The sequence below is a fragment of the Carassius auratus genome, chromosome 36 (assembly GCF_003368295.1).
Source record: "Carassius auratus strain Wakin chromosome 36, ASM336829v1, whole genome shotgun sequence".
NCBI classification, from domain to species: domain Eukaryota; kingdom Metazoa; phylum Chordata; class Actinopteri; order Cypriniformes; family Cyprinidae; genus Carassius; species Carassius auratus.
In genome coordinates, this window is record NC_039278.1 from 399,268 (window position 1) to 456,012 (window position 56,745).

The 56,745-nt window shown below is 38.4% G+C and overlaps 1 protein-coding gene and 2 long non-coding RNA genes across 4 annotated transcripts; all 3 read left to right on the plus strand.

Moving 5' to 3' along the window:
• The first annotated feature begins 281 nt into the window (after positions 1 to 281).
• LOC113054904 (plasticin-like) lies at positions 282 to 12,550 on the plus strand. Its single transcript, XM_026220686.1, has 9 exons — positions 282 to 962; positions 4,718 to 4,778; positions 5,073 to 5,168; positions 8,971 to 9,138; positions 9,233 to 9,358; positions 9,593 to 9,813; positions 9,906 to 9,955; positions 11,869 to 11,942; positions 12,143 to 12,550. The coding sequence occupies exons 1-9, from the start codon at positions 469 to 471 to the stop codon at positions 12,221 to 12,223; spliced, it is 1,371 nt and encodes a 456-aa protein (XP_026076471.1). The 5' UTR covers positions 282 to 468; the 3' UTR covers positions 12,224 to 12,550.
• A 9,871-nt stretch (positions 12,551 to 22,421) lies between these two features.
• Positions 22,422 to 24,714, plus strand: LOC113055667 (uncharacterized). Its single transcript, XR_003277548.1, has 4 exons — positions 22,422 to 22,578; positions 22,695 to 22,849; positions 23,542 to 23,606; positions 23,837 to 24,714. It is a non-coding gene; the product is annotated as an uncharacterized LOC113055667 (long non-coding RNA).
• Positions 24,715 to 39,833: 15,119 nt separating this feature from the next.
• Positions 39,834 to 42,102, plus strand: LOC113055668 (uncharacterized). 2 transcript variants are annotated; one of them, XR_003277549.1, is made up of 3 exons: positions 39,834 to 39,975; positions 40,174 to 40,360; positions 40,535 to 42,102. It is a non-coding gene; the product is annotated as an uncharacterized LOC113055668 (long non-coding RNA). The 2 variants fall into 2 exon arrangements; XR_003277550.1 differs by having other exon boundaries at positions 40,174 to 40,270.
• Positions 42,103 to 56,745: the final 14,643 nt, after the last annotated feature.

Below are 56,745 nucleotides of genomic sequence, written 5' to 3' on the forward strand. Positions count from 1 at the left end.
AGATGTTACGGTAAGTTCTGGGATCATTAGATATTTAGGAGATTCATTTTTGCTCTTTTGCATTTCATTTAACTTCCACAGTTTAAAAATGACAATTCTTTCAGTCCCGTTAACATTATAAATTAAACATAGAGCTGTTGATTTATCAGTGTTTTGTAGCAATAATTCACATCTCAAGTGGAGAGAGTCAGAGAAGTGCCCAGGGTGGGCTTGAGAGGGAGTGACTGTGAGGATGAATGATCGATACGTGAAAGATGGTGAGATCAGGGGCTTTGGGGATTGGGATTGGGCTGGGCTGGGTGGAGCTCAGATAAACTGACCAGCATCATCCATAAAAGCCGCAGTCTCACATCCTGTTGTGACTCAGCTTTGATCAAAACTGCAAGAGAGAAAAAGACCAGACAAAGAGGAAGAAACACTAGGTAAATCATTAAATAAAAGGTTTAAACAACGATTAGAGGCAAAACCATGAGTCACTCGACATTTCGCACCTCTCACCATCGCACTTTCGGGATGCCTGTCTATAGCCCTGTGTCCAGTCACATAGGGGGCCGCTACATCTCCTCCTCTATTCCCACCCGCTCTGTGGACTTCAGGAGCCGCTCCAGTGCTCCGGCCCCCCGTCTCTCTTATGATAAATTGGACTTCTCATCGGCAGGGGCCATCAATCAGGAGTTCCTTGCCACACGCAGCAATGAGAAAAGAGAACTACAGCATCTCAATGACCGCTTTGCCAGCTTCATAGAGAAGGTGCGGTATTTAGAGCAGCAGAACTCGAAGCTGACTCTGGAGCTGGATCAGTATAAGGACCAGCATCAAGGGCCATCAGGCCGTATCCATGAGCTGTGCCAGCAGGAGATGAGAGAGCTGCGCAGACACCTGGAGCTGATGGGCAAAGACCGAGACCAGATGCAGGTGGAGAGAGATAACCTGGCCGAAGATGTGGCTCTGCTCAAGCAAAGGTGTGTGTGCTGGTGTATGCTTGTATGGGATAGATTACAAATTACAAATAAGTCCTTTAAGAAAATATTGTAATAATTTTTATATTATATTGTTAATTTTGATATTATATGCATTGTTTATTTATTTATTTATCTATTTATTTATTTATTTTTTACGTTTTCTGACCTTTAAAATGTTTGACACAGGCCAGTATATTAGTGTTCAGTATATAAATATCTTCATTACATATTTATCTTCATGTCATTCCAAACCTTAGTTTTTAACATTCTTCAAAACATGTTATTTTATGTTCGGCTGAGGAAAGACGGTAATACAAAATGTGCCAAAATGAGATTATAACAATACATATTGTATTCTGAAAGATTAAGCTTTTATTTATTTGTCAGAATTGTAATATATATATATATATTATGGTTATTGAACTGAACTGAATATAGATTATTTTCAATTTATTCAGGATTGAATCCTATGTTTATAGAAAATATGTTTATTTAGATACAGAGGACAAAAGAAAAGATTGATTTAGTGGGGGAAATTTTGCAGATACCACTTCAGAGGTAATTATGGTTGAATAAATTAATATTATATCTTTAAAAATAACAGCATCTCTACATAATGATGTTCATGTTATATGGGCGTGGCAGCAAATTAAAGTAAGAGAGACAAAGAAACTGCAGCAGGGACCCTCCCATCATCATCATCGTCATCTTCATCATCCTCGCCATCATATATAATGCAGTTCGACTGTGTCTAATGGATGAGGCATTTATACAACTACTGCTCAACACACACACACAGCCTGTATTCAGTCTTTATCAGGACATTGTTTCATATGCTACTGTGCACATAGGGCTGTGCCTCGGTTATGCTAATAAAAGGATTTCCAAGCAGAGACGTTTTCTCTGACTAGAAATGGGAGGAATCCTCAAAAAAGAGACACAACTGTGTAAAACATACATTTTTCTAGAGTGACATTGTCTTAAAATATTAATTAATAGGTAATGGACATCAATTTCAGTTTAAATTCATAGATAGATCTCATTTATTTGATTTCATTCAGCACAAAATTATGAACCTAAGTAACCTATGCATTAGGTTGTGATAAAATGAAATTTAAAGGGGGGGGGGGGGGGGGGTGAAATGCTCGTTTTCACTCAGTATCCTGTTAATCTTGAGTACCTATAGAGTAGTACAGCATCCTTCATAACTCCAAACAGTCTTTAGTTTTATTATATTCATAAGAGAAAGATAGTCTGTACCGATTTTCCCCAGAAAAACACGACCGGCTGGAGGCGTGACATGTGGGCGGAGCTAAAGAATCACGAGCGCCAGTAGGCTTTAACCAAACCAAAACAAACCATGGCTAGCAGTCAGATTCAGCGTATATTTATGATCCAGAATCAGTTCCAGAGGCTGAAATTTAACAAGAGCAGCAGCAACAACAGCGTCTCTATGTGGTATGTACTGAAACTGTATATATTTGCTTAGCGGTTTTGGAAAATGACTAAGTTCCCCTTTGTCGTCTTTTTTTTTTTAAGGTGTACATGTGGAAAGTGCAGTTTGATGACAACATCGCATGTTGTTTACTTGATGTGCTTATGCGCCGATAGCTAAGTTAACAACACAGAGATATTTGAAGCAGTTTTACTCACCGCCTGCGGTTCCAACACACGATCGTGACCCTTTTTCGTTGGGACTGCATCATCCTTAAGAAATAACGGATACGCAAATCCTGCGTCAAACTGGGCCTTGTTTGTAAAACAAGCATCTTCGAAATGCAGGGAACAAACACAAACACTTGCACAACTCCGTTGATGCTCTGTAAAAATAAACTCCATCCACTGGTCCCTTAATGCTGTTTTTCTTTGGTAATCTGTGCAGGGTTGTCTTGCCCTGGCAACCAAAAACACACTTCTTTTGTGACATTTCGCGACGCTCTCGCTCTGATCAGTGAAGTCTGTTGTGCTCTCAGTGCTGTGCTATACGGGAGCGCGCTCTTCCGGCAGAAGTGCCTCAGGACCCATATAAGGAAATTCCGCTCAATCTAACGTCACACAGAGCCATACTCGAAAAAAACTTTCTGAAACTTGTGACAAACCGGAAGGAGTATTTTTGGAACAGAAATACTCCTTCAAACGTACAACTTAATTTTTGAAACTTTGTCCATGTTTAGCATGGGAATCCAACTCTTTAACAGTGTAAAAAACTCAGTATGCATGAAATAGCATTTCACCCCCCCCCCTTTAAGGGTTAGATGAGGAAAAAAATACCTCCCTAAGATAACATTTGCAGGTGAGCACTTCTTAATAGTGTATCATGCAGGGAATTCTGGGAGTGTCAATTAATGTTTTTTTTCACTGTAAATTATATAATGACTTTTTTCTCTTTAACTTCCAAAGAAATATGATTTTCACAGTATTTTACTTTAAGATTGCATTAAATATAATTACAGTTATTCACCGTATATTGTATGGAAACTTACTGATAACTAACAGATTTTTACTGTAGCAGTTTTACACTTTTATTGTTAAAATCACAATATTTTTTTTACAGTCTGGTTTATTAGCATTACATCAGTTAATGAAATACAGTTTTTTTTATTGTGAATTTAAGTGAAGTCTGTAAAACCTAAAATTCTGCTACAATATTTTTTATGTTGAAGTTCTGGAAACCACCGCTGCCGGTATTTTACCATAAATGTCACAGATTATTATTATTATTATTTTTTTTTTTACAGTGAACCATAGATTCTACAATTTTTTCCTCATCATTTTGTGGCCTTTGAGGTAGTGAGAATTGTATTTTTTTCTCAAATATTGACATGACTGTGATATGTTGTTCAACACTCACACTGGTATGCAGTTGTATAAAAATATAAAAAATAAGAAAAATTCAATAAAGTTATCTAAGTGACTTTCATTTAAGACATGTTTTTCACTTACGAAAGGAAAATATATTTACCAATATATTTCTTAAAATATATTGTGATATATTGTAATACATTATTTTCCCTTTTTATTTTCTAATATTTTATATATTTGAATACATTTAATAATATATTGATGATACATATATTATATAATATAATGCAAAATATACAAATGATTGCCGCTTTCAATATATTGCAATTGCGACTTACATTCAGTTTCATTTGCGGCAGCTGCTCAGTTACTCAGTTATTAGCTCTGTCATATCCAGCTGTCATGTCATATAGCTTTGAACACCCTCTCATGTTTATTGTTTTAATATTTTGGGAGGAGCAAAATTTACAGATTTGGTTTAAACAAGCAGATGCTTCAACACAGTTTCATCTGGAATTGCAAGATCGGATTGCTAGTCAGCTTTTGCTGCTTGATATTGCACTGGTTTGTAGTGAAAACAGTTTTACATTTAATACATGTTGTGATTCTTCTTTTTTTCTTTGAGCAATGTATCATAATACCGATAAAGCATACTGTAATATATTATTACATTTGCAATAGGAACATTACACCCAACCGGCACTAATGTAATCTCAGATGCTTTTAAGCTAATCACTTCTCTGACTTTCTGCCAGATAAGATTTTATATTTATATTACGACCTTCACTTCAGACATAGGACCCTCTCTCACCCATCCCAGTATTAAATAAAAGATGGATTACATGATTCTAAGAGCATACTAATGTAATTACATTTTTTTCTTATTCTGGGTAAAGGTATTAAACCTTGATTTTTATTGAAGTTGACTTTTATTTTCCTATATTTATGTGCAGGTTAAATGAGGAGATGCAGAAAAGACAGGAAGCTGAGAATAATTTGACCCTCTTTCGTAAGGTAATGAGATGGATAGAATTTTAAAACATACTGTATATTTCCACTGAATGCTGTATATGAGTTTCTTTATTACATCCTCCCTGCAGCACTCTAATACAATGTTACACACACACACACACACACACACACACACACACACACACACACACACACACACACACACACACCCACACACACACACACACACACACATATATATATATATATATATATATATATATATATATATATATATATATATATATTTAAAACCAGATATAACAGTAGTATTAATCTGACTGTTTGTACTTAAAGGATGTGGATAATGCCACACTTGCTCGTTTGGACCTGGAGAGAAAGATTGAGTCTCTGATGGATGAGATTGAGTTCCTGAAAAAGATGCATGATGAGGTGAGACACAAATATTGAATTAAGAAATAATGAATTGGTAAATGCGAAAATCTACTGTAATTCCCAAAGCTATATCAAAGCTGAATTGTAAAGATAAACATGTAATGTATGTTTATAGGGATAATATCTACAGGTGCATCTCAATAAATTTGAATGTCCTGGAAAAGTTTATTTATTTCAGTAATTCAGCTCAAATTGTGAATCTGGTCTATGAAATACAATTCAATGCACACATACTGATATAGATTAAGTCTTTGGTTCTTTTAATTGGGATGATTTTGGCTCACATTTAACAAAAACCCACCAATTCACTCTCAACAAATTAGAATATGGTGACATGCCAATCAGCTAATCAACTCAAAACACCTGCAGTCTCTCAGTTTGGTTCACTAGGCTCCACAATCATGGGGAAGACTGCTGATCTGACAGTTGTTCAGAAAACAATCATTGACACCCTTCACAAGGAGGGTAAGCCCCAAACATTCATTGCCAAAGAAGCCTGCTGTTCACAGAGTGCTGTATCCAAGCATGTTAACAGAAAGTTGAGTGGAAGTAAAAAGTGTGGAAGAAAAAGATGCACAACCCGAGAGAACCGCAGCCTTATGAGGATGGTCAAGCAAAATCGATTCATGTAAATTGTACAAGGAATGGACTGAGACTGGGGTCAAGGCATGAAGAGCTACCACACACAGATGTGTCAAGAGATTTACTGAACCACAGACAACATCAGAGGTGTCTTACCTGGGCTGAGGAGAAGAAGAACTGGACTGTTACCCAGTGGTCCAAAGTCCTCTTTTCAGATGAGAGCCAGTTTGAATTTCATTTGGAAACCAAGGTCCTAGAGTCTGGATGAAGGGTGGAGAAGCTCATAGCCCAAGTTGCTTGAAGTCCAGTGTTAAGTTTTCACAGTCTGTGATGATTTGGGGTGCAATGTCATCTGCTGTTGTTGGTCGATTGTGTTTTTTGAAAACCAAAGTCACTGCACCTGTTTACCAAGAAATTTCGGAGAACTTCATGCTTAATAAATCATAATTTAACATGATTTCTGTGAGGGTTAAGTTTAGGGGTGGGGCTAGGTGTGGTCATTTCGAACGAATAAGACACCTAGTAAAATATGCACAAATTAGTGTGAGTTCGGTATAAAAAGTCCACACATTGAATTTACATAAACGTGCGTTTTGATTGGTAATGACGTTATACGTCATTTTCATGAGGACAAACGCAATTCGATACTGTCATTATTTTTACACCCGCTAGAGGCCGCTTAACTTTAAAATGTAAATATAGGTCGTAATAAGGTGTTTGCTGGAGGACAGGCTCTTAAATGACCATGGTGTTGGTGTGCTGACTGGTCAGCAAACTCACCAGACCTGAACCCCAGAGAGAATCTATGAGCTATTGTCAAGAGGAAGATGAGAAACAAGAGACCAGACAATGCTGATGAGCTGAAGACCACTGTCAAAGACCTTGGCTTCCAGACCACCTCAGCAGTGCCACAAACTGTACAGTAAATTAACATAATTTCTTAAGGGCCAAAAATTCACCTAAAATATTTTTATTTTTATTTTTTATTGGTCTTATGAAGTATTCTAATTTGTTGATATAGTGAATTGGTGGGTTTTTGTTAGATTTTAGCCAAAATCATCACAATTACTTAAACTAATTCAGACTGTGTGCACTGAATTTATTTTATATACGAGTTTCACAATTTGAGTTGAATTACTGAAATAAATGAACTTTTCCACGACATTCTAATTTATTGAGATGCACCTGCTTGTGCATTACCTTAAAGAAGCCAGTATTTCTGGGGGAAAAATAGTATGTAATAGATTAATCCATCAGTAGCTTATCAGTAGCCAAGTCCTTTTTTACTAGGGATAGTTCACCCAAAAATTAATATTCTCTCATCACTTACTCACCCTCACGTCATTTGAAATCTCAATCAGTTTTGTTCTTCTAACCAATTTCTTGTCCCCAGTGACATCCATAGTATTTTTTTCTCCATTCACTATCAAATTATTTTCTTTTATGTTCAAAAGAAGAAATATATTCTTTGGAACAATTTGAGGGTGAGTTAAAGGGGACAGATTCTTAAATTTTGGGTGAACTGTTCCTAGTAAAAAATAATTATATTTAAAATACATTTATTTCATGCTAAGTACAGTCATACAAAAATTGCTGTAAAAAAAAGAGGTGCTCTACCAACCGAGGAGGTGCAACAAAAAAATAAAATAAAAAGTCAAGTCATTTAGAAAAGTTGCAACACTCACTTTTGCTATAATCCAACTTAATTGGTTAAAATACATGTGACATTATTTCAGCATTATCCAGGCCTTAATGAGACCATGCAGCTTTCATACTAAGTATAATTAATATGTATTAACATATTTACTGAAATATCGCATTAGACTTACTGATATAAAAATTATAATTACTGGTAACATTTATTTGGAATACTAATTGCACAATGCACATTTCTTAATATTAAGCCTAAAATGTGTTTTAATGTCACTATTGATGAGGATCTTTTGAATAATATCTGTCTTTAAATGCAAGATATTTAAATTGTATCTTAAGCATACACAATCAAATACTTTAGTATGTCTATAGTTGGACTTCAGCACCACGTATGCAAAATTAAATTGCATTAAGTACAAAATTTGATGTTCCAATTTAGCAGACTTTAAGTATTTTGTATATTAAAAGTACAATTTCTCTGTATTTTTATTATGTATATAAATATGTAAATGTATTTGTAGAATACTTAGTATGAAATAAATGTATTTCAAATACGTCAAAAGATCAAAAGATTAAGTACAATTATAAGAAAAATATACCTTTCTGTGTAATTATCAGCATAAACTAACAATATGTAAGTAAAAAAGTTTTCACTGAAAGTATAGGCTCTTATTGTAGGTTTAAAGTGTATTTACAGGGTCAGTTGTGTCCAGCGAGCGGACATTACATTTACATTTACATTTAATCATTTAGCAGATGCTTTTATCCAAAGCGACTTACAAATGAGAACAATAGAAGCAGTCAGGTCAACAAGAGAACAACAACAGAATACAAGTGCCATGACAAGTCTCAGTTAGTCTAGTATAGAACACATAGCCAGGTGTATATAATTTTTTTTTTTTTTTTTTTTTTTTTTTATTAAATGAAAAAGACAAGAAAAGGAAAAGTACTGGTGTTAGTAGGTTAAGTGCATGCGAAAAAGATGAGTCTTTAGATGTTTCTTGAAAATGAGTAAAGACTCAGCTGTACGAATTATGATTGGGAGGTCATTCCACCAGCTGGGCACAGTCCAGGAAAAGGTCCGTGAGAGTGATTTTGAATTTCTTTGGGATGGCACAACAAGGCGTTGTTCACTTGCAGAGCGCAAACTTCTGGATGGCACATAGGATTTAACCAGTGAGTTTAGGTAAGTTGGTGCCGTGCCAGTGGTCGTCTTGTAGGCAAGCATCAGTACCTTGATGTGAGCAGCTACTGGTAGCCAGTGTAACCTGATGAGGAGAGGAGTAACATGAGCTTTTTTTGGCTCATTGAAGACAACCCTCACTGCTGCATTCTGGATCATTTGCAGAGGCTTGACAATACATGCAGGAACATGTCCAGTCTCAAGACATGTCCAGTTTCTGACCTGTACTCAGTGTTTAAGACCTGAGAGGAATACATTGAAACTTGCTTTTATGAAAATAATAATATTATTATTTTTATTGTGAGAAACCCTTATTCTTACAAAATATCATGGCGTGTACATGCAAGCATTAAAAATAATCTGTGTATTTTAAATGTGCAGGAAATTCAGGATGTACAGGTGAGTGTTCAGAGTCAGCAGATGAAGATGGAGGAGATAGAGACGTCCAGCCGCCCTGATCTGACAGCAGCTCTTCGAGACATTAGAGCTCAGTATGAGAGTATCGCCACCAAAAACATGCAGGAATCTGAGGAGTGGTACAAGTCCAAGGTGAGTTGACATCCCGAGGAGCCATGGTGTCACTGATAATACACTGGTAAAATACTGTAAAACGCACTGATCATCTTTGTGTTTTCTCTGATAGTTTGCTGACCTGACTGATTCAGCTAAGCGCAATGCTGAGGCCATGAGACAGGCTAAGCAAGAGACCAATGACCTGAGGAGACAAATTCAAGCCCAGAACTGCGATATTGATTCTCTCAAGAGCACTGTACTTACATATAATAAAATAATTTATGCATCTTTCTTTTCAAGTTGCCTAAAGCTTTGGATAAAAAAATAGAAATTGATTCAGGTGTTTCACTACTTACGCTTTAATTGAGATATAAACTGTCTAGTTGATGCAAGTTCTTGATCAGATTTAGTGTATTGCTGTTGTCATGTAAAACAATATACATTTAGGATATTCCCTTATTTATAATATTGTATGTGTTTGTGATGATAGAATGAGGCTTTGCTGAGGCAGATGCGAGAAATGGAAGAGCAGTTTGCTGCAGAGGCCAGAAACTATCAAGATACTATGTCCCGTCTGGAAGACGAGATACAGCACCTGAAGGAGGAGATGTCACGCCACCTGCGGGAATACCAGGATCTGCTCAACGTTAAGATGGCCCTAGATATTGAGATTGCCACCTACAGGAAACTCCTGGAGGGAGAGGAAAACCGGTGAGAGTTATGCCAATGAGCCACTTTAACACATTTCTGTGTGTAAAGTATTTGTTTTGTCCAACTGATGACCTTCAAACTGCACCTTTCAGAATCGTGGTTCCTATCATGAAAATGCCTTCAATAAGTGGATACAGTAGTGGTGAGTCTACCATAACATATAACATAATAAACATAATTATATTTGAAACATTAAAGCAAGGATGGAATGGTTGAAGGTGTTCAAGGAATAGTTCACTCAAAATTAAAAAGAGGGTTGTAAAATCACACACATATACCAGCCAAGCAAACCCTTTTGAATTAATGTTTATTAAAGGTCTAGGTCACCCAAAAATGAAAATTAGTCCAGAAATTAGTCATCCTCAAGTCCTCCTAGATGTATATGACTTTATTCTTTCAGATGAATCCAGTCAGAGTTGTATTAAAAATAATCTTTGGTCTCTATACATTACTGCCGCGTCACATTGCTGACAGAAAGCAGTGTTTTATAATTTAGAGATTGTAGTAAGGATGTAGCACACACACTGTCAGGTCAAGTGCCAGTGGATTAGAGACCTTTTCCCGTGACACCTGACACAACAGAGTGCAGCGCGTGGGACAAGACTTGATAGATGAGTGCAGAGAGTGTGTGTGCGGGATTTGGGAGAATAAAATGATTCATGGGACTCCAGTAAAATAGAAATATCTAAACATAAAATATGTCAAAGAAATAAATTGTTATTCATCTGTTGCACAAAAGCAACATGAACTAATATAAACGATTAGCAGGCACAAGTGTATGCAGAGTTTCTATTCAGGCTATAACACGTGTTTGCAGCGTTGAACAATGCAGTGCTGAAATTTGCATGCTCTTGTTTCCTCTCATAATAACACAAGAATTGTAGACATTATGAAATATTAATTATGCATATATTAATTGTGTTCATATAAAAATTTGTGAGATTGCGATGAACTGAAATGTCTTTTAGAGATTATAAATGCAGCGCTCTTTGCTTGCATTCTGCCAAACCATGCACGCAGCAACCGTGTGCTTTAGTTAAAAATAACAGTGTTCTGTGAATGTTGATGCTTCAATAACAAATATTTATTGGGAGCGTGTATGATGGGATTTCATAAATTTCATAGAGAAAAAAGTAATGTAACTAGTAATGTAACTAATTACTTTTGAAATAAAGTAATCAGAACAGTAATGTGATTATTTTTAAAAGGAGTAATCAGTAATCAGAAATTTGATTATATTTTCAGAGTAACTTGCCCAACACTGGTTGAGTCCAAAATCATCAGTGCATCAGTCCATAAGAATTTAAATAAAAAGTGCCCATCCATAAAAAAAAAGTGTCTCAGATGTCTCCAGGGGGTGAACAAAGGCCTCCTGTTAAATAACCATATTTAAAATGTTATAATCACTTTAATGTTGCTCGAGCCAAAAGAAGGACGCCGCTCTGGGCTGATGACGTTTGAAGTCAGTGTTGCAAATGTGCCTGTGAGTCTTGTGAAAACTGACGTTTGTTTACAGGATCAAAGGAACCAAAGTTTCTTACTTTTAGCAAAGGAAAAGTCTCCTCTTGGCTTATATCGAAATCCTCCGACATTCTTTACAAATCCTCATTTTGAACTTCTAATTAGTGACCGTTGTTTTGATTTGATCTCTCCCCTACGCTTCTGCATTCATTATTTCTGAGTGGCGCATGCACTACGCCGACCTCCATACGTCATCAACCCGGAGCTGCTTCTGTGTACAACAGTGAGCGCAAGCTACATTAAATTGATTATTACGTTTTAAATATGGTTATTTTTCTTACAAAAAAGCATTGATTGAGTGAACTATTCCTTTGTGTAAAAGGTCACATGTCCTTCTATCAGCTGATATGGAATCTGTTCCAAGAAAGTTAGTTAACTTTTGTTTGCTACTGTAGTTACTCATGATAATAATAATGGACAGAGACAAGGGGTAAACAATCGTTTCCATGTCTCCACTCATTTTATTTCATATCCTTTTACATGTGTCCATGTGTAACATTTTTAAAGTATCTGATGTGTGATGTCTTTAAACAGATTATGGTCATTTTTCTGATACTGGACCTGGAAAGAAAGTCCTAATCAAGACTGTTGAGATTTTTGATGGAGAGGTGAGACATTTTGATTCCAGTCTCACTAAAACACACATCTGAGCTCCTTTAACAATCAACTGACCAGTGCAAAAGAGCTCCATCACTCATTATTCTCATTGTTTAAAGTTATAGCTTGTTTGCCTTTGCTTGTTTTTCTCAATTGTACATGTGTAACATATGTAGCATATATCTGATTGATTCTTTTGCTCATTGCTCAGGTGGTGAAAGAATCTACCAAGGAAAAGAGCAGAGATGAAGAAAAAGATTCTCATGGTCAAGGAGCTCCTGAAAAAGATTAGAGTGTGCAGATAAATTAATGCTTGATGAATTATTAATTGTGTGTTGTAGTTTTAAAGGAACTGTAATAGTAAAATGTAAGCACACATGATGTTTACAATGATGGTAGCAGTATAGTGAATAATCAGCAAACATTTGACTAAGTATTGTGTATAATATGGTGCTATTACTACATGTGAGCATAAAATTACAAAGCCTCAACAAATAAATCATGTATGCAGGCTTAAATAAAGTCACGAACAAGATGCCCAACAAACAAACGCAGTTACATACATCAAAAACAGTATTTCAGAAGTTCACATCAATATTATCTTCAAATAAAAGTGTATGTAAACAGAAGTTGGCTTATTGTCCATGACATGACAGTTGCTGGAAAGTCAATGTAAATGCCATAGAGACTAGTTTGGACCCATTCACTTAATCAGCAGCTTCGGAATCGGAAACTTTCCCAGATCCAGAGGGAGCATGTCCTGCCTTAGACTCCTTGTGGTCTTCACATGCCCGGCAGTGTAGGCATTTCAATTTCAAGTTCAAGTTCAAGTTCTTTTTTATTCAGCCATGAAGTTATTACAAACACAACAACAACAAAAAAACATTTAATGCTGAATAACAGCATGAAGAAGACATGGCTCGCCGTTTTTATTATTATTATTATTATTATTATTAAGTTTGCTGTCTGGGATAATTCCCAAAAATTTAATTTCTGAAACACATTCAATATTTGCATCCTAAATAACTAAACTAGTACATTCATGTTTTCCCTTATTTCCAAAAACCATATAATTTGTCTCATCCCAATTTAAAAACAATTTATTATAATCAAACCATTTCTTTAATTCTGTCATTTCCCTTTCAATAATGTTAATTAATTCATTTAAATCTGTCCCGGTCTTGAACACAGTTGTGTCATCAACAAACAATGAAAAATGTATTCATGTTTTTGGAAGCCTCAAATATATAATTAATAAATAATATGAAAAGTTTAGGGCCACTTACAGAACCCTGGGGGATTCCACATTCAACAGTTTTGCATTCCGAGGTCTGGTTTTTAAATTGAACATATTGGCTTTATGTTGGAGTTAAAGATCAGTTGGACGTGGTTGTGTACAAGAGGTAAAAAATGATATACTGTTCTTTTTCTTACACAAAACACCCGTTTCATGTCTTAGGTCATCATTGTGTACTTACGATGGGGAATTGTTTAATTTGGACTCCTCTGTGCATGCTCTTTGAGGTGGGGACCATAGACCTCCATTATATGAGTCACAGACAAGAACGGTTTGACCTAAAAATATAAAAATGGGAACTACTGCGGACAGGGGCGCTGGACTGGGGGTAAAACCAGTACTGATTACCAGGGCCCCAAAGGAAGAGAGGGCCCTTGAAAAGTCTGGAATATATATTTTCAAGGGGAGGGGGGCCCAATAGCACTGCCTATGCATAGGGCCCGGGATCTTGTGCAGTGCCCCTGACTGCGGAAACAAAGACACCTACATCTCGGATGTCCTTGAGGTAAGCTAAAACATAACAACATTTAATTTGAGAGTGAACTATCGCTTTAAGTCTGCAGGTTGATTTAGTTAATTTATTTATTTGGAGAGAAGTCACATTTAGGCCTGCAACTATCACAGTTTACAGTAAAACTGAACATGAGCTACTAAAAACTTACAAGATTCTATAATAAAAAATAAAAAAAATCTATGTAATCTTACTCAAAAATCTATTTCCAATAAAAAAATAATAAAAAAAAAGACATCAAGTAAAATTATTTTTTATTATAATTTTTTTTAAATTATTATTATGGTTAAACCATAAAATAAATAGTTTTATTTAAATTTAACTGAAATAATAAATAGTGTTATTTAAATTTAACTGAAATAATATAAATGACAATTTTATTTAATTTAAGCCTAAAGCAAAATTTATTAAAGTTTAGCTTAAAGTACAAAAAATAACTAAATCAAATAAAAAAATATATAAATTAATAATAAAAAATATATATTTTAATTGTAAACAAAATATAAAAATGAATACTAATAATAATTAGGCCCATTAGGACTGCCTATGCATAGGGCCCGGGATCTTGTGCAGCGCCCCTGTGTGTGTGTGAAATTGAGCTGGTGCCCGAGTGTTTATGTTGGTGCAATCTTAAGTGAAATGCTTGGAAAGTGACGTTATGTTTTAAAATGTAAAGATTTAGATTTACAGTCTACAGTCAAATAATCAAAATTTACCTCAAGCCAGACATCAATGCTATAAAATACTAATTAAAACTTACATTCATCAGCCCAGAGATTTACTTTATTGATACCCCAAGGTTGATAAATAATAACCCATTTGAAACACTCAACATATCGCTGTCAACAATGAATGTACCTATTTATATAAATCAAAATATGCATGATATTTTAATATATTTAAAATTAATGTATGACTGTTAAAACTTAGAATAAAAAGACAACTAATGTAGCACATACAATTCTGCTTGGCCAAACGAAGGCATCCTACAGCAGCACATCCTGTTTAAAGCAACAGGGCATTGCACGCATGAACAAAATGACTTTTAATTAAATGGGCCATGTTTCAAATCATTGTCATATGTCCATTATACAATAACATGCTAAGTTGCAACAACTTCTGACAACTGCTTGACAGAAGAAAGCAGGTTTTACACCCATTCGCTGTAGATCTGTAATGACCTTATGGAAAAACCAGCAGACAGACATTTTGGTCTTTCTCTTTCTATTAGTGACAGACTGTCTCAGACTGGGGCGAGCCGCTCTGCGCTTGCTGAGGTGAAGAGTCTTCTGATTTGTCAGCGTCACACAAGCTCGCGCCTACTTCATGAAACAGCCTTTGATGTGAGACGCCCACATCAGCAATGGGCGGGGCCTGTCCCTCTGCTCAAAAACAGCGAGCTCAGCATGTGATCTGTTGTTCTGTGAGAATAAGAATAAAGACTGTTTTTAACACTGTTATTCAAAAATAAAAATCTTAATTATTTAATCTTTAATGCTTGTAGTTTGAACCTGTATATTCTGTAGCCTACATGCATATATAATTATGCAATTATTAAAATAATAAAATATATGAGCAAGCTGCAATGAATGTGCATCAAAGTAGTAGTAAAGCAGTTTTTTATAGTGTTATTTTTTTATATTTAATATATAAATTCAATGTTTTATATATAGGCCTAATTAAAAAAAAATGTAATGTGAAAAATGCACGGCATTAGCAATAGGTCATCAAGGTCATTTAAAGAGATAAAATGTATAACTTAAATACGATGTAATTCAGTTTAAATTTACAGTAAGTCATTTAGCAGATGTTTTAATCCAAAGTGATTTAGAAATGAGGACATTAAAGCAAGCAAATCCAACAAAAGTGTAATTATATGTAACTGCTGTGACAAGTCTCAGTCAGTCTAACACTGTAGTAGTAAGTAGTAAGGTATTAAAAAAAAGTAGATAGAACAGAAAAATAATAGGGAACACTTGTGTTAGAGGATCTTTTTAATAAAAATAAAACAAGTCAAAAGAATAGAAAAAATAATAGAAAATTATAGTGTAAGAGACTTATTTTTTATAATAAATAAAAAGAAAGCAATAAGATAGAATTAAAAAAATACTAGCATTAGAGGCTATTTTTTTTACAAAGAAAACAAGTAGTAAGAATAGAAAGAGTTTTTAGAGTTAGAATAGAGTGCTTTTTTTATATATTTTTGAAGCAAATTTAAGGTTTGTCAGTTCTCACGTTCACCACATGAGGTCGCCACTTTATACTACAGTTTTTACAGTAAGTTATTAATTTCACTTGTGGTCATTAGTCGTCTTGTAAATATTTTAAATGTTATACGTTTTCAGTTCTAAACTGCTCTGATAAAACCTCTGGAAAAAACAAGGGTGACCACATATATATTAATGTGATTGATGCCTACAAAGTCACATCCCTCCCCACCTGGTCTTTGTTCCTGCTCCCCAAGTATACCCCAGTCATCAAATGTCTGAAACCTACAATAAGAACTGTTAAAATTTGGCTGGAAGGTGCTGACTCCACTCTTCAACATCAGTTGTGGCAAGACATACAAACTATCACAGACTGCAAACCACCCAGCCAGTTTGGAATCAGCACATCCATCTGCAACTGTATCCTAGATTTTCTAACTAACAGACCTCAGTCTGTTGAATTAGATAACCTTTCCTCCATCATTACCCTGAACGCCGGTGTGCCACAGGGCTATGTACTGAGCCCTCTCCTGTACTCCCTATTCACCCATGACGGCATTCCTGTTTATGGCTCCAACACCATAATCGAATTCGCAGATGACATCACGGTGGTAGATCTGATCAAGGATGACGATGAGTCAGCTTACATGGATGAGCTGGAGGAACTAAACACCCAGAGGATAAAGGAAATCGATGTGGACTAGGAGTCATGCACACACACCCATCTATATCAACAGAGCTGTAGTGGAAAGTGTGTCGAGTTTCAAGTTCCTTGGCCACATCTCTGATGTGAAACTATCTAACATTGTTACTTTACATAGCACAGTAAACTATTTCTATAAAATTATTATTGCACTGCTGATTACTTTGCACAGAATACATTGTTTAACAATATTATTGCACACTCATCCAACTACATTGCTGCTCTTCATAATGTACTTTGGTTAATGGATGACTGTTTTGAATTATTATGCCATCTATACACACGGGTTCCTAGACTTCATTTGGCTCTTGTGCCTCAGGGATGGTTATCGTTAATATGTTTTGCATATGGACCTTAGTAATGCTGTTGAGTTAGTTTTAGCATATGAAAAGGTGGTTTAATGCTCATTTTAGCACAGATTTGTGGTTTGTTACGTGGTTGGATTCCATCCAGCAAAATATCTGGTCCAGAATCAATGCAAAAAGAAAAGCCTTGACACTGAATTCCTCTCTGAGTAACCTTGGGATCGGGATTATTAAGTAGAGCTGGGACACATGTAGCGTGAAAGCAAATCTTCCTGTAATGGATGTAAAACTGTGCTATATTTGCTTTAAATCAGCAGTGGACTCACTTGGTGTCCTAATATGGTATTACATGTCTTTATTCTTTCTGTAAACAGTGTAATGACATCTCATCATCAGAGTTTGCATCACCAGTTATTGTAATGAATATAACAAAGATAAGGTCAACATTAAAAGAAAGAAAAGAGGTTAAAAACCAGTTCAGGCACATTCTCCGGTAGCTTCATGCATCATAAAAAATATTTGAGATGTTTACTCGGTCACTCCCTGTCTTTTCTTTATGATTATTCTGTCATAATGTTTGTTAGACATCAGCATGATTTCTCTTTAATAGTGATGCATTGCTATGTTTTCTGCAAAGTTTCCTGCCAGCATGATGACAAGGAAACTAAAAGAGATGCTAGTGAGACAACAAAATTCAGAAGAACAAAAAGAAAAGAAGAGAAAGTAAACAGCATGCACTGGGAGACAAAGACAAAGCTGCACAGAACAGAAAACAATGAAGAGAGGGGAAAAAACGCCTGTTTATTCAGAGAATATCTAAAAGTGAACCAGATGAACAGCCTTGACATAAATCAATCAGTTTGTGAGAACATTCAAGAGGATTTTCAGATTTGAAGACAAATATCTGCAGAATCATACTGTGTATATATATCTAATGTGGATGTTTACTAAGATTTGAGTGTGTGGTAATGAAAAACCAGACTGGGTTTTTATAAAAGGGACTTTTATCAAGGACACATGTGAAGTGGAATCCTGCAATAATAAATGTAAATATATTATATCACATATTAAATCAAATACTTACTTATAATATGTTTTCACCAAATTCCTCATGGCAACATTGATTCATAAAAGATGGCATTTAAAGGAATAGTTCACTCAAAAATTAAAAATGACTGAAAATGTGCTTAGCTCAGGCCATCCCAGATTAGGATGAGTTTGTTTCTTCATATATTGTGATGTTTTTATCAGCTGTTTGGACTCTCATTCTGACGGCACCCATTCACTGCAGAGCATCCATTGATAAGACACTGATGGAGTGCTACATTTCTAAAATTTTGGTGAATTTGTAAACTTGTCATTACTTTAGCTTTCACTGTTATGCTGATGATACTCAGTTCTATATTTCTTCGCTGCCCGGTGAAACACACCAATTTGAAAAACTAATGGAATGCATAGTCGATGTAAAAAATTGGATGACGAGTAATTTCTTACTGTTAAATTCAGAAAAAAACAGAGGTGTTAATCATAGGGCCTAAAAACTCTGCTTGTAATAACCTAGAACACTGTCTAAGACTTGATGGTTGCTCTGTCAATTCTTCGTCATCAGTTAGGAACCTAGGTGTGCTACTTGATCGCAATCTTTCCTTAGAAAGCCACGTTTCTAGCATTTGTAAAACTGCATTTTTCCATCTCAAAAATATATCTAAATTACCGCCTATGCTCTCAATGTCAAATGCAGAAATGTTAATCCATGCATTTATGACTTCAAGGTTAGACTATTGTAATGCTTTATTGGGTGGTTGTTCTGCACGCTTGGTAAACAAACTACAGCTAGTCCAAAATGCAGCAGCAAGAGTTCTTACTAGAACCAGGAAGTATGATCATATTAGCCCGGTCCTGTCCACACTGCACTGGCTCCCTATCAAACATCGTATAGATTTTAAAATATTGCTTATTACTTATAAAGCCCTGAATGGTTTTACGCCTCAGTATTTGAATGAGCTCCTTTTACATTATACTCCTCTACGTCCGCTACGTTCTCAAAACTCAGGCAATTTGATAATACCTAGAATATCAAAATCAACTGCGGGCGGCAGATCCTTTTCCTATTTGGCGCCTAAACTCTGGAATAACCTACCTAACATTGTTCGGGAGGCAGACACACTCTTGCAGTTTAAATCTAGATTAAAGACCCATATCTTTAACCTGGCATACACATAACATACTAATATGCTTTTAATATCCAAATCTGTTAAAGGATTTTTAGGCTGCAATAATTAGGTAAACCGGAACCGGAAACACTTCCCATAACACCCTATGTATTTGCTACATCATTAGAAGAATGGCATCTACTCTAATATTAGTCTGTTTCTCTCTTGTTCTGAGGTCACCGTGGACACCAGATCCAGTCTGTATCCAGATCAGAGGGTCACTGCAGTCGCCCGGATCCAGTACGTATCCAGACCAGATGGTGGATCAGCACCTAGAAAGGACCTGTACTGCCCTGAAAGACAGCAGAGACCAGGACAACTAGAGCCACAGATACAGATCCCCTGTAAAGACCTTGTCTCAGAGGAGCACCAGGACAAGACCACAGGAAACAGATGATTCTTCTGCACAATCTGACTTTGCTGCAGCCTGGAATTGAACTACTGGTTTCGTCTGGTCAGAGGAGAACTGACCCCCAACTGAGCCTGGTTTCTCCCAAGGTTTTTTTCTCCATTCTGTCAACGATGGAGTTTTGGTTCCTTGCCTCTGTCGCCTCTGGCTTGCTTAGTTGGGGTCACTTCATCTACAGCAATATCGTTGACTTGATTGCAAATAAATGCACAGACACTATTTAACTGAACAGAGATGACATAACTGAATTCAATGATGAACTGCCTTTAACTATCATTTTGCATTATTGACACCATTTCCCTAATGAATTTTGTTCAGTTGCATTGACGCAATGTATTTTGTTTAAAGCGGAATATAAATAAAGGTGATTTGACTTGACTAGACTTGACTTTGCTTGTGCTTTTTAATGTATTTTTATCTGCACAGTGAGATCTCTGTTTCTGAATCACATGAACCCAATGATAGCAGAGATTAAGTATCTGTAATTATGTTGATTCTATTCACTTTGTGAAAGGATATGGAAAAGTGAACATTACATGTCTGTATTCCTGAACAGATGTTTGTTTTCAGTCATCATTATGATTAACCAAATCTGGAAAAGTGTTTGTTGCTTTGCAATGCATAATAAATATTTCAATTTAGCCAACAAATCTGACCATCTATAGCTTGACTTGTCACATTGAAAGATATAGAATATCTGAAGTAATCAATAATAATTACAGGTGCATAGCTGTCAGAGTTTAAATAAAATAAATAAGTAGATAATCATATTTTCAAACTTGAAGCGTCTGGTCATTCCTGGTCTTTTAAAATAGACCAGGAATGTGAATTAAGGGGAAAAAAATCTGAGATGAATTTCATTTTCATAGATGCTTATCGACAAATAAACACTGTTAAACCTTCGTTGAACTATAATACACACACTTCTATCCTCATTTTATGGCTCACGTGAGTTCATGCATGTTTACTTTAGCTCTCTATTGAACAGTCAGCACGCACAATGTAATTGAGTAATTTACTTCTGGTTCTACAACTCTTAACTTCAACACAAGATCAGCCTGATGTTAATCAGTTTGTTTCATTTCTATTAAGGACCAAGTGAATCTACAGTACAGAAATATTATGTTTGATGTTGAATTAAACAAATTGATTTTCATTAAGATGAGATTTGATATAAATAACATTTAAAATAATTGAAAAAATACAAAGAAATAAAATTTTATGTGAAGGAAAACATTTTATGTATGTGTGTGAGTGTGAGAGAGAAAGAGTGTGTGTTTGTGTGTGTGTGTGATAGATGCTAATTGACAAATAAACACTAAACTTTCGTTGAACTATAACACACACACTTATATCCTCATTTTTTTGCGTGTTCATGCATGTTTACTTTAGCTCTATTGAACAGTCAGCATGCACAATGTGATTGAGTGATTTACTTCTGGTTCTACAACTCTTAATTTCAGCCAGACATTTACATTTTAATCAGATGTTATTTCTATTAACAACCAAGTGAGTCTACAGTGACATATAAAAGCTGGTGCATGCGTTTAAGAAGATGCAACTTCTCTGGATCGGGTTGTAATCAAAAACACTCACAAAAACTATTTTACTAAACAACTCTCACTGACTGACAATCACATATGAGAAAGTAAATAAACTGCAGACTGAAATTCTTATAGTTTTTTGTTGCACTACAGAAGGTGACATAGTGGATATATATTATTCATGTTTGCTCACTCTATCACTCACAGATTTACATTTGTGTGGTTTCAGTTTTGGAGGCAGCACTTTTATGCTAAAATGTGGAAAATATACATAATAATCAACATAAAATGATCCATGAGATGTAAAGTGTTTCACTTTACTGGCATTTGTGTACAACAATATAATTAAATCTAATATTAAACAGTACAGTGATTATCATCACTGTGATTTAATGAACTACAACTTCCCTGAACGCTGCGATCCAGGTAACCTCATTTACGTCATGACCTGTCAATCATCCTGCTCTAACCTTTACACAGTCACAAAATGATGATGTAGGAAACTTTCATCTGAAGCGAACAAAGCACCAGTATTTCTCTTTCTGTTAGCTGGGTATCACTTCTGCTGTTGTTGATGCATTTATAATATTGTCTGTTTTTACTCAGTTTCATGGTAATAATTCTTCATATCATTTGGCCTGTGCAGATAATTGTAATATTACTAGTTCAGCTATTATTACTCTTATCACTAAGAGTCTTAAGTATCTGGGGTATATTTGTAGCGATAGCCAAAAATACATTTATTTTTTATGCCAAAAATCATTGGGATATTAAATAGTTCATGTTCCATGAGGTTTAAATATTCTTTAAACTTTAAATATTCAAAAGTTTTTTTTTTAACTTCAAAAATTCAAAACTTCATTTTTGATTAGTAATATGCATTGCTAATAATTAATATGAAAAACTTTAAAGATGATTTTCTCAATATTTACATTTTTTTAGATCAGATTCCAGATTTTCAAATAGTTTGTTTCTCAGACAAATATTGTCCTCCTAACAAACCATAGATCAATGGGAAATTATTTATTCAGCTTTCAGATGATGTACAAATCTCAGTTTTGAAAAATGTACACTTATGACTGGTTTTGTGCTCCAGGGTCACATATTTCTAGTTCAGTGAAATTTCTTCTTCACATTTGGAAGAATCAGAGCGATCAGTCATGTCAGAGTGAAGACAGTTGAAATGCATTGTCAGTTTTCCATGAATCTTGTTCTCTTCCTCATAGCTTGCAGTTGGCTTTCATTGGTGCCTGCATGAGTGGGTGGCATCTGAAAGCGTCGGCCTCACCAAACACGTTTCATTGTCGCTCTTTGTATCTCTCGGTGCGTTTCTTCTCCCTGAGCTCTTGTTCTGTTCTCCTCAGTCTTTAGGGTGATATCACAGGATTTTCAGTCACACACAGAGCTGATGTGGATGTTTCTGCTCCTCATCGATTCACTTTTAACACTCATCAGAAAGTGAGTAAAACACTTTCATCTCAATGTGTTTTGTAAAGCTGATTTTGAAATTTTGATTAATTATTTGAGTTTGGGCGAATGTTGGCGAATATAAAATCATTGCACTTGACTTCTAGAGGAGATTGTGGAGGGACGGATCACATGTGGAGTATCAGACCCTACAGAAGAGATAAAGGCATTAAATGAGAGATGGACAACAGAGAGAAAGACTCAAAGCCTAAAAAATCATGGAAGCCTATTCGCAGAGAAAGCATGGATAAAAAACCTAATGGTGAGTATTATGTCTGCAGTTGTGTTAAGTTTGCCCTATTATTACAGAAAAGGAAGGACGAGGTTAGCTGTCACAGTTTTTAATTCAGTAAATATTAAATAGCCTAAAAGCTTTGAAGAGTTATGTAGTATATCATTCAATGATAAAACAAGGTGGGGTTTGCGGAGGTGTACGATGGTGTGAGTGTGGTTTGTACTATGAGTAAGAATAAGCTCCTCCCAAAATGTATTTCCTGTTTAGTTAACACATGTTGACATTTGTATGGGGCAAGTTGGCACAAAGAAACCTGACATTAAACAGGTTGTTATTATAGGCTTTTTAACACAAAGTTAGATACACAAAACTCAAATCGTTGTTCTAATAAAAAGTACTTAGAAAAAAATGTCATTTCTAAATTTCAAAATGTGTGACTTGCCCCTATTAGCCTCATTATATGTTTGATTCCAATCTTAATGCATGTCGTTGAGTTTTATTGTTTTCATTTTAATTTGGAAGACTGAAATACACAAATATTATCCTAATTTATGACAGTACGATATAAAACTACAGCTAAAGTATTCGTGTCATTTTCTGAAAAACATTTCTGAAATACAGACTCTGTGACAACCAGCCCCGGGCTCCTATACTGTATGTCAAATTCTTTTACTGATGAAGTGCTGATTTAAACTTAAATCTGTTTTCGTTTATTCCAGTGTGTCTGGATTCAGACGGACATGCAAAGTTTCATTCAGGTGAATCAGAAACAGTCACAGAGGAGGTGAGACAACTGATGTGTGAAACGGAAATAAGAATGAAATGTGTTTTTTAGCATTTGAAACAAACTATCAACCACATAGCAACACCTAAGTAACCATTCAGAACACACTAGCAACTTAATAGCAACACCCTAGAAACAGCTTTGATTCGAACTCTCTGGGTAGGCTTTATCTGGTTGTTTTGACAAATCTAGTTGTAGAGTATTACAGTTTCTTTCTATTTTGTCTTTAGGTCACTTCAGTACATCAGAGATGTTCTGAGCTCTTCAGCTCCTTCATCTTCTTCATCATCTGTCATTCAGCAGTCAGTAATGGATCAGTATGTCTCCCTCTGCTGGACACATGCAGGTAGCACAAGAGGACGATTAAAGGGACAGTTTACCAAAAAAAATAAAAAATAAAAAAAATAAATAATAAATAAAAATAAAAATAGGAGGAAAACTCTGTCATCATTTACTCACCCTCAAGTTGCTCCAAACATGGTATTTTGAGGAAAGCTGGTACAGATTCAGAACATATTCTGCTACCCATTTACCTCCATAATATATATATATATATATAAAAAATAAATAAAAAATATGATCTCAAAAACTCAAATACTATGGCCGTCAAAGGCTACCAGCAAATGTTTGGTTGCCAACATTCTTCAAACTACCTGCTTTTGTGTTCAACAGAAGGCAGAAACTCATACAAGTTTGGAATAACGTGAGGACGAGTGAATGATGAGAAAATTGTCAATTTTAGGAGAACTGTCCCTTTAAATATTGTGTTGGTTCTGAGGGAAGGACATCATTCAGTACATCAGTGTAAAACACTGTAGATTGTGTTAAACTCTCTAGATTATCTGTCATATTTTGAAGCTTTTCTGTCATGGTGTTTGATCTGAAAGTGAAGCTCAGAAAACATTTCACCAGTATTTCGCACCTTATTTGATAAGTTCTCCTCATTTTACTTGTTTCGGAGCCTAGAAAAACAAAATATATTTCTGACTGTTCACTGTAACAGAGCTCAGTTAAATGCTGCTTTACTCATTTTCTGTTTATTTTTAAATTTGTTTATAACTTGTATATGGTTCTTATAAAATAAAACCTCTGTGAGGTGCATTACATCTAATGGTGTGGGGATTTAATCACATTTGAACAATTAATAAAACAGTGCTGCATTTAGTTGTTGTTTTTATTTTCAAATATGATGTGTTTTTGAAATAAGGTCTTTGGTGGATGCTGAAAATAAACTTTCAATGACAGGTGAAGAACAGGGTGTATATATATATATATATATATATATATATATATATATATATATATATATATATATATATATATATATATATATACATATACAGCAACCACCCAAAATACCTTAGCAAAACCCTAGAAACAGCCCGGAATACCCTAAAAATGGCAACAACCGTGTTCTCCATGGCGGGTTTGAACAACACCGAAGAGTTTGGCTTCGGACCATCCTTCATGATGGTGAACATTTAAAGTGGGAGCTTAAAGGGGGGGTGAAATGCTCGTTTTCACTCAATATCCTGTTAATCTTGAGTACCTATAGAGTAGTACTGCATCCTTCATAACTCCAAAAAGTCTTTAGTTTTATTATATTCATAAGAGAAAGATAGTTTTACCGATTTTTCCCGGAAAAACACGAGCGGCTGGAGGCGTGACGTGTGGGCGGAGCTAAAGAATCACGAGCGCGAGTAAGCTTTTGCGTTGAGAGCGTTTGGAAGCTGTGACATTACCGTGTGGGAAAAAAAACCATCATCCAAAACAAACCATGGCTAACAGTCAGATTCAGCCGTTTATTTATTGTCCAGAATCAAATCCCTAGACTGAAACTGAACAGCAGCAGCAACGACTCGCTCCGAGCGGGGCTCGAACCCAGGTCTCCGGCAGGGGAGGCGGACGCACTAACAAGGAGGCAAAGATATTTTAAGCAGTTTCACTCACCGCATGTGGTTCCAACACACGATCGTGACCCTTTTTCGTTGGGACTGCATTATCCTTAAGAAATAAATGATGTGCAAATCCTGCGTCAAACTGGGCCTTGTTTGTAAAACAAGCATCTTCGAAATGCAGGGAACAAACAAAAACACTTGCACAACTCCGTTGATGCTCTGTAAAAATAAACTAAAATAAACTGGACCACCCCGCAGCATTGCAGATGTCCAGCATGGACACAACTGCTAGAAAGGCCTCGGAGGCAGCCATACCCCGAGCAGAGTGAGCCTTGGTGGTGTTGATAGCCTCGACTATCCAATGACTAATAGTCTGCTTAGAAGCAGGAAAACCCCTCTTGGGGGGGCCGCAGCATACAAGCAATTGGTCCGTTTTTCTCCACAGGGCAGCTCTGTGGACGTATGCATCCAGCACTCGAGCTGGACACATACAGTTTAGCTTTGCTTGGTCGGGCTCCCGAAAGGGAGAAGAACAGAAGGCCTGCAGTACTACAGGTCACGGTGTGACAGAGGGAACCTTAGGAACATATCCCGCTCGAGGGTAAATGAACACTTGGTCATGCTAGGTGCAAAATCAAGATAAGTAAGTGCCACTGAAAGGGCCTGCAGATCTCCTACTCTCCTCAGAGAGGTAATAGCCAACAGAAAGGCGGTTTTAAGCATCAGATGTTATCAGAAATATCTTGAATAGGTTCAAACAGGGGTTTACACATTGCCTCTAACACCACAACCAAGTCCCACGGGGAAATACGGGACTGTACTGGAGGTCTCAGCCTCAGCGCACCGTGGAGGAAACGTGTAACTAAGGGGTGTCTTCCCAAAGACTGGCCATCGAGAAGGGCGTGGTAGGCTGCAATGGCCGCCACAGAAACCTTCAACGTGGAGTGGGGCAACCCTGTAGAGAGCCTAACCTGTAGGAACTCCAGAACTGTAGCAACTGGTCAGTTTGCTGGGTCTAGCTGGCAGTCTCTGCACCATGTGGTGAAGAGTTTCCACCTCAAGGCATACAGTTTCCTCGTTGAGGGAGCTCTGGATTGGAGGAGCCAACCTCGGTTGAGAGACCAGCTGCTAATAGTTGTGCCCCCTCAGGGGCCACACCACAGCTTCCACAACTCCGGACGAGGGTGAATTATCATGCCCTGCGCATGTGTGATTAGGTCTGTCCTGATCGGTATCTCCCATGGAGAGCCGTCGAAGAGCGAGACCAGGTCTGCGAACCATACTCGACCCGGCCAGAACAAGACCACTAATAACAGATGGACCCCGTCCCGGCATACTCTCGCCAGAACTCCCGGGAGCAGAGCAATAGGGGGAAAGGCGTACAGACGAAGCCTCGGGCAGGTCTGTACCAAAAAGGTCTACTTGTTGCAAAAAGGTCTACTTGAGCCCTGCCAAAAACTCTCCATATTTGCTTCACCACCTCGGGGTGAAGCCTCCATTCCTCAGGCCTCGATCCCTGCCTCGACAGCATGTCTGCTCTCACATTTAGTTTCCCAGGAATATATACTGCTATTAACGAGAGGAGTTTGCTCTGGGACCACACAAGGATCTGGTGTGCCAGCTTGTACAAGGGGCGCAAACGCAGACCTCTCTGGTGGTTGATGTAAGAGACCACCGATGTGTTGTCAGTGTGCACCAACACATGGTGACCCCTTAGGTCTGGGGAAAGCAGTGTTAATTTTGACACAAAATTTTAATTTAGTTTTAGTCTTAGTCTTTTGACTATAATTCTTTTTAGTTTTAGTCAAGTTTTAGTCATCTGATTTGTTTTAATTTTAGTCTTATTTTAGTCGACTAAAATTGCTTGGTATTTTAGCCGACTAAAATTGCTTGGTATTTTAGTTGACTAAAATAAGACTAAAATCAATAACAGATTTACTAGACAATTTTTTACAGCTGGTATAGGAAACAAACTTAACCAAAATATATAAAACACAAATTCAACTTTATTTCAACACAACTGTGTCTTTATTTCGATTCAAAAGCTTTTATGCAGCAACAAACACTGTCATGATAATGTAAACAATAACTAGCTGCCAATTGACCATCAATAAAAGAAAAATAACGTTAGGTCCAGGACCTTAAAGCTTACAGCTGAGCTGAACAATAAGTGCATACATTTAAAGTAAATATTTAATAAGCTGGCAGCTAGGTGGATAAAAAAGTAACAAGATTTTATAAGGTATTCATTTGTCTAGCAATATTGTATGTTTTAAATACTACAATATTGCTAGATTAGTATGTATAATGATAGGATGTGAACATTCACGTTTCACATGACTAATATAGAAATATTTGTGATATTGTCATCTAGTAGAACATTATAAAATATACTAAACATTAGTATTAATCAAATGTATGTATCATAATATTACGTGCTAGTATTGTGCTCTCATCTAACTTGAAGAAGGGGCTATTTTACAGTACTTTTCAGTTCGTAATATTTAATGCTACAACATCTACGCACTGCACTATTCCAATTTTGCTTAGCTCAATAAATAAAAGAACATCGTTGTGAAATTACATTTGAGAAAATGTCCAGGTGGCTCGTCTGTAAATGTCTTTTCAAATTGGTTGTGTTCTTGCCACGAATGAGCGCTCCGTGTGCTTTACACTTTGTTTTGTTTTGTTCGTCGTCAAACGTGAAGTGAGCTGTGGACATTTTGTCGCTCTTTTAGACATCACCTCTTCGAATGCCGACTTCCCGGGAGCTCATTTAAAAACTGAAAACCTTCGCTTCACGTCTCAATAAGTCAGGCTCTGATTGGTTCTCTTCTCTCATGCAGTCTGTTCTGTTTTGCCGGTTCTTTTGTTCATTCCTCGCATCTCTCCCGTCTGCTGATTTGATTTTCGTCACAGTCTATTTTCGTCTCGTCCTTTATTCGTTGACGATAATGTCAATCAATTTAGTCATAGTTTTAGTCTCCATCAGTGCCTTCTATTTTAGTTTTCGTTTCGTTTTCGTCCGCAAAAATATATTCGTGATGAAAATAATGACGAAAATATTTAGTCAACGAAATTAACACTGGGGGAAAGTGCTTCAATGCACGATAAACTGCTAGCATTTCTAGACAATTGATATGCCATGTCAGATGGCGACCGCTCCACAGACCATGGGCAGGGTGGCCACTCATGACTGCACCCCAGCCAGTGAGGGATGCATCCGTCGCTAGTATTACACGGCAACAAGGAGCTCCCAGCACCAGGCCCTGATTCAAGAACCAAGGTTTCTTCCACAAGTCTAAGGCATGGAGGCACCGCCGCGTGACCTTGATAGTTCGAAGTGGATTGCCCCACGGGGAAAATCCCTTGGTCTTGAGCCAAAACTGTAGGGGTCTCATGTACAGCAGGCCAAGAGGTATCACGTTGGACGCAGCTGCCATCAGACCCAACAATCTCTGAAATAGTTTGACAGTGAGTGACTGGCCTTCTTTGACTCTCTGGACTGAGATGAGGATCGACTCCATATAAAGTGAAGTGAAAGTGACATTCAGCCAAGTATGGTGACCCATACTCAGAATTTGTGCTCTGCATTTAATCCATCCGAAATATGCGCGCACACACGCACACGCGCACACGCGCGCGCACACACACACACACACACACACACACAGTTGAGGCTTGATGCCTTGCTCAAGGCCACCTAAGTCATGGTTATGAAGGTGGAGAGAGAGCTGTTCATGCACTACCGCCACCCACAATACCGTCCGGCCCGAGACTCGAACTCACAACCCTTCGATTGGGAGTCCGACGCTCTAACCATTAGGCCACGACTTCCCCCATATGAGCAGGAGACAATCGTGCCTGCATCTCGGTCGAATCCCATACTACGCCTAGATAGGTGGTTCTCTGAACCAGAGAAAGTACACTCTTCTTGGGGTTCAGTCTCAAACCCAGCTACCCCATATGTGCGAGAATGACATCTCGATGCCGAGCCGCAACCTGCTCTGACTGAGCTAAAATCAACCAATAGTTGAGAATGCGGATGCCCTGCATGCGCAGGGGAACCTGAGCCGTGTCTACACATTTTGTGAACGTGCGGGGTGAGAGTGCAAGGCCGAAGGGAAGTACTCGATATTGGTAGGCTTCGCCCCCGAAAGTGAACCTCAGAAACTTCCTGTGTTGTAGAAGGATGTATATGTGGAAGTATGCATCTTTGAGATCTATTGTGACAGGCCAGTCCTCGGACCTGATCTGACCTACAACATGCTTGATCGTGAGCATTTTGAACTTCAATCTCATAACTGAACGATTTAAGACCCTCAAGTCTATAATCGGACGCAACCCCCCACCCTTCTTTGGAACTGTGAAATTCCGGCTGTAGAACTCGGACTCACTATTGTCGGAATGACCCCGTTGAATATCGGTGGTCCAGAGCCGAACTGAATACGGTAGCTTTTTTTCACTGTGTGCAGGACCCATTGAGATACATTTGGCAGTAGTTTCCACGCTGCTAAATAATCTACTAAGGAAATCAAGCTCTCGAGACTGACCTCTGATCCAAGAGGCCCCCGCAGGGGCAGCGAGCGTCTTAGCCCCGCTACGCATACGGGCGGAAAATACTGAGAACGATGCTCGCTGGGGACCGCTTAGATCCTTAGATCCGCCTTAGGCTGGGAAAACCTCTGACTATAGACTGAGAGCACTGCTCCCACCCAGCAGCCCCTCCAGTAAATATAATTTCTCAGAGTGAAATAAATGTCATTATCTTCCTATGAATTTAATGCAAACAAACAATCAGACGAGTAAACAGAGTCTGCCTTGTTGGTATAGTTCATATCTAACTTCTCATAGTCAGATAGATACTGAATTTAATTCCTCAGAATTAATGCAGTTAACCAATCAGATGAGTAAAGACGGTCTGGTTTTGGTACGATTTACATCAAAACTGAAAAAAGAAGTAATACATGCATTGCCTCGGCAACAGGCGAGTCGCTTAGTCACACAAACAATATTAATCTCCTCAGAGATAAGTAGCTGCAGCTGCGAGTTCGCAGAGGGGGAAGGAACCGCTTCACGTGCTTCCGAACCTCGAGAATGAACTCTAAATCTAGGGAATATGGGTGGAGATAGGCAGAGCCGTCTTCGCCCCGTCCTTAGATATGCGAGAAGCACAGTCAGTCACCTTCTTTTTTTTTTTTTTTGAGAGCGTGAGCTGTGCTCCTCATTAATGCTGCTCGTTATACAGTTAGGCATACTATGCTTGTGAAACTGACACTTGTGTAACTGTTTGTCTGTGCAACTGATTTATGCAGCTTATGTTTATGCCACTGCGAGCTCATCAACACCCTCTTTTTCAATCTCCTCTGAGAAAAAAAGGCGGTGCGTCGCGGCCGTCACTCGGGGGGAAAGACTGCAATACTCGGGCTTCAGCACCCAGAGATCGGGCAGATCTGGCGGGTGAGGTAGGAGATAGGGACACGCCCGTCTCCATACCCTCCAGCAGATCTTATCTGCGAACCCAGCGAATGCAGGCACCGCTCCACCTCGGCGAAAGCGGGACCGACACAGCGAGGAATGCTGGCGAAGACTCCCCCTCGAGAGAGTCCTCCGGGATCGAAGCGTCCACACTGCACTGTAAAAAGTGTTTCCCTATATTTATTCAGTAAAATTGTGTCAAAAATTTACAAGCAATATTATTAATTAAATTTAACACATTTTAATTAAGTAGAAATAATCATTAAAAATGAGTAGAATAACATGAAAAAATTAAGTAAAATTTACATAAAAATATTGATTTCATTGGACAAAAAACAAACAAACAAAAAAACACTATGCTAAAGAATACTATGTTATGCATGCCAGGCCAGTAGTTGGCGATCATGAAACATTATATGCATGCACATGACATTAGCCTTTTTACAAATTAAAATTTTTGTTGCTTACATAGATATGATACAGGCATCATGTTCAAAAGGCTGTGTCTTAAGGCCCCCCAAACAGAGTTATTGAAGACACCTAAAGTTCACAAACAGAATCAAAGGGTAAATGTTGGTTACCATTATAGTGGTCAGTGTTTGCTTTAGTTGTGTTCTTAACCCTTGATGTTTTAATATTGCATTTTGCATTGCTGTAGTAACTCAGTTATAACAGCTAGACAAACTAAGAATAAAGATGATCAGGTAGTGTTGGTCATGCTATTACATAATCTTTGTTCTTCCTGAATATCTGAACTCATTCAGAGTCGGGTCTCTGAGACAAGATAACATTCATTATGGCAGCCCTGTGATTCAGCAAAAAAAGAAAAAAAAAGTGGAATTTTCAGTGTAAACCAGAGTTTGAAAAGCGGAACTTTCTTTTGACACACAGTCACTTCAAGAACCAGCGTATGAATCTCAAGAATGGTGACAAACAGCATATTCAGACGAACTGTAAGAATCACAAAACAAGCTATTATAGAATTGTTGCTCATTATTTATTCATGCCGCAAAGCATGATGGGAGCCATAAAATGAGTTTTGATTGGTGGCACCCAGAATGCAGTGCAACATGCTTTTTGATGGTCACCATTGTTGAGGTTCTCAGGCTGATTCTTGATGTCTGTGTGTCTAAATGAAAACAATTTTCTTTTTTAAAAGGTTTTGATCAGAGGTGCTTCTAAGAATTTCTCTGATAATGCTGAAAACACCAGAGCTTATATTGTTCAATCACAGGACACATGTTATTGATAAGACACACCCAACTCAGACAAAATGATGATGTAAAAACAAATAACACCACCTGGTCACATTTCCTTCTTGGCTTATCTAGCTGCTGTATCACAACTAGGAACCAAAAGAAAATCTGTTTAAAATTTTAAGGGTCAAGAGTCCAACTAAAGCAAACGCTGACCACTACAATGGTAAGCAAATTATTATTATTTTTTTTCATTCAGTGATTCGGTTTGTGAACTTTAGGTGTCTTCAATAACTGTTTTGGGGGCATTACAACCTTTTGAACATGATGCCTTTATCATATCTATGTAAGCAACAAAAATGTGAATTTGTAAAAAGGCTGATGTCATGTGCATGCATATAATGTTTTCGAAGGGTGTTTCATGATCGCCAACTACTGGCCTGGCATGCATAACATAGTATTCTTTAGCATAGTGTTTTTTTGTTTGTTTGACTTTTGTCCAATGAAATCAATATTTTTATGTAAATTCTACTTAATTTTTTCATGTTATTCTACTCATTTTTAATTATTATTTCTACTTAATTAAAATGTGTTAAATTTAATTAATAATATTGCTTGTAAATTTTTGACACAATTTTACTTAATAAATATAGGGAACACTTTTTACAGTGTGGCTTGTACCAGTGCAGGCAGTCGGCTCCCTCAAGAGCTGAAACAGCGTGCCTCGATCCCAGGCAGACCTCGCACAGAACGTGTATTCCCACTCGTGATGAACACACAATCGAGAATGAACACACGATCTGGATTCGCCTTTCAGTTGTCTCGTCTTAGCTTTGCTCTTTGACTTTTGCTTACTCTTTGAGGAGCTAATAGTGACAAACAACAATAAATAAGACCAGCTGCGCGGCTTCTTCCTTTATAGCTTCCTGGTCGCTTACGTCACCCCGCCCGTGACGTCACGCTCTACTATAAGACAGATTGGATATGATATTCAGAGTCACTCACGCTAAACACGTTCCCCAAAGCGTTGTTTGATGCAGCTCGAGTTCCTGAAGAGGAACTGATCTGAAGCTGAATGAAGATCAATGAAAAGTATAGAACTGGTTTAACTACATTAGTCAGTCTATTTCTCCATGAACACTTAACCTCAGCCTGCTGCACTTTGAGATGCTCTTTCCAAACTGTGAGTGTTTTAACATGACTTTTAGATCATGCATGGGGCTACATCTAAAAGTGAATATTTCTACTTTCTGTCCTTCTCTTGTTCAGTCTCTCTTGGTGCAGATGAACCAGTAGAGAGTCATGCAATGAGAGACATTGACAGATGAGCTATAATAACGATTATTTGTCTGGAGCTTTAATGACGCATTATTACTATAAGACCCAAACTAGACAACAGCACAGGACTACAGCCTGTCTGTCTGTATGTGAATTACACAGATTTAGTCTGAAGAGGTGTCCAAATGTTTTCCTGAAGAATGGACGGATGGACCTTCAAAAATAAAAACATGGATTATAATTGTTTGACCTAAGAAACTTTTGTTTCTATGATTTATGAACAAAGTGACTAAAGTCATTTGGGCCAGCTCTATAAAACAAGCAAGTTCTGTCAAGTGTCCTGTAAATATACAGGTAATATACAGTATTATATTATTACAGAAGTACCTGTAAATATACATGTTTTGCACACAATGCAGTCTATCAATACACTTAATCTGCTTGGATGTGAATGCCGTCATCAAGGGAAAAAATAATAAAATTGCCCAGCAACAATTTTGAAAGTCAAAGCAGGACACATTGTTCACATAGTGTTGCATTACATATTAACCCCAACAGTTCACATGACTCCATTAACAGAGTTGTTATTCTTTAACCTGAACATTTTTATAATGTTAAAACTGGTTCAGCATCCAACATTATCAGTGATAGAAGAAAAGATTCTTGAAGCTTCATAGCAGGGAGATGGATCTTAAACCTTTATTTACTGAATGAGTGTGTGTGTGTGTGTGTGAGAGAGAGAGAGAGAGTGTGTGTGTGTGATCTTGTTTTTGTGACATATCAGGAAACAACTCTGTATAATGACATGGGTATGGGTATTACAAGGAGATTTTTCAAAACGCTTATAAACCATACAGAATGAGATTTTTTGAGAAAGTAAAAATGCAGAAAGTTTCCTGTGAGGGTTAGGGTTAGGTGTAGGGCTGGTGTAGGGCCATAGAATATACAGTTTGTACAGTATAAAAGCCATTACGCCTATGGGATGAACACACTTTTCACAAAAACAAATGTGTGTGTGTGTGTGTGTGTGAGAGAGAGAGAGAGAGAGAGAGTGACTCCTGTTTGTGAAATGGTCGTGAAAATGCTGTTAGATCTGAAGTCTTTAACAGAGTGCTGTTAGCCATGTTTTTGGAGAGCTTTATGACTTGAACCCCAATGTTTCAGTGTTTGTTTGTGAACCACATGTGAGGAGTGCCTTCTTTATTTTTTTGTAGCCCTTTCAGCCATTACCCTTTTCTCTTGTGTTTGGATAGGTAAGGAGTGAGGTTAGATGGTTGTATTTTGTTTTCTTTATTTTGGTGCACAGGGAAGTTAGTTTATTTATGGGAAGTTAGAGGGTTGTTTGTTTGTTGTTTTAGCATTTGCTCACCCCTGATCATTTGCCTCAGTTTCTTCTAAGTTGTTTATTTATTTTGGGATTGTTTGTACTCTACAAAATTGCTACCGCATCAAATTGAGCAAGAGAATAAGAGTACTTAAAAAGCTAATCACTGTGCTGTCATTTATGTTGTGGTCTTGACCTATATATTTTTCACTATTCGTTTGATTATTCGATTATTCGATACAATTAATTGTTAACATATTTGAAATACAATAAATTACCAGGGTGAAATAAGCCAAAAGTACTATGGGGCATAACGCAAAAATAATCCATTAATATCTGTTTTTTATGTTTGGATGACATTCTTGATAAACTTGATAAACGATAAAACGTTCTTATAACACAAATAGGGTGAATTTCAATAGAATCGATCTTGTGATTAGTCTCTTCATGGACTTAAAGCATATTAAGTATACTTGAAGTTGTTTTACTTCAACACATAACTGCAGTGAATAGACTTTAAATTCTGTTTTACTTCAATTTTATCACAACTAAAATCGAGCATCGCTTTAGTTCAGTCAGGCCACGTTAGTCACGCTTGCATCAGCTGACAGTCAGCTGTTCCTGACATGTACCAATCTAGTCTTAACACCTATTACATGCTATCTATTTAAATTCCCATTCTTCAGTGTCTCTTCCATCGCATCGCTGCTTGCAAATCAAACTGTTGCAGTTTGTTTCAGAACATCTGAAATCTGCATCTAAGATAAGTGAATGCTCTTTTAATCCATATCGCTGTGTATGTTGCCGAGTGGTTAACATCATTTTGCATCGGTTGCAGGAACGAATATTAAGCATATTTGCAGCAGAATTTATACATCTGTGTTCACACACCTGGAGCAATACGCAGCTAGAACATGCAATCGCTCTGAGGACACGCCGATAAGGCCATGAGAACACGGTTAAATGAGACCAGCATTCTCGTGTAAGCGTTTCAACGGGGGTTCGCTGTGTTAGCGGCGAAATCTCAATGTCACTGGTGTTTATTTCTAAGATTGATGTCACATTAGCTGTGTGAGTGTTTCGAGACGTTATCTAATCAGATGTGGTGTTTACATGTGGTCGTGCTTTCGATTTGGGACATACTAGTGGCCTACAATGATATGTAAATTACCAGAGAGAGCAAAAAAAATTTTGCATTAATATTTGTATTAACTGCTCGCGCTTGCTTGGACTTAAGACTACTATTCGAACCTTGAGCTGATCTGCGAAGCAAGGGAAACCTCCCCTACATCAGGCACTGTTTCTAAATTACACCAAACTGCCAAAAAAGGAGCAGAGTCTCCCGCACAGTGCTGCGTTTGTGCAACAAAATAATAAACCGCTTCATTCATTCAGCTGTGACACAGAATTATTGATATTGGCGTGTTGTATGACACATTAAAGGTTCTGTAGTGATGCTGGCCGAAAACATCCAGTCCACAAATGATGTTAACTGCATGAAGATTAAACTGGAAAACGCCAACATAGCCATGTCAATTCAGCAATGGGAAATAAGCGCAGCCTAAGACCTTCTGTAATGCAGCTCTGAAATGAATTTTATTCAGATATATATATATTTATATATATATATATATATATATATATATATATATATATATATATATATATATATATATATATATATATATATAAACGTACATGGAAAATTACACAATTTCTCACCAGGTTCGTTAAACAATGATTAATGAGGGGGCGGCTTATGGGCGCAGATAGCGCTTGCAACCAGCTATCGCACAACATTTACAAATGGGTTTATAAATCATATAATTCATACAATGACAGGCAAATTTTTGTCAAGTGTTTTCATTGAGCTATTCACTATCATAGTGTTGTTTCTAAGCTGAAAAGCAGTAAATTTTGCTCCCTTATTACATCAGCTTTCTGTTCTGGTCATGAGATTCCAGATTCCATTCTAATGTGTGTCATAGTATAACTGGAATTTTATCTTTTTCGTCCACTATTTCCAGTCTCTACTGTAATGTCAGTGTCTACTAATCACTGAATGCACAGCTTTGCCAACATCACGTTCCTATTCTGATGACTACGACTATTGATGTGGTTACATAGACACAAGTAGGCCTAATCAGTTAAACACATTTACATGGCAGAATTTTAATTTAGTTCGATTATAGAAGGTTATCCCACCCCTTTCAAAAGATTACCATTTGGGTTTGGGCAATTTTATTCTGAGGTGTTTATATGGAGCATTTTCATTCAGACTGGATGTCATCCTAAGTTTCCGAAGGGTGTATGCTTCCCATTCTGGACTACCACCCTCCATTATGCAACTTATAGCATTAATGCATATAACATGCTCCTCGTGCTGCAGCAAGGGATCGTATGTATCACACATTTGCTTAAAGGGGGCCTACAATGATGTTTCATGGATTCAGAGTTGTTCAGAGGTGTATTTTTTGTGCTAAACATGGCCAATTTGGATGAATGGAGATTTCTGTGCTGAAAATCTTACTTATGGGTTGTACAAGTTTCGGTAGTTTTTCGATTGTGGATCAAATGACGTATATAATGGTGGAACTCCTCATGAGCATTTCTCTCGGGAATGCATGCCTGCGCTCATGTCGACCAGAGGAGAGCGAGACCTCACCATAAATGCAATTCATCAGGAATTTGTTCGAGAATGTCTCCAACTAAGTGTGTTTTGGATGTGAGGGAAAGTTTACCATGTTCAGATCCCAAAGAACCTAGCATTACATGAACCGTGGATGCAGTTTGCTTTTCCGGGGCAGCAATGGAGTGTAGCAAGTGTGTTTGTGTTCTCGTCATTTCAGTGATGAATGTTTTATAAAGAAGACCAGGTTGATGCTGGACTTGCACGTCGTTTGCTATTAAAACATGGTAAAGACCCCATTCAGGTAAGTACAACTGCATCAGATTTCTGTCTTTTGTCAAAAATTAGCACATAAGTGAATATGTTAATGAAAACAACATGAAACATCAGTATTATAGCTCCGCCCACAGCATGTCTATATGAGCTTGGTTTTCCAGAGAGAATTGGAAGCTGTATTTTTGTCTTGCATATATAACAAGGCTGGAGACTTTTGGAGATGTGGATTCGGTACTGCTCTGTGGGTACTCGGGATTGGCATGAGATTTAAGCTTTTTAAGAAACATGCTTGTTGCACATCCTCAATTGCGGGTGACGCTTCCTCCTTTGTGATTTTTAAAGCATGGTAGATACATAAAATTGGATAATTCAACTGCCATCGTATCAGACTGCTGCTGCTAGGGGGGTATGCTTCCCCCTTTACAATCACAGTTCTTTTTACCGTTTTTAGGACATGCTTGTTGCACATCCTATATTGCTAACTTTGGGTGACGCTCCCACCTCCCACCTTAATGTGATTCTTCAGCATGTAGAGACTTAAAATTGGATAATATACAAACTGTGTTGTATTATGCTGTTGCTGCTAGGGGTGTATGCTTCCCCCTTTATGTGATTTTTTTCAGCATGTTAGACACTTTAATTGAATGATATACAAACTGCCATCGTATTAGGCTGCTGCTAGGGGTGTATGCTTCCCCCATACAGTTCCCTCAAATATTTTGCATAAGCAGCTAAAGCAACATGCTTGTTGTATGCTTCTTTCCGAGTTTGGGTGATGCTTCCCCCATAAATATAGTACCAAGCAACATTTCTCGTTGCTGGCCATTCAAATTGCATCAGCTGTGTTGGGGAGTTTTGGCATATGGTTGTTTTGGGGGTTTGTCTTGCTGCTCTCCGCACTCTGTCCAAGCATGGCTGCATGGACAGGTGTGTGGAGTGTTGCCCAGAACATAATTATAATTATAATTGTCTTAAATATACTTGACGGAAGTGGTCCTGATTGAAATCGAGCATCGCGTTAGTTCAGTCAGGCCACGTTAGTCACGCTTGCATCAGCTGACAGTCAGCTGTTCCTGACATGTACCAATCCAGTCTTGACACCTATCACATGCGGTCTATTTAAATTCCCATTCTTCAGTGTCTCTTCCATCTTGCAATCCTTGCAATTAACTCCCTCCTCCAACCCCAACTCCACCAACTGAACCTCTAATCTGATCTAACCTTGTTCTATCCTTTCAAGCATGGCTGCATGGACAGGTGTATGGAGTGTTGCCCAGAACATAACCATTCCGCCAACACTAACTGTATGCAATTATAATTCTCATAAATATACTTGACGGAAGTGGTCCTGATTGAAATATACTTAGTACAAAATGTATGTTGTTTGAACATTTGACTGCAAGTACACTAAAGAGCCAAAAATTAAAAAACTTATCAAATGTATTAAAATGCTTCTCAAAGATTAGTGCGAAGCATTATTAAACCTGGAATGCAAACCCTAAAGTAACCTAATTCTCCTCAATGCATGAGGAGAAAATTCAGCACAATTCTAATCGGTTTGTAAGCTGTAATTGATATACTGAAAACTGTTTTTCTCACCATATTAATGTATTGGTATAATTATACTCACACTGATCTATATAGCTCAAATAGTCAATTATTCTAGACCAGGGATAAGCAACTCTGGTCCTGGAGGGCTACTATCCTGTAGAGCAGTGATCCTCAAATCTGGCTCGCGAGATCCAGTTTCCTGCAGAGTTTAGCTCCGACTCTAATTAAACACACCTGCCTGTGATTTTCTAATGATCCTGAAGACACTGATTAGCAAACTCATGCGTGTTTGATTAGGGTTAGAGCTAAACTTCGCAGGAAAGTGGATCTCGCGAGCCAGATTTGAGGATCACTGCTGTAGAGTTTAGCTTCAGCCCTCATAAAAACTCACCTGCCTGAATCTATATAGTAATCCCGAAAACACTGATTGCCTTGTTCAGGTGTGTTTAATTAGGGTTGGAGCTAAACTCTGCAGGATAGTGGCCCTCCAGGACCGGAGTTGCCTATCCCTGTTCTAGACTATAAATGCTAATGAGGTCATAGAAAGACTAGTGTACTTCCTCGTTGCATCATCGGTTGTTTAACTAGTTAGGACAGATGAGACTGTATTTAGTTTCCGTATAAAAGAAGAGCACATCGATGAATGCAGAGCGAACCTCTGCTGACTATAAAACAAGGATTCTCTCTTTGGATCTTTACTGCGTGACTTTGGTCATCTACATCTCTCTCCGTCTCACAGGTGAGACACATGTTTCTAACACACCATGTCTGTCATCATTATACTTTATACTGAGGAGCTTTATTATCATAAGGATGACTGGATTATTTGGGAATTAATTAGCAATGTTTTAATTGTTCTGTTAAAACAGTTTATTCCTCGTTTCATATCGCATAGCACAGCTGGCTTTTTAATCAAACTGCATTTGTGCAATTATAGATACGAATGGAGTGTAAAAAGACAATAAAGGAAACAAAAACTACAGGAGCATCAGAAAGTGCAGATGAGCAAAAAACGAGGACAGAGAGAGGTGGAGGTAGGAATAAGACACAAACCTGTGAATCACAAGAGAAAAGCAGACAGATATCAGCTAGATGTGAGAGTATGGAGGCGCTAAAGCCGTACTGTGAGTGTTTGTTAATCATTCATCACGTCTCAGTCTCACTTGATCGGCTGCTGTTTTCCTAAAATTCCTGTCATGAAAAGACACATTCAGACAGAAACATTTACAGACTGTGTTTTGACCATGAACATACTATATGTCAATGAGGATAATCTCATATAAGTTTGTGATTTCTAGTGTAATGTGATCCGGAGCATATGTTTCTGATGTCACAAGATTCTCCCATCGAACCCTTCATCACTGAAGTCCATCATCATCATCATCATCATCATCAGACTTCTGATCAGCTGCTGTCTTCTGGAAGCTTTTACACTCGTCTGAGCACAAAAACATTTCAAGAGCTTCTTTCCCAGAGAATCTGCTGATGCAGCACTTTACTCTCAATCATATGCATCAGATTTTTTTGTTTAACAAAATTTTTCAATTTACACTGCCTCATATTTTATGCATTTTCATTTACAATGCATGTTTTTGTATTCCTGAGATTTAATTCTGATTGGAATACAAAAACATGCATAGTAAATGAAAATGCATGCATTATTAAGCAGTGGCTTATATGATATGATATTTATATGATATATATGACACAATATGATATTGTGAATTAATTCATAGATTCTATGCACCTGATTTCAATCAGAATGACCATTTGTGAATTTAATGCATCTGGCTTCCACTCTAATGCACTTCCAGTTATTTTTAGCTGTTCAAAACAGCTGTTTAAAATCGCAAAACCTGGGTTTTATCATGGTATTTTAATGATTCGTCATTATAGATACACTGGCCTGTAGTGCAATTTGTTATACAATTTCTGACATTCAAATCTTCTAGTATTTTCATATTGCAGCTGTTGAATCTGAAGTCTCTCACGTTCAGAAAAAAACATTTTGCTAATTTATTTTGCATCCTTCCATATACCATTTGTTGTATATGTATTTATTAATTTTTCACCCTATTCTTAATAGACTGTAATGATTCAGTATTCTGATGCAGTGCAACTGACTCCAAGCTATTTGTGCACTATAGTGTCCTCCGTTCTCAAACTGCTCGTCACATGTAGGTTTATATCGATGCTGGAGTCAGAAACAGCATCTCACAGCTGGACATGACCCTGGACAGATGGCCGGTCCATCACATTTCTCACTCAAACACAAACACACACAAACACACACACACACATACACAGATATGTGTAATGTCTCAAGTTACTGTGACTTTGAGCTTCATGAGCTCAGAATATTTCTAGGTGTTTCGAGTGATGAGCAGGAAATCTCTACTGGATTCATTTAATAAAGTCACAAGAGTTTGTGAGAAATCACTAAACGCAGACAGAATGTTTGAGACATGACTGAAGTCGATCTACTGACTGGAATCCATCACTTCTGCTATTTTCATCTGTTCTGCAGCTTTCAATGCTTTGAGAAGAATCCAGGGCCACGATTCACAAAACATCTGAAGGCTAAAAGTAGCTCACCAATTTAGGAGAAAATCTTAAAATAATGGTTATGTCGTGTCTAAATTGTCGTGTCTAACAACGTCCCTCAGCTGTATAAATTTACTGTAAACCACGGCTTCTTGGGGATTATTGCTTTAACAAGCGATGTTGAAATGTGAAAATAAAATGCTCTTCTGATCTGTTTCTGTCAGCGAATCACTTGAACTGAATGATCGAAGTCTCCAGTTTGATTCAGTCGAAGCGGTTCAAGTGTAAATGACTCACTCAATTGAATCAGTTTCCTCAAAAAAAAAAAGACTATAAAAATAATAATAACAAACTATTTATGATGTTTAAGATCAAAAAAAAAAAAAAAAATAAATTTAACACAGTTTCATCCTCTGTTCTATAAAATGTTTTAAAACGGCACTTCACCCAAACGGTTGATCAACTTTTCTTTTTACTTTTGTTTCAAATGTATTTTCATTAGCTCTACACTGAGTGCTGAAGTATTATTATCCGTTGGAAATGTTTGATGATGCATATTTGTTCATCTGTGTATAACAGTCTTGTTTGATTCTGTGTGTCTTAAAGGGTTAGTTTACCCAAATGGCAAAATTATGTCATTAATATCTTACCCTCATGTTGTTCCAAACCCGTGAGACCTCCACCAGTTCACCAAATTGAACTGAATAGTTTTAAACGGTTTGTGTCTCCAATAAGCATTAATCCACAAATGACTTAGGCTGTTAACTTTTTTAATGTGGCTGACACTCCCTCTGAGACATAATTTTGCTATTTGGATGAACTATCCCTTTAAATGTAGGCTAGTGTTGTTGTGTGTATTTCATGGATTGTGAGAGGAATCATGTACTGAATGTTATTAACAGCATTTTCACTCACTAACTGATGAAATCACTTTTTATGGGCTTTTGAAAGTTGGTTTGGTTTTGATCTATAATTTAAGCACTGATTTTTGCACTGAATGTTTCTTGTATTATCTGAGTTTCAGTGGCTTTGTACAGGACCAGACCTGCTCTGACACTCATGTTTCAGGTTACAGTGTGTGGGTGTGCGGGTGTATTGGGGCGGCGGGTTAGGTTGTGGTGTGTGTGTGTGTGTTTTGGGGGGGGTGGGTTAAGTTATAGTTTGTGGGTATGCACACTGTAGCTTTTCCTCATTCTTTCCTTCTCTGTGTAAGCAGACAGTGTGTCAGATCTCTCTCTCTTTCCTGGTTTATTGAGCGAGGGAAATCCTAGAGATACATCTCTTCTGTCTTTATATCACAAATAAAGCTTGATACATGATCTGAGGGGAAATGTTGACTGACTCATTTGACGCTGACTAATGTATTTTATTAGCAGTGTGAATCTTTGGAACAAAACACTGAAGATGCTTCATTTATACAGATTTCTTGTCATATTGTCATTGGGTGATTCTGATCTGCACTATAGTAAAGAGATAAAGAGTGCTAACACACATCAGCAGCAGTTATTAAAATAATAACACAATCTGTTCAGAAGTTTTTTTTCCATTTTTTAATGGAAAACTACATTGATTTGTAGTTGTTGACTCTTTAAAACACTAGAAACATGACTTGTGTTGAGGTAAAAGGTCTTTTAGACAAATCTGCAACAAGTTCTTCTGATGAGCATAATTTATGTTAAGATCAGTAATGACCTTATGAGCGGTTTTAGATGAAATTCATATAAGAAAAACTACAGACAAAACATTAATTCAAAGATTAATTGATGACATATAAGATATTTTGATTTTCACAAGTTTATAGTGAAAAGTGAAAAGACGTGTGACCCATATTAATTTAAAGGGGTCATATGATGCTGCTAAATAGAACATTATTTTGTGTATTTGGTGTAATGAAATGTGTTTATGCGGTTTAAGGTTCAGAAAACACAGTATTTCTCCTCTATACCCTCAAAACTCAGGCAATTTGATAATACCTAGAATATCAAAATCAACTGTGGGCAGCAGATCCTTTTCCTATTTGGCGCCTAAACTCTGGAATAACCTACCTAACATTGTTCAGGAGGCAGACACACTCTTGCAGTTTAAATCTAGATTAAAGACCCATCTCTTTAACCTGGCATACACATAACATACTAATATGCTTTTAATATCCAAATCAGTTAAAGTATTTTTAGGCTGCAATAATTAGGTAAACCGGAACCGGAAACACTTCCCATAACACCCTATGTACTTGCTACATCATGCAAGTACATAGGGTACATACATACATCTGCGCTAATATTTGTCTGTTTCTCTCTTGTTCCGAGGTCACCGTGGCCACCAGATCCAGTCTTTATCTAGATCAGAGGGTCACTGCAGTCACCCGGATCCAGTACGTATCCAGACCAGATGGTGGATCAGCACCTAGAAAGGACCTCTACATCCCTGAAAGACAACGGAGACCAGGACAACTAGAGCCCCAGATTCAGATCCCCTGTAAAGACCTTGTCTCAGAGGACCACCAGGACAAGACCACAGGAAACAGATGATTCTTCTGCACAATCTGACTTTGCTGCAGCCTGGAATTGAACTACTGGTTTCGTCTGGTCAGAGGAGAACTGGCCCCCCAACTGAGCCTGGTTTCTCCCAAGGTTTTTTCTCCATTCTGTCACTGATGGAGTTTCGGTTCCTTGCCGCTGTCGCCTCTGGCTTGCTTAGTTGGGGTCACTTCATCTACAGCGATATCGTTGACTTGATTGCACATAAATGCACATACACTATTTAACTGAACAGAGATGACATAACTGAATTCAATGATGAACTGCCTTTAACTATCATTTTGCATTATTGACACTGTTTTCCTAATGAATGTTGTTCAGTTGCTTTGAAGAAATGTATTTTGTTTAAAGCGCTATATAAATAAAGGTGACTTGACTTGACTTATGGAAACAGCTGTTGAGCCACAGACATATTGCAGGCTACTGGTTCAGAAAAGAGTCCTCATCCTCCTGAAAATGAGCTGCACACATCTGAATATTTGTGCTTCTCTGATCCAGAACAGTGTTTAAATACAACGTAACCACTGATTTCTAGTTCCTCTTTGGAAGTCCAAACAAAGTAGCTTCGCTTTGACAATGAAACACAGCGACTCCACGTCATTGCAGTGGCAGGAACAGAGAGACTAAAAGTCATGCCATCTTTCTTTGTGTGAACATCTGGGCGGTGTTATACAAATCTTCTCACACAGTGATGTAGAGATGTGGGGCGTGTTAGAACGAGGTGCTTTAGGAGGGTGTGTACGAGTCTTAACTTTGCTAAAGAATATCCCTTTGGGTTTGAGACTTTAGTCTTTGCAACTCTACAGATCTTCTTTTTCTTGCCTGCTGATGTGAATATGTATATTGTAATGTAATATGTGTATGTACGCTCAGGTTTGTTTGTAAATCTGAAACTTCGAATGCCTTTTTTGTTAAGGTTCTATAAATGTCAAAAAAAAAAAAAAAAAAAACAATAAAAGAAACTCTACAGATCTTCTTCATGCATCGAGAGCTTGTAACACTCCAAAGAGAAAGGAAACATTGGTATCGCATCATCTGACCCCTTTAACCCATCCAAGTGGACACACACACATTAGTGAACACAACCTTCAGGTTACAAGTCTAACTCTCTCTCTCTCTCTTTTTGTACATTTTTTAAAAATAATCCTTAATATTTGGAAGCCAGTAAGTGCATTTCTAGAAATAGAATAAAATAAATAAATCAACCAACAGCAGCACACAATGGATTGCCTTGAAAAACCTGTGGCTTACTCAAAATCCTTAGTTCATTTTTCAAAGGTAGCCTATTCATTTCATCATATCAATAGTATCAAAAGTCCTTGTGTGATTGTTAACAAATATCTCGGTCAAAAAGTGTCAGTGTTAGACTGCATGTGGCTACATTTTGCTGATTATTGAAACACACAAGGCTGAGGTTTCCTGAATGGTGTTTGTTTCGACAACACAAAGTTACACATGTGAGATATAAAATAGCAAGGGACTGAATATGATTTGCAGTTACACTTCTACTGTTGCTGTCAACAAATGACAGTGTAACGCCACGCCAGCAGAGGGAGCCCTCGCCTGAGTATTGACAGGTGCCGCTCCCTCTGCTTCTACTATCACTTCCTGTTTGGCAGCCATTTAAGCATGGCCAGGCCGAAACATGATTTGCGAAGTATTGCCAGTTCTACTGCCTTACCAAGCATTTTTCCATTGTCTGATTTGATTACACTGTGTTTGACTTTTTGCCTGTTTCTCTGGATTTTTGCCTTTGGATTGCCCCTTTTGCTTGTTTGCTGGTTGGATTGTTTTCTATGATTTTGACCCCTTTGCCTGTGACCTCGACTCTGATTTCTGCTTCACGATTTGGATGGTTGAACTGTTTTTTAAATAAACTTCTGCAAATGGATTCTAACACAGCTTCGGCTTCACCTTCATTACAGAATACTTCGCCTCCTATGAATCCAGCGGAAGTTTCCCAGCTTCAAGCTGCTTTTGCTTATCAAGGTGAAATGCTCAAGAATTACCAGGATCAACTCAACAAACTTCAGGCTGCAAATTAACACCTAACCCATTATATACGATCACTTCCCTCTCCAACACCACATACGGTAAAACTGGCTATGCCAGAGAAGTTTGACGGTTCAGCTGAACAATGCCGGGGTTTTATTTGTCAAGTGGAGATTTTTTTTGCTAACCAGGAAGAACAGTTTCACTCAGGTGAAAAGAAATGTGCTTTTCTAATGTCACTGCTCTCTGGTAAAGCAATCGATTGGGCTGCAGCAGTCTGGGAGACGGATCATTTGTTTCGTTCCTCCTATACCTATTTTATTCAACAATTACGAGATGTGTTTGAATATCCCGCTGGGGGCAAAGATATTTCCACACAATTGCTTCATCTATCTCAAGACAATCGCACCACTGCAGATTATGCTATTGAGTTTAGAACCCTCACTGCACAAAGTGGCTGGAATGATGTCTCATTAAAGACTGTGTTTCGACAAAGTCTGAACCTCGACCTACAAACTGAACTGGCCTGCAAAGGGGAAAACTGTTCTTTGAATGAATATATCACTCTTGCTATCAAGATCGATAATCTTATGAGGAATGCTCCCAAGAGGAAGATATCACACTCCAGTGCTACAGTCACACTCCAGCTTTCCCATGTTCCCCAACCCATGTCAATGCTTAGCCAGGAGCCCATGCAACTGGGTTTTTCAAGACTCACGGAAGAGGAGAGAAATCGACGACGTCAACTCAATCTGTGCTACTACTGTGGTGAAACAGGCCACCACAGCATAACATGTCCACACAAAGCCCGGAAAAACACCAAGATAACTACCCGGGTGAGTGTTGAACAATTTTCTCTCCTTCCTACCAAATCATTGACTTTTCCAGTTCGACTATCTACTGAAAGTACTTCCATTGATTTAACAGCGCTAATCGATTCTGGAGCTGCCCTAAATCTCATCCACAAGGACATCATTAGCAAGTTCAACCTTCCCACGCAACCCTGTGTGCCATCCATCAAGATTAGTGCTGTTAACAACACCCTCATAGGAGATGGCATCAACCACCAAACACAACCACTACAACTCCATGTTGGACTTTTCCATCAAGAGGCCATCTCATTCTATGTCATTGACTCCCCAAGATATGATATTATCCTTGGATACCCCTGGTTAGCTGTTCATGACCCAGTTTTTTCCTGGCATCATGGTGAGTTAACCCATTGGTCTGAATTCTGCCAAAACCAGTGTATGCACTCCACCATAATCAAGCCCTGTTTAACGACCACTATTGAAAGCCCAAACACCACTCAAAATACTAAAATTCCATCCTGTTACAAAGAATTCTCTGAAGTTTTCAGTAAAATCAAAGCCACACAGTTACCACCTCACCGACCATGGGACTGTGCTATTGATTTGTTGCCCAATGCCATGCCTCCTAAGAGCAAGGTTTACCCTTTGTCACGTAACGAGACTCAAGCCATGGAAGAATACATTGAAGAAGCCATGAACTCTGGATTTATCCGTCCCTCCACCTCTCCAGCGGCTGCAGGGTTTTTCTTTGTAGAAAAGAAAGATGGAGGCTTACGGCCATGCATAGACTACAGAGGGCTAAATAATGTAACTATCAAGTTCCGTTACCCCCTTCCACTGGTTCCATCTGCACTGGAACAACTACGTGAAGCAAGGGTTTACACGAAGCTGGACCTCAGAAGTGCGTACAACTTGATCCGCATTCGTGAAGGTGATGAATGGAAAACTGCCTTCCTCACCACTAGGGGGCACTATGAGTATTTGGTCATGCCGTATGGACTTGCTAATGCCCCAGCAGTCTTCCAATCTTTTATCAATGAAATATTCAGAGATCTCTTGAACCAATATGTGATAGCATACATAGATGACATACTGATTTACTCCAAGACAGAATCTGAACAAATCCAACATGTCAAGACAGTACTCTCCCGCCTGCTGGATAATCAACTATACATCAAGGCAGAGAAATGTGAGTTTCATGTCAAGCAAACGTCCTTTCTTGGGTACAACATCAGTTACCAGGGTGTGGAGATGGATAACTCCAAGGTCAGAGCAGTCACCGACTGGCCACAACCCACTACAGTCAAGGAACTACAACGTTTCCTTGGTTTTTTGCAAACTTTTACCGGCGGTTCATTCGTAATTACAGTCTGATTGCATCCCCCCTAACATCACTGTTAAAAGGCAAACCATCCAAACTTAAATGGACTCAGGAAGCTATCCAGGCATTCACCAAACTCAAGTATAGTTTCACAACGGCCCCAATCCTCAAGCACCCTGATCCTAATCTACCTTTTGTGTTAGAAGTGGATGCATCTGATTGTGGAATTGGAGCCGTCCTTTCTCAACGTCATGGTCAGCCTGGCAAGCTCTACCCCTGTGCATTCTTCTCAAGGAAATTGACTTCTGCTGAGTGCAACTATGATGTAGGCAATAAAGAACTGTTGTCCATGAAAGCAGCTATTGAAGAATGGAGACACTGGCTTGAGGGAGCAGTCCACCCATTCCAAGTAATCACCGACCACAAAAACCTGGAATATATCAAGAGTGCCAAACGCCTGAATCCACGTCAAGCCCGTTGGTCTTTATTCTTCACCCGTTTCCAGTTTCCAGTCACCTACAGACCTGGCAGCAAAAACAGTAAGGCTGATGCTCTATCTAGATGTCACGATCCTCCCGTAGACAATGTCACACCTGAATCTATCCTCCCACCATCTGTTATCATTGCTCCAGTAACCTGGGACATTATGGAAGAGATCCAGCGGGCCCATCAACAAGAACCACCACCCGCAAATTGTCCCCTGAATAAGTGCTTTGTGCCTCAAGGTTTGCGTCTCCGAGTTATGCAATGGGTTCACACCACTTTGAGCTCAGGACATCCTGGAATTTCACCCACTCTCCATCTGCTTCAGAACTCTTTCTGGTGGCCTTCAATGACCAAGGATGTGGTAACCTATGTCAAGTCTTGTCAAATCTGCGCTCAATCCAAGACACCCAAAGAACTACCCTCTGGCCTCCTTCAACCGTTACCCATTCCACAGCGTCCTTGGTCCCACTTGTCCATAGACTTTGTAACAGACCTGCCTCTCTCCACTGGTTTCACCACCATACTAGTAATCATTGATTGCTTCTCTAAAGCCTGCCGTCTGATCCCTCTCAAAAGTCTTCCCACTGCCATGGAAACGGCTCAAGCCCTATTTCACCATGTCTTCAGAGTTTATGGCTTACCTGAGGATATTGTGTCGGATAGAGGACCTCAGTTTACCTCTCAGGTTTGGAAAGCTTTTTGTAAACAACTTGACATCAACATAAGCCTTACATCAGGATACCATCCACAATCAAACGGCCAAGTGGAGAGGTTGAACCAGGAAATTGGCAGGTATCTCAGAACATATTGCAGCCGTGAACAAAACCGATGGGCAGAATTTCTTCCATGGGCTGAGTATGCCCAAAACTCCCTGACCCACTCCTCCACTGGCTTGACCTCTTTCCAATGCGTCTTGGGATACCAACCCCCCTTGTTTCCGTGGTCTGGTGAACCCTCAACAGTACCTGCAGTTGATGACTGGATCAGACGTAGTGAGAGGGTGTGGGACAGTGCTCATGTTCGTCTACAGAGAGCCGTCAGAACCCAAGAATTCCAGGCTAACAGACGACGTCGCCAACACCCTCCCTACCAACCAGGACAACGGGTCTGGCTTTCTACGAGAGACCTCAAACTGCGGCTACCTAGCAGAAAACTCAGCCCAAGGTATGTTGGACCTTTCAAAATAATAAAACAGATTAATGAGGTCACATACCAGCTTGAACTTCCCGTTAACTACCGTATCTCCCCATCCTTCCATGTCTCGCTCCTCAAACCGGTCCATCCGGATGCTGACCCCAATGCTGAGAACCAAGAGCCACCACCACCACTGGACATAAATGGATCACCTGCATACAAGGTGAAGGAATTGCTGGACTCAAGACGCAGAGGGGGTCAGCTCCAATACCTGGTGGACTGGGAGGGCTGTGGACCTGAAGAGAGATCATGGGTAGCCGCCTCCGACATCCTGGATCCATCACTCATCGAGGATTTCCATCAAGCCAGACCCGATCGTCCAGCACCCCAACTACGGTGACGTCCCCGTCGAGCGCCAGGAGGCGCTCCTAGGGGGGGGGATCCTGTAATGCCACGCCAGCAGAGGGAGCCCTCGCCTGAGTATTGACTGGTGCCACTCCCTCTGCTTCTACTATCACTTCCTGTTTGGCAGCCATTTAAGCATGGCCAGGCCGAAACATGATTTGCGAAGTATTGCCAGTTCTACTGCCTTACCAAGCGTTTTTCCATTGTCTGATTTGATTACACTATGTTTGACTTTTTGCCTGTTTCTCTGGATTTTTGCCTTTGGATTGCCCCTTTTGCTTGTTTGCTGGTTGGATTGTTTTCTATGATTTTGACCCCTTTGTCTGTGACCTCGACTCTGATTTCTGCTTCACGATTTGGATGGTTGAACTGTTTTTTAAATAAACTTCTGCAAATGGATTCTAACACAGCTTCGGCTTCACCTTCATTACAGACAGTATAACATCACTGTGATTGGAAAGAAAAGGCAAGATTATTTTACAGCAATATAAATCCAGAATCAGAAAAAATAAAAAATAAAAAATAAAGCAAATTATTTATTCATTACTCCATACTTTGTGTGTGTGACAAGTTAGCATTAGCAGACCTGTGCTCCTGGGACTGGCCCCTATATAGAAGGAATTTTGTTTGACCATTTGCTTTTACATTTGGAGCAGAATAATGTCAGAATAAAGACAAGCTGAAATAATAGTAGATTAATATGAATGTTTATTCATAACCATGCTGAAAATCAGATAATATTGTTAGCTGATGCTAGCTGTCTAGCTAATTAACTGATACTAACTTGAGGTCATTTTTTAAATACAAAGTCATAATATTTTCATAAAAACAACGGATGTGATGTTCAGAACAGAGTAAATACAGTAATTATCACAGAGGGAGTCAAGTGTCCGGGGTGTTTTACCACACAGATAGGTTTGGATAAAGTAGTTATACCTAACAAGGAGTCCACGTGTGATTCTAAGCCGATTCGCCATCACTAGCGTGTCAGACACGGCGGTCTGTGTGTAGTTTCATAACTACACACTGTTGGTGTCGCTGTTGGACAGTGTTTTCTCTACTTCCTGTTGGCCTTCTGTAGCTAATCATAGCTCCATGTAGCTGTTTTTATTTTATATTTTTTCTCTATAATCTTTCTTGCTATCACTGTCTGTTTGTTTGTTTTTTTTAATTGTAAAATATAACTTAATTCACACCATATTTCTGATATTACCGATCAATCTTATCAGATTAACTTTGATCGTTCACTCTTCCGTGACTGCAGCACACCTGCAAAGCGTTAGCACTCGTTAGTTTGTCATTAGCGTTTTCTTTTCTCCTCTCCTCTCCTCTCCCACGCTGCAGTTTTCCACAAGTTCATCAAACAACCGCAGTAAGAATATTTCATCAAGCACGGTGAGTAATGGCTTCTCCTACAATTGTTATTTGCACCTCTTGCCACATATACAGTTTATCTATCTCTGTCGCTGATGAGGGATTCACATGTGATAAATGCAGGGAAATAGTTAGGCTGACAGAGAAGATTTCAGAATTAGAGACACGCATCCAAACTTTAATTGAGGACAGTAAGAATGTTAGGGCTCTAGATATGGCTTTGGATGCGTCTAGCTCAGGGATTCCTGTACATTGTCCGGTTCCAGCAGAGCCCCTGCAGCAGGGCAACTGGGTGACGGTGAGGCAGCGTAGTCGTGGGTCAAAACACCGCTCTTCTGTTCTGATCCAAACATTAAACAGGTTCTCCCCACTCAGTGATACACCCACTGAGAAACCTGATGAAAGTGCTCTAGTTATTGGCGATTCTATTGTACGGAACGTGAATATAGAGACACCAGCCACCATAGTCAAATGTTTACCGGGAGCCAGAGCGCCTGACATCTTGGCAAATTTAAAAGTGCTGGCTAATGCTAAACGTAAATACAGTAAGATTGTTATTCATGCCGGCGCTAATGATGTTCGACTTCGCCAGTCGGAGATCACTAAAAATAACTTTAAAGAGGTGTGTGAACTTGCAAGCACGATGTCAGACACTGTAATATGCTCTGGTCCCCTCCCTGCTTACCGTGGTGATGAGATGCATAGCAGATTGTCATCACTCAATGGCTGGATGTCTAAGTGGTGCCCACAGAATAACATAGGTTATATAGACAATTGGACGAGCTTTTGGGGCAGACCTGACCTGTTTAAAAGAGATGGTCTTCATCCCTCCTGGGGTGGCGCCACTCTTCTGTCTAGAAATATGGCAAATAGTCTTAGTGTTTATACTTGACTAACTGGGGCCCAGGTCAGGAAGCAGACAGACTGGCTAAACCGACCGTCTGCTAGCTGCCTCCCGTCACAGAGGTCAGTTAATTCTCAGCACATAGAGACTCTTTCACCTAGATATCACACTATAGAGACTGTGTCTGTTCCACGAACTAGAAAATACAAAAAACGTCCAAACCAAGTTAAGGTTAACAATTTAATTGAGGTTCAACAAATAAAAAACAAATGCAATATGGATAAACAAATGATAAAGATTGGCTTATTGAATATCAGATCCATTTCTACGAAAACACTTTTTGTAAATAATATGATAACTGATCATAATACAGATGTGCTCTGCTTGACCGAAACCTGGCTAAAACCTGATGATTACATTATTTTAAATGAGTCCACCCCCCAAGATTAATGTTATAAACACGAGCCGCGTCTAAAAGGCAAAGGGGGAGGAGTTGCTTCAATTTATAATAACGTTTTCAGGATTTCTCAGAGGGCAGGCTTCAAGTATAACTCGTTTGAAGTAATGGTGCTTCATATAACATTATCCAGAGAAACCAATGTTAATGATAAATCCCCTGTTATGTTTGTACTGGCTACTGTATACAGGCCACCAGGGCACCATACAGACTTTATTAAAGAGTTTGGTGATTTTACATCCGAGTTAGTTCTGGCTGCAGATAAAGTCTTAATAGTTGGTGATTTTAATATCCATGTCGATAGTGAAAAAGATGTATTGGGATCAGCATTTATAGACATTCTGAACTCTATTGGTGTTAGACAACACGTTTCAGGACCTACTCATTGTCGAAATCATACTCTAGATTTAATACTGTCACATGGAATTGATGTTGATAGTGTTGAAATTATTCAGCCAAGTGATGATATCTCAGATCATTATTTAGTTCTGTGTAAACTTCATATAGCCAAAATTGTAAATTCTACTTCTTGTTACAAGTATCGAAGAACCATCACTTCTACCACAAAAGACTGCTTTTTAAGTTATCTTCCAGATGTATCCGAATTCCTTAGCATATCCAAAACCTCAGAACAACTTGATGATGTAACAGAAACTATGGACTCTCTCTTTTCTAGCACTTTAAATACAGTTGCTCCTTTACGCTTAAGAAAGGTTAAGGAAAACAGTTTGACACCATGGTATAATGAGCATACTCGCACCCTAAAGAGAGCAGCCCGAAAAATGGAGCGCAGCTGGAGGAAAACAAAACTAGAGGTATTTCGTATTGCTTGGCGGGAAAGTAGCATATCCTACAGAAAAGCATTAAAAACTGCTAGATCTGATTACTTTTCTTCTCTTTTAGAAGAAAACAAACATAACCCCAGGTATTTATTCAATACAGTGGCTAAATTAACGAAAAATAAAGCCTCAACAAGTGTTGACATTTCCCAACACCACAGCAGTAATGACTTTATGAACTACTTTACTTCTAAAATCGATACTATTAGAGATAAAATTGCAACCATTCAGCCGTCAGCTACAGTTTCGCATCAGACAGTGCACTATAGACCCCCTGAGGAACAGTTCCACTCATTCTCTACTATAGGAGAGGAAGAATTGTATAAACTTGTTAAATCATCTAAACCAACAACATGTATGTTAGACCATATACCATCTAAGCTCTTAAAAGAGGTGCTTCCAGAAGTCATAGGTCCTCTTCTGACTATTATTAATTCCTCATTGTCATTAGGATATGTCCCCAAAACCTTCAAACTGGCTGTTATTAAGCCTCTCATAAAAAAGCCACAACTTGACCCCAGAGAACTAGTTAATTATAGACCAATCTCGAATCTCCCTTTTCTGTCCAAGATACTAGAAAAGGTGGTATCCTCACAATTATATTCCTTCTTAGAGAATAATGGTATATGTGAGGATTTCCAGTCAGGATTTAGACCGTATCATAGTACTGAAACTGCTCTCCTTAGAGTTACAAATGATCTGCTCTTATCATCTGATCGTGGGTGTATCTCTCTATTAGTTTTATTGGATCTTAGTGCTGCGTTTGACACAATTGACCACAACATTCTTTTGCATGGACTTGAACACTTTGTTGGCATCAGTGGAAGTGCATTAGCATGGTTTAAATCGTACTTATATGACCGCCATCAGTTCGTAGCAGTGAATGAAGATGTATCATATCGATCACAAGTGCAGTATGGAGTACCTCAAGGCTCAGTTCTAGGGCCGCTACTCTTCACGCTTTATATGTTACCCTTGGGAGATATCATCAGGAAACATGGTGTTAGCTTTCACTGTTATGCTGATGATACGCAGCTCTATATTTCCTCGCAGCCGAGGACGAGTAATTTCTTACTGCTAAATTCAGAAAAAACAGAGGTGTTAATCATAGGGCCTAAAAACTCTACTTGTAATAACCTAGAACACTGTCTAAGACTTGATGGTTGCTCTGTCAATTCTTCGTCATCAGTTAGGAACCTAGGTGTGCTACTTGATCGCAATCTTTCCTTAGAAAGCCACATTTCTAGCATTTGTAAAACTGCATTTTTCCATCTCAAAAATATATCTAAATTACGGCCTATGCTCTCAATGTCAAATGCAGAAATGTTAATCCATGCATTTATGACTTCAAGGTTAGACTATTGTAATGCTTTATTGGGTGGTTGTTCTGCACGCTTGGTAAACAAACTACAGCTAGTCCAAAATGCAGCAGCAAGAGTTCTTACTAGAACCAGGAAATATGACCATATTAGCCCGGTCCTGTCCACACTGCACTGGCTCCCTATCAAACATCGTATAGATTTTAAAATATTTCTTATTACTTATAAAGCCCTGAATGGTTTAGCACCTCAGTATTTGAATGAGCTCCTTTTACATTATACTCCTCTACGTCCGCTACGTTCTTAAAACTCAGGCAATTTGATAATACCTAGAATATCAAAATCAACTGCGGGCGGCAGATCCTTTTCCTATTTGGCGCCTAAACTCTGGAATAACCTACCTAACATTGTTCGGGAGGCAGACACACTCTTGCAGTTTAAATCTAGATTAAAGACCCATCTCTTTAACCTGGCATACACATAACATACTAATATGCTTTTAATATCCAAATCCGTTAAAGGATTTTTAGGCTGCATTAATTAGGTAAACTGGAACCGGAACACTTCACATAACACCGTACTTTCTACATCATTAGAAGAATGGCATCTACGCTAATATTTGTCTGTTTCTCTCTTGTTCCGAGGTCACCGTGGCCACCAGACCCAGTCTGTGTCCAGATCAGAGGGTCACTGCAGTCACCCGGATCCAGTACGTATCCAGACCAGATGATGGATCAGCACCTAGAAAGGACCTCTACTGCCCTGAAAGACAGCGGAGACCAGGACAACTAGAGCCCCAGATACAGATCCCCTGTAAAGACCTTGTCTCAGAGGAGCACCAGGACAAGACCACAGGAAACAGATGATTCTTCTGCACAATCTGACTTTGCTGCAGCCTGGAATTGAACGACTGGTTTCGTCTGGTCAGAGGAGAACTGGCCCCCCAACTGAGCCTGGTTTCTCCCAAGGTTTTTTTCTCCATTCTGCCACCGATGGAGTTTCGGTTCCTTGCCGCTGTCGCCTCTGGCTTGCTTAGTTGGGGTCACTTCATCTACAGCGATATCATTGACTTGATTGCATATTAAAACAGACACTATTTCAACTGAACAGAGATGACATAACTGAATTCAATGATGAACTGCCTTTAACTATCATTTTGCATTATTGAGACACTGTTTTCCAAATGAATGTTGTTCAGTGCTTTGGCGCAATGTATTTTGTTTAAAGCACTATATAAATAAAGGTGATTGATTGATTGATTGAGTTATGAAAATATTATTACATTTTCCTTAAATAAAATGTAATCTCTAACAACAGGCCTCATTCTCATATCATATTTACTGTGACTTTCTGCAAGACATTTTTCTTACTGCTGAACCTTAGATCACTGATGGTGACACAGTTTTCTGTCAGTGTGAGCTTCACAGTGAATACTTCTACATCTC

Excerpts from the sequence above, each read along its gene's own strand:
- LOC113054904 (XM_026220686.1), top strand. The coding sequence starts at position 469 with ATGAGTCACTCGACATTTCGCACCTCTCACCATCGCACTTTCGGGATG. Across the intron at positions 963-4,717 it reads GTGGCTCTGCTCAAGCAAAG|GTTAAATGAGGAGATGCAGA; the intron begins GTGTGTGTGCTG and ends ATTTATGTGCAG. Across the intron at positions 5,169-8,970 it reads TGAAAAAGATGCATGATGAG|GAAATTCAGGATGTACAGGT; the intron begins GTGAGACACAAA and ends TTAAATGTGCAG.